General features: G+C 44.2%; 2 protein-coding genes and 1 non-coding gene across 3 annotated transcripts; 1 reads left to right on the top strand and 2 right to left on the bottom strand.

Annotated features, from left to right (window-relative positions):
* Positions 1 to 16,224: 16,224 nt before the first annotated feature.
* Positions 16,225 to 16,424, top strand: LOC128716560 (small nucleolar RNA U3). Its single transcript, XR_008410043.1, has one exon. It is a non-coding gene; the product is annotated as a small nucleolar RNA U3 (small nucleolar RNA).
* Positions 16,425 to 16,697: 273 nt separating this feature from the next.
* Positions 16,698 to 18,452, bottom strand: LOC128716273 (uncharacterized). Its single transcript, XM_053811193.1, has 3 exons — positions 17,785 to 18,452; positions 17,211 to 17,712; positions 16,698 to 17,135 (listed from the first exon to the last, which is right to left on the bottom strand). Exons 1-3 carry the CDS (start codon positions 18,450 to 18,452, stop codon positions 16,698 to 16,700), a joined length of 1,608 nt encoding a protein of 535 aa, XP_053667168.1.
* Positions 18,453 to 21,755: 3,303 nt separating this feature from the next.
* LOC128716147 (centaurin-gamma-1A) lies at positions 21,756 to 58,733 on the bottom strand. The gene is made up of 9 exons (XM_053811068.1): positions 58,571 to 58,733; positions 33,607 to 33,839; positions 26,288 to 26,429; positions 26,079 to 26,213; positions 23,058 to 24,389; positions 22,741 to 22,980; positions 22,521 to 22,638; positions 22,091 to 22,448; positions 21,756 to 22,019 (listed from the first exon to the last, which is right to left on the bottom strand). Exons 1-9 carry the CDS (start codon positions 58,731 to 58,733, stop codon positions 21,756 to 21,758), a joined length of 2,985 nt encoding a protein of 994 aa, XP_053667043.1.
* Between the last annotated feature and the right edge of the window lie 2,215 nt (positions 58,734 to 60,948).

The raw sequence follows: 60,948 nt of genomic DNA, 5'->3' as shown, positions 1-60,948 counted from the left end.
CATTATGGGACGAAAACACACCAAACGGGGCTCGCCGCACCGCACAGAACAGATACAGCCAAACATCTGTAGCAGAAAGGTCAATTAGGGCGCGCTAAAAGGTGGCAAGTGGCTCTGTGATGTGATGGGGTATCATTGTTTTTTTTTTGGAAATCTATTTAGCGAATGAAGAAACTTGAACTATTTCTGCGTTTTTGCGTAGTTTAATATTTCTTCTGCTCGTGTGAACTGGCCCATGCTCTGCGAAACCTTCAAAATTTACCATACAGAAAGAGGTTCCTCCACTCTACTTGACCAGCGGGGGGGACTTCGAGTTATTCGAGTGATCATAGTGGTTCGTTTCATTTTATTGAAAACCCGGATAGGTGTAATAAAAGAAGGGAAAAAACGCAATTCAATCGCATGTTGCGTGCGTAACGTGCAATAAAATTCAAATGTTGTTGCTGTTGCGTACGGTCAACGGAGATCGGCTGGTGTTGATGTTTCTTCTGCGAGCGTGTGAAGCATATCTGCGCAGAAGACGACGAAGTAGCCAACGGTAACTTCTCGCTATCGAATTAGATCGACACAGGGCGATTGTTTTAGTGGATGAATTCGACGCTATACCTTGCTTCCGTTTGTTTCACAAACAGGCTACGTTTTCCAGTTCGATGATCGCTGGGGAGGTTAGGAAGTTGTGGCGCAGACCGATCGACTGATTAATTAAAACCCGCCTGTCCGCCATTCAGTGTCTTTCTCACTCTGTCCGGTTGTGCCCACTTCACATACATCGAGCTTTAGCTACCAGAGAAGAGTGACAAACAAACAACGCTCAAAAGTTCAGCTGAGCTCAGCACTTTCCGGTACACTTTCTAAGGTCATTGTACAGCGGGTTTAGCGCCCATCGTGAAGGGCTATCATTTTCTGAACTGCATTTAATAGAGCAGCCTTTAATATGAATTATTTAACCATCCAAGTCCAACAAGCGCGTACAAAACACGAAGCAGAGGGTTCTCTGAGCTGAACCGGTTTCATTTGTTTGCAAAATGAAGCAAAACGAAATCGAAAACAAGAACCGTTTTAGTGACAAAAAAAAGAAAAAAAAAACAAAACCTGCAACAGTTCTTTAATGAAGAAACGTTTAATGACGCGGTACCTTGGTCGTCCCCATAGCGTTACATGTTATTAATAAAATGCTGGTTTATTGTGCAAATAAGCAAACAAACACACCACCACAACAAGGAAAAGTTTCTTGTTGGCTACGATGCGCGGTATGATCGCGATCAAAGGGTGAAGGGAAAATTAAATTTCCTACCAGCGCCGGACGGTAACGAAGTGTTGAAGGACCAGAACTATCCCAATTTGCTTTTAATTTTAAAATTTAATGAACTTACACCGTGTTTGATCAACCCGGAGATTGTGTGACAATTGGCTTTTTTAAGAGTTGTATTTAATTTAAACAAATTGCAAGTTACAACATTTATTGCTTATCGTATGTTTCGCCTTTTGACTGGCTGAGAAAACAGCAAAAGATTATTTAAATTGACGTATAACCGTTGTAAAGGAAGCTCGTTAAATATCGTAGTTGGTAAACCCGTGACCTAAAAACATGTCCGATTATTAAGGTTCGAATCTCTACATGACCCAAATTTTTCAAGTGTCATAAAACATTTACTTTAGCCTCAAGGAGAAACCGATCTCAATAGTTAGACCGCTGAGCGCCACACTGTCAATCCTTTTATCAATTTCAGAGGTCTATTGTTTCTTTCTGTTGCTGATCGTAACTTTCATTAAGAAAACGTCAAATCTCATACATAAAAAAGAACTACCTCAAAGCATGGTCAAAGCCCTCAACTAGAACAACTGGGTATCACTGTTCGTTGAAGCCTCCTTTAATTGAATTCACATCTTACGTAAAGCTTAAACTGTAAGCAAAAAAAAAAACAAAGGTAAACATTCACAACGAAGGTGCCAAACACTGGAACAACTTGTCAGTATTCATCGTTGTCGACTTCTTTCGGAGCATAATGATGCGTATGACAGTGTGGTGAAGGGAGAAGCCTTTTTAAGAATAAATTTAATTCACCTCCTGCCTTTGCTCTCTCGCTCTCGCCCCATCTCGGCTCAAACCCCAGGCCAATTGATAATTGGTAGCCTTTTAACGAACTCTCGTTTGTTCAAACGCTCGTCACACACACGCGTGTTTGCCTTGGGAGGGTTCTATTTCTTGCCCGCAAAACACGGAATCGGTGAACCGTTGTTCATCTACATAATTTTAATTCGGCCCTTCTCTTCCGTGTCAAACGCTGAATATGAAAGAAGATCACCCCATCCCCCTTTTCCAAATTCTAGGGCTTCGAGCGAGCCGGTGTTATTATTCCTATCTATTTGAATACGTTGCTACTTGCTTGTACTATAACTGTAGCAAACAAGAGCAAAAAAACACACTGAAAAAGAAACTCGTTCTACATAAAATCTACGTGGAATTTGTAATCTCGCTACTTCATTTTTGTGCCTTAACACACTACCGAACGTACACACAGGCCCATACATTTTACGCTCTTCACAATCAGTATTATCGTGCCGGCATAATATCGCCGACTCAAACCGACTCAATTACCGAACGGGAGCATTTCTTGCCCGGAACGCACGACAGCATGTCGCGAGCTACACCACTCCCACTCCCACTCCCGGCCAGGCCCTTTCCTTTAGCTTCATTGATACACAAACACACACAAAAACACACATAAAGCCTCCCATCCACTTCGCTGAATGTCTCATTTTAATATAAAATTGCCCCAAATATTTTGGGTGCACCCCACAGCGGAGCACCCCAAATTTATGCGTCCTTTTTTTATTCTCTCTCTCTCTCTTTCTGTCGCTGTATGTGAGTTGAGTTCGTGTGAGACGATGAGGACGAGTTGTTGGTGTAACTGTTGGGTCTGGGAATTTGTGTGCTTATTTATTTCTTTAATACTGTTGTGGCCTCCCGCGCCCAAAGCCGACTGTCCAAACCTCCCCACCTTACAATTACTTTACGAGAATTACGCGTACATTTAATCCATCTTGCCTTTTTATGGCCCATCGGTGGAGCTCGCCGTGCCTTGTGTGTGTATGGGTGTGTGTGTGTGTGTCCGTGAAGATTTAAAAATAAATGCCAACATGTAACAAACCATCCTGCAGCACAACATTCGTAATCATTGCACAATCAACATCATCGGAATGTGTTAAAATGTGATGTGTATTAACGTTTTCGCTCATCTTCCGTTCATGGGTAACACTGTCCTGTCCAACCCCGCATCCATCATCTTGCGTGTGTGTGAGATTTGTTTTGTTTTGTTTTGACTCCCCCCACCCAAAACAATTCCCCGTTGTGATGCTGCGGCCTCTTCGTTCAACGGTCTAAAAGAGAACCTGTCATTGACTTCTCCAAAATGAACTTGGCAGCTTCTAACTGCTTGTAGCAGAGTAACGAAAACAATCAAGAAAAGGAATGTATTGCGAGTGGGAGAGCAACATAATACACAACATAACAAAACTCTCTTTGCGTGAGTGCGAGAAGGAACGAGCAATGTTGACGAATGTGAATAACACTAATGACCTTGATAAGCGAATCAATATGCTTTGCGTGGTTGCGTTCTTTCCCCGGCGGGTTCAAACCCTTGGCGGCACAATGATCGTGTCAGTATCTTCTGCGCGGGAATACAATCCTTGGGCCAAGATGTTGATGAAGGGTTCCGTGTCTTCCACCAGGTATTCGCGCCTTTCAAGATTGAACGCATAAAAACGGCAGCTAAGTGGCGAGCTGCGAACATGAACAAGATAACGCCACGATGCGTCAGCATAAATGGAACAAAAGGGGGAACCACACAGTACGGCTCGAAATTAAGCGGTGTTGTATTGTTATGTGTTGACATGAAAAATAGATAAAAAAAAAACAAATAAAATCTTAATAGTGTATAATAAATAGACAGTGAATTAACATAACAAACGTGTGAACGTAAGCAGCTAATAAATAAGAAGACTTATTAAAAGCTAATTAAAAGACCTGAGTATGTAAACAAGTAAATAAATAAATATATAAATTATGCGAAGTTAACAAAGAAGCATTGAATGCTAAAGCAAAAAAATGAAAATTAACATGTAAACAATTTCAGAGACAACTTTAATTATTGCATCCACCACTGTGTTGGAAACGTTTGACTTTTTTATTCGTTCTATCCAACACCCATTCCCTGTAGCGGTTTGTAAACAAATACACACTTAAACACTTCCGCCGGCTGGTGCGGCGTTCGCGAAACGCATGAACGATGGAGAAAGGGGCGACACAAGCGTACGATGAAGGGACCGGATGAAGAACATCAATGCGAATCAGCGCTGACCCGCACGCATCCACTGGCCACCAACCACACGCACGATTGATTCTTAATGTATCGGTGTGTGTGTGTGTGTGTGTTGTGTGGATCTGAATCAAAGGAACTACCCCCCAAACATAGTGTGCGTCCATTGTCGTTGCGGTGGCGGGTTTCGGCGCGATGCTCTACCGGAACCGAGATGATGCAAAATCAAAATGTACTTAGCCCGTACAAACACGCACTGTGTTGTGGTGTGGTGCAAGCGGGACAGTACGAGGTATTTGAATGTTTTGAAGAGTTTTAATCATACAACGTGCCTGCTGATAAGTGAAACGTGCGACAAGACCACGACCAGCCGGTACCAACAAATTTGACCATATGAAGTTAATTCCTCCCATCCTGTTAGTATTATTAGCGTTTAAAAGGGTTTGTAATCAATTGTTTACTCGCTACGCAGCTCATGACGACAGTTTCCAGCGAATCAATAAAATCCGTTTGTCACTAAGATTACAGCAACAAAGTTGTGCGCTATCTGTGCTGATAGTGGAGAAGAGTTGAAAAACAAAATACAAAAGCGTTTAATTTTTTTTTTTTATTAAAATTATTTACTTCACGATATGTTTGATTAGGGTTGAACATCCACCATAGCAAACCAATGTAGAGCAATGCATTTAACTCTAAAGATATCCATATTCTTGTAGTGCATATGTAGAGCTTACTTTGAATATCCAAGTTTACCTTCGTCGTGATCGTACCGTGACCATTTTGCAACTACACATCTTAAATAGACCCGAACAAACCATGGCACAATAAAAAAAGGCGTCCCTACCCTTCGGTTAACGTAATGAGTCGTTGAAACTTACCGAACAGAAGCGAGTAAGAACTACCTCTATGTTGGTAAAATGTGAAGCAAAACATAACACCATACACCAACAAGAGCAAAAAGAGTGAAGGTATATTATCCCTAGAGCAACAACGACACGTGCCACCAGAAGATCGGCATCGGTGAAACACAAGGCGTCTCCATCATAGAGCGGAACAGTTTGCTGCATATGTGTTTGGAATTTGCCGAATGCCGGTATGGCCCGTGGGCAAATAGGAAAACATTCACTCCTAGTCTTCCCCACGTCGCTTTCTTCCATCGTCAACTTCCCCTCCCCGTCAGCATCTTCACCTTCGTGCGGGTAGCCTTGGGGTCGGATTATGATCCCAGAAATAATGTTCAAAGGGATAGAGCGAAGTAACCGTGCCGTGGTGTCGTTACTGTACACCACAATCCCCATACGAACCATACACACACACACATGCTGCGTTTTGCGTACCATCAGTGGAATAGAAAAGCACGGAGAACGGTATCAACGGTAACCGGCAAAATTGCCCGGCTGTTAACTTCGATGTTGCTTCTATAATAAACAAGGATTTCTTCACTTTTCTCTTGTAACCGTAAAAAATGGGACGACTGCGCCAAACGGGACAGCAGGAGAAAAATATTACCAACACACGCAAACACACAGGGGACCAGTGTGTAGGTTTTTGGGTCCTTTTGCGTTGGTTGCCTTTGCTTGCTACGCAACATATCCATGTCAGCAAAGCCCGTGCGAAGCTTTCTTTCCCCCCGTTTCGATGGTATTCTCCAAACATGGCGTGCACAGTGGTATTGCAGACGCTTCAGTATATTATTTTATTAATTTAAAATTGATTATCGCGCCGTTTTCCGTAATGTCAGTACCGCTTGTGTTCGCATTTTCGTTATTTTTCACCTTATCAAAAGCATACCCGAAGATCAAATGATGTAATGCAATGTTTTTTTTAAATATTTTATTTAAAGAGGTATATGTTGTAAGCAAAAGTAAATTAATCATAGATGTTTTTAAATTCATTTTTAATTTTAATAGTTATGCATGTTAAGTTTAACAGTAATGCAAGGTGAGCCCTCTGGCCTGAAATTCGAACATGTTGAATTATTCAAAATGTGATAGGAAAATTCTATTTAAATCTAAGACTTTTTATTGTGAATGTTCAATATAGATAGATTTCTTCCTGAAAATCCTAACCATCAACATTTTTCTATTATTTCATTTCATTTTTAACCTTCTTACTGTATATTTCCACTTAACTTCAAAAGAAAAATTGTGCCAAACAAGATCGCAACTTATTACAGCGTGACTCCCACTGTGACACTAGTTCCGCATTCACTCTTCTGGCGAATCCTCTGGAAAAGTGATAGATTTAATGTTTGATCCGGAGCAGTCGGTTGCTTCGTGGGAATCTTTGATTACACACCTCAAACCTTCCTTCCTTCCCCCTCCATTCCAGCACGCACCTCCTCTTTCCACATCCTGTGCAGATTCGGGCGGCGTCTTCGGATACATCTGGAATGGGGTCCAGGAGCAAACCGAGGAGAAAATTGCTTTTCGACCTCCACCAACACGAATTGCCACCAATGGCGCAGTATCATCGGTTCCTTCTCGCTCGTGCTCATCCCTCCATTCCGTTCCGCAGTGGTGCTCCGTGTGCGTGCGCTGAGAAGATACGCATCGACCGATCCTTTCTCGTTACATCGGTCGGTGTCTATCGCGTGCTTCAGGATTTGTATGTAGGGCGGTATGTGAGCGAGTGAGTGTGTTTTATCGCTCAACGCTTCAACACATTTTTGGGCCGAACGGTTTGCTGGTGGAGAGCATATTTTTTATTTATTTGCCTTCTTCGTATAGCACCAACGCCGGACCTGCCCCAAGCACGGCCTCACCAAACCCTCGGACTCCAAACCACCCCTAAACCAATCTCCAATCTTTGCTCCATGTTGACTTGTGAGCTTTCGTCTGTTTACAGCATTATTGCTAACAGACACACACCCTACCGGTGTCCCGGTTTTGTGGACGAGCTTCTGCTTGTTATGCCGGCACGACTGTAAACGTCTGTCAAGAACGGTGTCTCCCCCGAGAGAGATGGAGCGATAGAGACGCGACTTCTTGGAAACTAGTAACGCAAAAGCTAAAGATAAATAAAGCTTGCGATATTTGTGTTTGAAGTGTAACATGAAAACCGATGCCGAAAGCACTGCGGCTGAACAAAACATGCTGCATGGCCCTTGGCGAACAGCTCGCCAAGAACGGCGTGCACGCACGGCTTGTTTGTAATCTATCTTCACAAATCAGTTCAATTGTGCTACACCGTTTTGTATCACTTTAGCCGCAATTGTACGCATGGCGATCGGTAGGCGGCTGTGAGTGTGCCCCATTCGGGACACGGGACACAGTGTACAGGGCCATAATAAGCGTACTTCTTGTGTTTGGTTAGGTGAATGTCGCGCCATTCCGTTTCTGCGACATCATGAACATCTCTGCAAAGGCAAATAAATCTGGATGTCTCCAAGGCGGTTGGGACAGAGCGAATAGAAATTTTCATTTTCTGCAATTGACGTAATACAATGTCGTACATTTCACAATGTTAGCAAATCTCATTGTGAGTGTCTATCGTAGAACCAATAATTGTGTGTTTTTTTTTTCTTTTTAAAGATGCAACATTCATTTAGAAGCTTAAGGTCTGCTTGAGGCGCAAGATAATATCTGCAATAGTAATATCGGGACCTTAATAACGTCCATCTTTAAACTTCGAACGAATCTCTCGGAATGTTGTTTTTCTAATTTCCATAACTGAAGGAAAAAAAAACGCCCGACGGAAGTGGCGTATTGAGCCTTTGCCATCCACTTTCCCGCTTTTGCCTTTGCGACAGCCATATACTTTGATTAAAACCGCTCGATTTGCGATTCTACGGTTCGATAAGACGGAAAAGGTCTGCGGACAAAATCGTCCAACGGTCAGATGGTCAGAACGGTTAATCGAGATGGGGCCGGAAGTGTTTTTGTGTATTGCTTTCTTGCTTGTTACGATATTGAACCATACAGAGGAACTCAAAGCGATGTAAAAACGGATGTAAATGTGTTGGAAAAGAAAAATATGATTTTAATGTTGCATTTCAGCCACCCACTTCGTACAGCAGCAGAAGAACACACAGGGAATGCCCACATCGGAGTAACATGGAAGCGACCAGAATCCGTTCGAATTGATCTGGTTCACTTTGGGCTCGTACACAGCTTTTGGTTTCAATCTGTTTGCAACAGCTGTTTAGAAGGTCATCAACGAAATGTTTAAATTACGCCGTATGGGAATTTTGGAATTTGTTGTTTTGTTTTTGGCATTTGTTGCTGTAGCTAACCTTCAACTTTTACTCATACATCCAAGTGCACTACATCAGTGCCGTGCTGTGGACGTTCCGGGTGTGTTGTCTTTCCGATATGCTGATGACCTTCATCAAAAGTCCATTAGCGCCCGATTGTTACGGCGAACCCTTTAAATGGCGTATCGTGCTGGTTGGAAAATTGGAGTCATTAGGTCGAAAATTGAAAATGGGCGCAAGGATTACAAAAGACACCACCAGCACCAGCGATCGCCACCATGGTCAACAATCGCAAAATCAAAATCATTATCAAAACGCAATGACACGTGGTAAAAAGCCGGGGAGTACGCAAAAATAACAAAATTCATCCATAAATGCACCGTGCGCACATTGCGCTGGTCGGAAGAAAGGCATTCTCTTCCAGTAGCGACAGTACATTCCATAAATAAATGATCTTTCCTGCTTTATTGGACAGGGTTGTCAAACGGCCAGGTCGTATATCTTATGTTGTTAAACTTATGATGCGTAAAAGTAGAAAAAGGACATAGGGAAATTTTAAACATTGTTTTGCATGCGAAAAAGGTGTAGTTGCAGTGAAAAACGGTCAGAATATGAAAATAGACCCAAGTCAGTAATTTTCTATCAGTACAATTATGCTGGACCACATGACCACCACCATATTTACGCTTCATATGCATATAATTCACATATAATTCGCACATTCATATGCATATAAATTATTTATGTCTAACGTTACAAAAAAGAGTTGACTGCACAATAACTCAACAAATGGAACTAAACAAATTGCCAAAGAAAAATGTACAAACAAATTGAACAAGCATTTTGACAACCCTGCCCAAAGCTCCCCGAGAACTTCAAGATGCAGCAGAATGGTTGATCTTTACCGCAATCAAACCTTGATCTCGTTTTCTTGCACTTCTCCCCCATTTCACCTGTTTGCCTGCCACACATAAGCGATTAACATATTTTCACGACACAAAAGCACAGGAGGTTCAAAGGCACGAAGGCGTTGTCTCTTTTGCAGAAAAATGCAGAACTCACACAACCGATCGTTCCCAACCGTACCTTTCACTTTTTCGGTTGTTTGCGGAACAATTTATCGTCCCACAGATTCGGTGCCGACGCTTGAAAGTACCTACCAAATTGGTCCTTTTTGCACATTATTGCTCCGGAAAGCAGCGAAACACGCCTCTTCCGCAGTACGTTTAACACGGGAAGGAATTTCTCAACACGGCGGCCATTATCAGCGGGTATCAATCATGTGCCTCTTAACGGCAGCAACCACGCACGGATGCCGAAATAAGAAGGGCAACATAACGGACCCCGACGTGTAACGTGACACTCGCGCGCCAAACGACCGCGCCAAATATGCGGCTTTTTATTTCGATTTTTCTGTTTTCATCTTCCCTTCCCGGCTGAGCCGGTTTTGTTGCGATCGTTGTTATTTGTTTTGCAATGCGTACAAACATCTTTCAGAAGGTCTTTGCCGATGTTTGTAACGCTTCGATTCGATTTATTCGCATACGTTTATGCAGTTCTTCTCGCTCGCAACTGCAGTCCTCAGCTGTCCACCGCAGTCTCCGAGACGACGTCTCGAGACGATCACCGCCGCTAGTCGAGAGCGAGAGCCCCCAAGCAAAAGAGTCTTTGTTTTGGTGTATTTTTTAGCTTGATCAACCGCGCTGGAATCGACGGTCGGCGGTGACCGCAGCAGCGTATAAGCGACGAGCCTGGTAGCGTCTTGAGACGACCACCAAAGCGAAGCGCACGGAATTAATCGTCAGCGTCGTTGGAGGCGGTCCATTTCAAAGCACAACATTGGCGCTAGTACATGTGTGTGTGTGGTAACAAGAAAATTGCATACACGAGATGTTGAGGAATAAATCTTCCCTCAACAGCACCAGTCTTGGGTGAGACGCCGCAAAGATCACGCAAAGATTTTTTGCTGGTCAATGGCATTGAAACGCAAGCACGCAGTTCTATCATCAAGCCATTTTGGCGAAAGAGACCCATACCCATACAACAATCCAAAACTTCCCTCTATTCCTCTATTTCCACATGATCTACAGGCAGAAGACGACAGACGAGTGAATAAAACAACAAAAACAAAACCCTTCCAAACAGCATGCGGAACAAGGGTGAAAACTGCCAAGGTTAAGGAACTTACCGCCTTTTCCTCCGCGTGCGCCAGCACACATAAAACTGGTTTCCTTCGATTTTTCCACTGCTTCCTCTGGACTTCGTTTTTGGACTCGGTGCAGTGTTTTGCAAAGTCGCCCCGTTTACACTGCCTACGGTCGATAGGATTAAATGTATTTTCACTTTATTTTCACTCCGTTAGGCCTTTCTCTTTACGATACGCATGAGATTTATACAAAAAAGTGACTTCCAATGGGAAAACACACACAAACACGGAACACTCACACCAGGGGACACAAACAGTTTAATCCTTGCTGCTTACGCGGTGACCCTTGCATTGCGGTTGCTATAACGGCAGGGTTGCTATTACACGAAGGGATATCTTTTCTGCACTTCACCATAGTAACGGGTTGGGTCGCCAATGTTGGCCACTTGATCGAATTTGCGAACAATATACTAGATTTTTCTTTATTTTCTGTGATAATAGTAAAGAGAAAAAGAAGATTTATAAAACAAAATCAATCAACATTCACTTCGGTCGACGCATTTCGATGCAGACACAAACTTTCGCAGAAGAAACCTTTGCCACACACGGCAAGACGTTCGGGTGACATCTTTGCAAGACTTTACAACTTCACATGCACACACCGTACACCCCTGAGAAGTTCATCTCAGGCTGGGAACGGCTATTTATTTGACCTTTCTTTTTTTTATTTGCAATCAACTATATCTGCATCGGTAGGGTTTCCCATCAATCCAAGCAACACGGACGAACAGTGGGAACAAAACACAACATCACCCCAATGCTCGCGCACACACACGCGACACTTGCTCACATGCTCCAACGGATGCCCTTTATCGTATTCACTTCCGCATGCAAAAGCGCCCCTGCCCTTACTCAACAATTTCGCCGTGAAAGGTGCGCGCTGCGACGCTCCGTGAAATTCGTGCGCGGGCCCCGTCAAAACAAACAATGGGGGTAAATGTACTTGTAACCCCTTCCGTTTTTTTTTTTGTTTTGTAGTCGAACCCTCCGATGTAATATTATTTCTTTGGGATGGGATGGAGTTCAATACACGCGATGCAGCGACGAAAGCACAACCACAGAGAAACACTTTCGATTTTATCGTACTCACACCGGTTTTTTGTTTTCTCGGAAACTACGAGAAGTGACTGTGTGTTTTTATGTCTGTTTTATGCGATTGAAATAGAATGTAAATTCACCATCTCGAGACGAAGGTCTCGTCGATGCCCGATGCAGCTCAGACGGCGCGGAATGCACTTTGCATCCTCTTGAAAGCAATTCGTTGCGTCGCGCCGCAAACCACACGCACACACGCCCAGCAGAAACATCAACTCACACAGCTCGTTTCTGGGCACTTTGACCAACAACAACAACTCACCACTTCTACCCTCGCTGACCACTGCGCCTACCCCTCCAAACATACGGACAACCCACAAGCTTCCATTTAATTTGTTTACCGTGCGTCTCCTTCACTTCAACTTCGTCCGAGTTCTAGTACCGGGACTGGGTGTCTCGTACGATAAGCAATAAACATCTTCCTTCATCCCAATTGTCTGCCCGGTTGCTCCGGCTTATCCGTATCCGAGCGCATGATAATTCTTGCGCGAAGTAACGCCGTGCTTTGGGTTAGTTTTCAAAACAACAACATCTGGTCCGAAGGGGCGCGCGCGAAAAAATAGCGCACAAATCACACATAGATACACGCACAACCCACGCACACAGAGGCACAGTTGAGGGTGCGGGAATTGCGTCGTTCGTTTTGTTGTGTTGTTGTAGAACACGGGGTAGAATCAAACGGTTGCCGCATTCGCAAAAGTGATAAATTAAATTCGTACGGCTAATCCCAGACGCCGCACACTCCTCGACATGGCCACAACGGTGGAGGTGATAATGAGAAGACAGGACACACACGTTCGAACGTTTGATGAGATGAGCTGAGCCCGGGTGCCAGATTGCAGATGAACCAAGCTAAAATAGGGAATCTTTCCCGTTTGCGATCAAAGGGAACTGTGGGAATTTTGGCGTAAAACTTTTACAGTGAGGTAAATAAAATTAGGACAAGGAAATGCACATAACGTGCTTTGGGGTTCACTACTTCATTCGTATAATCTTTTTACACTAAAGTAGACTATACTTTACGCACTTTTAACTAAATTTTTCAAATAACTTCACTCAACACGGCGCACACCACTTTGGTACACTTTAAATACCCCGGTCACTTCACTGTTTCGTTCAAACGAAGCTGTACGTTTGAATGTTTTCGCGCGGAGCGATCGAAACGCACACCCGACGTTGAGGAGAGCTTGTTTATAAATGTAAATACTGCGTTTCGCACCGGCAGAACCCACAAAGTGAGTCGCTCTCTCTGAGATTTTTCTCCCATCTCTGTCGTCCATTCCACTGCTTTTCTTGCTTTCTCGCTCTTGCCGCGGTGGTGGAAGCGCAGTCGTTGTTGCGAGAACACCGCAGTCGCGAGAGAATGAACATTGAGAGCAAGAGAGCCGCAGAAGGCACCCGCACGGCCCCTTCACCGTTCCTTCCTTCTTCCTTCTTTTCGTACCCGCTTTATATTCGGCAATTTTGCTCCCTCGGCTGTTTGACAGTTAAGGGAAACATCTACTAATGTCGAAAAAGGTTGTTGAATTTTGTTCTGTTTTTCTTCACGAAACAATAGGGGTTAATTTCGAGTGTCACGATTTGATTGTGTGTTACTGTAACGTAAAGGAAATGTTTTCTTTTCAGCTAGGGAAATATGGTGTCCTGTTCTGCCCAAGTCCACATCTCACCTGTGCCGTAGGCGCAGTTTAGCGTTTCCCGTAGCTCTGCGCAGGATCCGTCCACGTTAGGACTCGTATCTGGGATTCTTGGGAACGGATCTTGTCGCTTTATAAGAAGAGTGGATCACATTTGGCACTGTGCAACGTAACGTTCCGCTGGGATCCGGATTCACAGTTCTGATCTCGGAGCCTTCGATTCCATATGATTGAATCGGATAGGATCCTGGTCGGAAACCGACTATCAGTTACTTACAATTGCCAGAAAGTCACATACGTGAAACGAATGTCAAGTAAAATCATGTAGTACTGTAAAAGGAATTCTGGTACTGCATGGTCTGGAGCTTGGAACTGACTATCCGAAAAAAAACATGTTTCACAGCTCTATTTATCGGCGGTCATTAGCTTATAGGGCGAACTGTGACAATCTTCGGTGGTTCATTTACCATCCAACTTATCCTTAGCGGGTTTCGCATCGAGGCGGATTAATTTGACAAATGAAATACACCAAACAAACCGGTTTCTAAAACCATCGATCGCGGGATTTACAGGAGAGGAAACAACTGAGCGCGCGCGCGCAAAGCTGTTGGTGTTTAAAACGCTTACCCTGTTGCAGACACTTTCGTTATCCATCGTGTCACACCGCAAAAAAAAAATCCGCCTTACAGACACCTCATCACAGGTGAAGAACGTTAACCCCGTCCTCCTCTGATACGCCAGTAGGGAAACATAAATTAGCGATCACCGGCGGTGGTGGATGGTGGTGCATAATGATAGTTTTGTTTTCGTCTGTAAGCTTTCAGTATGTTTTGGTATTTATGCAAATGTTATACGGGAAATTTGGCCCATGTGGCAGGTATACGGTTTGAATGTGGGCAATTTGGGTTGTGGAATTAAATTAAATCGTCCTCGATCACGACCTTCGTCTGGGGTGGGAAACAAACATGGCTACGTCTGTATGGGACGAAAGTTGTGAATGAAAAACCGTGTCAAACGAGTTACAAAAGCTGACGGAGGAAAAGATCTACTTGAATTCGAAAACATTGAAGCATTCCTGATGAGTTCGTTCGTTGTCTGGGATTTGTTTGGTATCATTAGAATCGTTGATCTTTATTTTATTGAACCGTTTTCGGAGGATGATGATTAAGGATAATAATAAATAAAAGATTGCCAAATTCAACATGAAGATGTTGATACGATGAAAACTCTTCAAGAACAACAATATCATGGTTAAGCTTCTTCTCAGACTTCCTAAACCAGTTTGAGAGTGACAGCATTGCCATTCATTTGCTTATGGTCATTCATAACTTGCATCCTCAGAGAGAACTTTTGCTGAAGTTGATACGATCATTGGCACGTGCTCGCTATGCCTAACGACTCGTATTATTGTTCTAGCAGGCGACAAAAAGGTCAAAAAATTGCCACCGAGAAAAAGCACCACTCCGGCAAAAGTAGAACAACAATCTTGTCTTCTTAGGTAAAGCCCATTTAATCCTGAAAACTGGTTTGGTGGTTTTTGTGGTTTTTGTTAAATTATCCAAATACGAACCCAGGAACATGGAGGAAACTTTTACATTCAACCAAGCGGTATGTTTACTTTCTTATCCCATTTGGAAAGGTGTTACTCAACGCAAAAAAGCTAACAAACTCAATGTCAGTCGGTCGAGAATAATAAATTCGCATCACTCTCTGCTCCGTAGTCGGCGATGTCGACGGTGAACAAGATAATTGATCCCATTTTTTTTGTGCGGGATTTTTTAAGGTTGACAAACTGTAACCGGGTGACAAAAGTTGAACGATTTTGGGTTGGGTTTTTAAATGATCTACTTTCACCATCGCGAACGCTTTGAACGTTCTGGCCTTCCGTTGATGTTGGGCCTGGTAAGAAAAGGATTGCAACAACACTGTATTGAGCGATAAACTTTATACTTCACTTCTCCGGGTGTAAGTTGTGTAGAAGGAGGTTTGGTTTGGTACTTTAAATTGTACTGTATGGAAAGTATGTTTTCCTCCCACATCAAGAAAAGCAAGTGATCTGTCCTTATAAGTGAATGTAAACTGTCAAATTTCGTTCTGTAACGCTTTGCGATAAAAGAAAGGTAGGAATTTGATTAAGATCATATATAATTAAGAGATTAGGAATACACGTCTTCTGTAGGTAAGAAAGAAAGGCCCGCACTGTGGGATATGTGTAGAAAAAGATGTATGCATAAAAATATAATAAATTTGCTACAAAACACTTTGGTAATGGTTTGGCATAGATCGTTGCAAAATTGCAATCAGCACTGTTGTATCCATCATAGTAAAAGTTTCACAAATTTTCGATTAAAAATAAATATTTAATTATTACCGTATGTCCGTGCGAAAGCTCACTGTGCAGAGCGCTGAACGTTTTAACGAAAGCAACATTTGTAGTGCTCACCATATGAGCGCTCATTTTGACAGCAGCACCACGTGGGAATTGGCATTGTTTACCAAAACAAAACCCCCGTTTGAAGAATGTGCGAACAAAAGGTTTTAAATTCAATTCCACTAAATTGTCCCTAATTCTTTGCATTCATTATGCTAATCGTTTGAAAAATCGTGTGTTGTGAACGTGAAATCAGTTTACGGTAAAAGTAAAACGAATCATGGGAGATTCTGCGTATCTGGTGGTGAGTCGTGTGAAGCGAAAATGTGAGACAGAATGGGCATCGCTAGCGCAGCATGTACGCGTGGAATGCGGACTCGTTGGTTTGGCGGTGATGAGTTAAGACTGTGCTTCATAGGATCATTTCTATAGGCAAGTTTTCACCTCTATTTTTCTTAAAGTAGAGCTTTTCCAACCCACGATGATGATCGGTAGTGGCTGTCCTGGAGCGTGAAACTGTCGGACCCGACTGCGTCTCTGACGTGTCGATCTGTACTTGATGATCGTATCCTTTTCAAACGGCAGACACAATCTGAGTGGTTGTTTTCAAACACTTTTCTTAACTCACAGACAAATAACTAACGATCAAAGCATGTGATTTGACTGCTCATAATCTACAAAAAATTAGGTTAGTCTGTGACCGGAGTGTACAGTTCACGATTGCTGTTAACAGCTAAAAGCGTTGACGCGCTGGTTTATTGTTGTCCGACAATCATTACTATCATCAATTCAGACCAAATCCCTGGTTACACTGTTCAGTTACACATGGGCTACAAACAATCACATCCCACAAGAATACTAATTCTTCCCATTTCTACACTTCTTCGTTGATCATTTTCTTCACAGTACGCCGCACAATCTTGCCGGATGGAGTCATCGGAAATCCGTCGACGAACCGTACGCCACCGCGCAGGCGCTTGAAATCCGTCACCAGCCCATCCACGTGCCGTACAATGTCCTCCGCCTGCAGGGCACTGCCCGGTGTGCGCTCTACGACCGCCATCGGCAGATCGGTCGATCCGTCCGGCGATGGAATGCCGATCACACACACCTGCTTCACACCGTCCATCTTCTGGATGATGCCCTCCAGATCGGACGGTGACACCTGGAAGTTGTTGTACTTGATGATGTCTTTGATGCGATCGATCACGTACAGACTGCCGTCGGCGTCCATGTACCCGATGTCACCGCTCCGGAAGTATCCATCCTCCGTCAGGGCGTTCTTCGTCGCTTCCTCGTTGTAAAGGTAACCCTGTGGAAGTAGGAACACCAGCAGAACCACTTATTGTTACCATTGCTTTTAGGGCACGGATGTGTTCGGACCTACCAGAAACATGTACCGATGGCGCAATAGAAGCTCGCCGGATATTCCCGCTCCAACCACTCGCCCATCCTCATCCACCACCCGGCACTCAACGTTCGTTGTGAGTGGACCGACGGAACCGGGCTTTACCCTGACGTCGTTGCGCGTGATAAACCCGATCTCCGAACTCCCATAGATGGAACGGGTGTGGCCATTTGGAAGCAGCTTCTGAATTTGTACAATTAATTCCGCCGGAACCATAGAGCCACCGAGTGACCAGTGCCGTACGCTGCTAAGGTCCGCCGTCGGAAGGCGAGGATGTGCGAGCAAGGCGGACACGTAGGACGGTGGTGTGAACAGATTCTCGATGCGATACGTCTCGATCAGATCCAGCAGAAGCTCCGGCTGGTAGGGTTTGCTTGTGAGGACGCGTGGACGACTGTGGAACAGGGATGTCATCACGGCAAAGATACCGGTGGCCCAGAACAGTGAGCTAAAGTTAAAGATGGGTCCCTCGGACACCTCTCTGCAATTGGATTGAACGGGCGATGGCTTGGTTTGGTGATCATCGATATTTGGCCCGTTTCGAGCAACTTACGTAGAAAACACCATTCCATCCACGAAGTGTGCGTGCGAAAGACAAACGCCCTTCGGTAGTCCGGTTGTGCCGGAAGAGCACAGAACCATCGCGAGTAGTTTGGTGGCATCGCCGAGATATTCCGGACGGAAGCATCCCTCACCCTCGATCGGTTCCAACAGCTCGTCGACCGAGCTCGTACCCTTGCCCATCACGAACAGTTGAACCTTCGAACGGATCGCATTCCGGGCGGCTTCTGCGACCACCTCTCGGTTGGCCGGATCGCAGAACACCAGTGACGATTGCGTTTGTTTCATCATGTGCTCGAAATCGTCCCTTCCGAAGATGGGTGCGAGTGGGTTCACGGCCAATCCCAGCACCCAGCAGCCGATCAGCACCGGCACCACGTTCTCCCCGTTGCCACAGGCAAGACTCACAAAGTCACCACGTTTGTAACCGAGGCGGCGCAGATGCAATGCAACGCGTATAATGCGCAGCCTCATCTCGCCGCAGGTTGTCTTCCGGCCGGTGTCCGCATTGATCTGTATCACTCGATCGGGACAGCGGGCCAGCAAATCGAGCACGATACGGCCAATGCCGGCCGCAGGATTTAACACCGACGGTAACCGCTCACCGTACCAAAGCTTCTGCTCACCATCGTACACACTTTGGGCGGTACCATGTTCCATGTTCGTTTCTAACTGTAGCAACACACACGACGGACCAGCGGTGATGGTGATGAAATTTGAACGGATTACTCCTACCAACGACACGGTTGCAGGCAAACTGATCGCGTAAGATCGCATGGGAAGATTCAATCCATCACGGAGAGTTCCTACATACAGACACATACGTACAGATCTGGACGCAAATTCGCTTATCAGCTGTATAGATAGGGGCAAAAACAATCGGGCACACTTGTATTGTGTGCAAGTCATCGTTTTGTACAGTAATAGCCGTATTTACATACGGTCTTCCTCATCGCAGCGTGCGTAGTACTTGAAACGCACGGTCAAAGGTTCGTTTCTCCTCCCGTACGGTCGTGAGTGATTGATATCAATTTGCATACTTTACATAATCAAAGTCACCCGTGGAAGAGAGCGAGAAGGAGCAATAGTAATGACGATTTGTGAACGTTACTGTACTTCCCCTGGTAACAAAAGTGTTTGTGTCATACTAGCGACGTTTTTGTATAATCATAGTAGCCTATCAAGCGATGAATGGTAGCGCAATTATGACCAGTGGTTGGCGCTTGTTTACGGAATGATAAAGATTTGTTTTGTATTATCAGGAGAAAGCACTAATGATATATTGCAACGATAAATTGTTTTACTGGCTGCTTCCAGTTGCTACACCGTTCGTGCAGTATTTAGTTAGTGATAATCGTTGCACTGAAGAGATATTTGCGATAAAAGATTGTTGTGAATAGAAACAACACATATATGTTGCTACCATTCTGTATTATTCCAAAAAATAACAAAATGTCAAGTGACGAACAGAAAGAAAAGCTTGTTTTGCGTGTTTAAATATTAATTAACTAACCTTTCTCACATTATTCAATACATACAGAACATAAAAAACTGATAGCAGTTAAATAAAGCACAATAAAACATCAAACCAAATGTTGAACTAATTTTCATCGTATCATCGATTTTCGTATATTTTATCTTTGATAACCGCAGTACACAACTTCGCTTGTGGATTTCTTTTGCTGATCGCGTGTCGCATGCACACATCGGTGTGTTCGAGTGTGTGCATCAGTTCGATCGCAGACTTTTACACTGTAAAACACATTCCCTCTATTGCAGAACACAACGAACGAAACAAACCAATGGGGGTAAGAAGACAACACGGGAGATAGATTGTTTTCTCTATATGCTTCGCTTGCTTTCTTTGTGTGGGAGAGCTGAAGGAAGCTATCGCTAAAGGTACTACGATTTAATCTACTTGTTTCCTCCTGTTATTCACTCTTGTTGTGTTTTGTCCACCTTGCTTCATACCTGATAACGTTTAGTTTTTTCTCTATCCCTTCTGCATATTATTTGTTTGTGTTAATATTTGAAAGTGAGGGATAGAAGGATAGCAAATTTTGTAACGGAGTTTGTTATTGTTTTTTTTGTGTAATTATTTCAACATTGGCTCATCTGCTATACTATAAACTTTGTTAAATATTTGTTTTGGGTGATGTTACCTTTACTTTTTTTTTGCTTTGTTACTTGTGTTTGCATCTGTTTGTAATACTCGCTCTGCTATACTACTCTAGGCGTTTACTATAAACTGTCGATACTTTAACGTTTTGCGATTTTGCTTCACTGTTTGCTGTTCCTTTGCTTTGTGTAGTGTTATTATAAACTCGAGAGCTTTCATGTTTTTCTTTAATGCTAAATGTTAATTATGTGTATTTTTATCTTTCGGTTTCTCTAACTAGGAGTTGATGTTTTTTTGTTTGTTTGTGAGGTTAGCCGTTTTCTGCCAAAACCGGTTCCATCCCACTCCGCACAAAAGACACGATGATCCGTACAATCTACCCACTATACTATCGAATCCAACTATAGGTACGAGACAAGGAGAGAAGGTTTTGCAGTGGTGCGGTTGCGCTGTTGTTTTGCGGGCTATATTTGTTGGGATGTTGGTGCTGCTGCGTGCTGTTAATTGTTTGCTGCTATGTGTTATACTATGTCTGTGCAAATACATTTAATTCTCTGCATGCTTACACCCCCGCCTTTTGGATGCCCTCGACTATTAAACAGTAAGAACGATCAATCTAATCCGGCACCCCGTATCGGAAATTACTGTCCACTTTTGGCATGTATTTGTTTCGTTTTGTTCATGACACCGACGCCCGATACATGGTAAAACAATAATTGTCGCTTTTGTTATCAGTTTGCTCTATTTTCCTGGTGCCTCTTATGCTAATGTACGCCTTTCCTTCATGAAACTAAATCGAGCTGTTTTGTTGCTTCCAACAATCGTAATCCTAACACAAAATGGGTGTATGCTATAGTTTTCTTTTCGATTAGGTCTGTAAAACTGTACTGAATGTTTGTTCTCAAGGATTTGTAACTGTAGCAAAATAAAGAAGGAGAATAGGAACTGAAAACAGTACAAAAAGACTGAAACAATTGAATAAATACTGCGCACGACAAAACTTAAAACCTCTCTTCTTTAGGGATCAATGCAGTGATGAAGATGGTTTAAAAAAATAATATACATACGTACATTTATGGTACCAGTCCAGAAAGTGTAACGGTTTTATCCCGAAATTTTGCCTCTTTTAAGCAAATTTAACATACCGTGCCTGATCGAGCACCCGTTTTACATGGTACATTATGAAGCCTTACACGTTTAAAGCTAAAATAAAGATACATAACCATTCTAAAACTTAAACGCCCGGGGAGATAATTCTGTTACACGCGCTTTTCCCACGCTTAAAAACAATTTTTCTTTTCTGTACCAAAACTGTTTTTTTAACCACATTTACACACACTGTACGAACTATAGCGGGGTATCGATTGTTTACTGTGTGTGCCTTAGGCAAATAAACAAAAAAACGATAAGATACTATTAGGGAACTAAAAAAAACTATGAGCACAAATAATGTACACGTAATTGAATGTAGCTTGAACATGGAAAAGAGAAACTTCCCAATTATACACTCGACTTAAAACGGATCACAATGTAACCGATGCGTTCGGTTTGTTTTACCTTTAGCTATACGCTAAACAAAAACGTACTGCCTTTGTTTTTGCACCACCATCAATTACGTCCTATCGCCTTATTTTGTACAGTTAAACACAGAAGGTAATTCGGAACAAAAACCAAATATACTGCTAGTAAGCTTTCTTTTTTCCCACGCGTCCTAATACAACAGAAAAAAAAAACAATAGCGCCGGCTTGAGATTGCGTTCCTCACAAAATTTGTCTAATATATAGCCACTAGTTACTATTATTATGCTACAAACATTTACAACATTACGCGTGGCGCCTCCATTTTAGATCACACTGGAGGAAAACTTTTCAAACGTGGCCTGATCGATGGTTTCCCTACGGCGGGGGAGCGTACCGCTGGCAGAGAACGGTGCCGGATCGGTACAGCCGAGGCTGGTCAGCAGCTCGACCAGGGCCGTCGTCGTTTCCACGTTTACGTGATGGGGCGAGTTGGTTGCTTGTTTGGCTGCGGCCAGCGAGTTGGCTGCCTTGGCGAACGTTAAACACGAGCGGCCTTCGCTATCGACGTGCTTTAGGTTGGCGTGATGCTAAAGAAAAGCAACGAGGAAATACAATAAGTTAATGTGACTCTTCCAAGCAATAACAGCATTCGACCTACCCATATCAGTAGCTGCGAGATGGCGAGATTACCAATTGCACAGGCCAACAGTAATGGCGTCCGGAGATCACGGTTGCTAGCGGTCGAGTTGATATGCTCGTTCGATGCGTTCGCCAGCAGGATGATGATGGATTTCATGTCCGAACGCACAACGGCTTCGCACAGCTGTTGACCGATCGGCGGTGATGGGTTAAAGTGGGGCAGAAAATCTTTGCCCTCGTACTTGCTTCGTATCCACGCTTCCTTCTCCTCCCGGGAGCTTGCCGGTGTCGGTTTCACCCGACCGCGCGTGTTCGCTTCCCACACCGAGTTTGCTAAGCTGTTGCCGATTGCTAGCATCACGCTCAAATGTCCAGGACTGTCAAGAGAATGGAAACCAATTAGTTCTCGCTTATTTGCATCATATGATGTGAATGCTGTCGCTACTTACGGCCATTCGTCCAAGCCCAACGATCGCACTTTGCTGATGTGTGAACCCAAGTTTCGATGCACGCCGGAACACTCGATGCACATCAGCACACCCAGATTCAAGCTGGCCCATTCGGGATCTACAAAAGTAAAAGAAACGCCAAACAGTTAGGAAATTAATTTCATCAATCGAAGCAAACAAATAAAGTCTTCCTTGAAAAGCCCTGCAGCAATATACTTACTTGGTGAGTCACAATCAACGCAGTAACCGTTGCCTGGTACGCGGCTCCGGATCGATTGCATCGAGGCAATATCGCTTGGATTGAGCGGTTTCGATTTGGACGATTCGATGCCCTGCAAGCTCTTGAAGATTTCCTGCTCTATTACCGACACCCACTCATCCCGTTCCTCCGAATTGGACGCCTCAAAGTGCCACTGCTTGTTATCCAGCGAAACGATGTAAAACTCGAACCCGTCGGAATCTATTATTAACGCGGAAATATATAAGAACATTGAAATTAACCTCCACGTACGGATGTTACACATGCCATCAACTTACCATCATATTCACTGTTCTTCCCCACACCACTGCTCTTCATACGTCGGTGACGCTTCTTCACGTTCGGGGTTTGAGCATCAATCTTGCTACCACCACCAGTGCCACCTGCGTTGCTACTGTCACATCCAAGGAAGCCCTGGGAGTTGCTGCTGCTGATCACGATGCCTTCATCGCCGCTGGTTTGCGAGTTTGATTTGACCGGTTCGCGCAACGTATCGAACGCCGTTAGCAGGACCTTCTCGGTGCACTTGCGATCCTTGGCAAGCGAAAGACCTCCAATACCCTCGGTAAGTCCGTTACTGCCTCCCGCCTGACCATTCGAACCGTTCGTACCGTTGGTCGACGCTTGGGCAGCAGCGGCAGCCGCAGCTGTTAGTGCACTGTTCGTGATAATGGATTTCGTACCGCGCGGCTTCTGTCCCGGTACCTTCACCGTAACGTACTGCAGCGATACCTCCTTCCCGTGCACGTCCTCCATGTAGTCGTGCAGGGACGGATGGTACGTGAGCCGCCCATCATCGCACAACGTGACGTACTTTTTCTTCCACTCCTTGTTGAGCGATTTGCTGCTGCGCTTGTACAGATAGCCTTGCTTGATCGGGATGGCCCGACCGGAACCGAGCTCACCGTTCTTGATCTTTTCCTGCTGCTGTTGCTCCTTCTTCGAGGACGACGGGATGAAAAGGTTCGATCTTCGCCGGCTCTTGCGCGAGGTGGTCGGTGTCGATGTCGGTGTCGGTAACTCTTTGCCATCCTTGCCATCCTTACCACTGCCCGTACCACCGCCACTGCTGCTACTGTCCTTCGCGGACAGTCCGAGTGGTTGCAGCGTATCGGTTGGTCCGGCCGAAACGGGATGTGTCGGCGGGACAAACTTTGCAATGTTGTTGTTTTCGTTCGTCATTGCCAACAGTGCCTGCTGGGATGTGCCGTGCGAGATCGTACCCCACTTCTGTGCACTGCCGCCGTTCGCACCGGCAACGTGATGATGCTGTGCCGCCTCGGCATTGATCAGCTCCTGGCTGATTTTGATCGGAATGTGGTGGCTCGAGGCGGACAGGACGTGATGCCGATGGGGCAGTGTCATCGTGCCGCCGGTTTGATGGTTCTGTGGATGCTGCTGATGGCTGGGCGATGAGTTGCTGCCAAGCGTTAGACCACCGGTCGGTCCGGGATTGCCCGTACCACCAGAATACCCATTCGTGGGGCTAGGAACTGACGGGTGAAAGCTGGCCACACCGAGCCGCGTACCTTGCGGTGTGGTGGGACGCGAATTGGTTGGCGTTATCGTGGAACCGGTCGAGAGACGCTGCTGGACGATCTTCTGACAGGCTGCAATAAGGCGACAGATGGAACGAAACAAGAGAGAAAATAAAGGGAAATTATCATTACACGCATAATGGGTCTTCCGTTGTGTTGTCACAGGCAGATGTTCTTGCCGTTGCGAAAGCACTGTGCTTTTGCGTGTATGTGTGGGTAACTCGTTTTCTCCGAGGATGCACAATGCTCGGGTAATGCAACGCGAATAATTACAGTATCTTCTGTAGAAAGGCATGCTGGTGGACGTTGTTTGCGGTTTGGGTGTTGTAACAGCGTGGTGACCGGTACCAACCGTTCCACCACCGTCGGAGGAACCCTTTCTAGCGGATGCTGCGCTGGACGCTTTTTCGTACATAAATGCGGCAAGTAACTTCAACTCGGATGGACAAACCACGAATGTGTAGCGTTCGTTACGCGAAATAAACCAAAACTGTTTGCGCAGTTCACAACTCACGTTTCACCAAGGCAACAACATAAAGTGATATACGACAAGGCTGTATATACCGCTTGTTTGTGGCAGTAGGCTTTGCTATCTGCCGAAGGCTTGCAAGTCCGATGGTCCACTGGAGATGCTGCCGCTGTGCTGTTCACCGAAAAACCCATCGAAATGAACGCATCGCGAGCAACAGAGCAAAAGGGAAACCGACGAAAATGGACCTCCGAAAAGAAAGACAAATGAACGAGATGCGAAGAGTGGCAAGATGATGAGTACTGCACAACGCACACACCACAAGGAGAGCCGTACACACGTTTGGACCGGTCCCGGTCGAATGGAAGAAAAACGGAGGCTAAAGAACGTGTAACATAAAGCATAAGCTAAAGGGAACGCGCAACATACACACGCCGTATGGTGAGCATATACGAAAAACGCGGACAAGAAGATGGCTCAGGGTAAGGGAGAACTTAACACCGAAAAAAAAACATCCACCACTACCACCACCCCATTGCGATTGGGACACACATACACAAACATGCACACACACGCAGGGTTCCACGAAACGAAAAAAAGCAACCTCCCGGCAGCTTCGGAGCTCGGTGCTTGACGCTTTGCTACGATTAGAGCAGGCTTTGGCTTTTGTTTTGTTTATGCTCTTCCTTCAATGTTGCTCCCTAGTTCTTTCCCAATCGTACTGCTGCCGCCTTCAGCGCTTCCAAAATGCTTCCATCTCACACCCTTTTTCGAGGCTCACCTTACGAAAAAGCTTGCTCGCTGTTTCGCTCCTTCGCTTTACGTTGATACGCTTCTTTTTGGTCCGTTCTATCGAGGCTTCGTTTTGTTTGGCACCAAATTGCTGCTTACCCTTTTGCCGTTGTTGATACGGGGAACGAATTGCGTGCTATGCTTTGTGTGTCCACGCGCGTTTGTGTGCGTGTAGGGTGATAGCATTTATTTGTGGTACCGGTACCGGCCACTAGGTGGCGTACGGTGTTGTGTCCTTGCATTTGACAAGTGCTGCAAAAAGCCTTTTAAAAAGGGATTTTTTTTGGCAAAAAGGTCCTTTTTGATAAATCAATATTAGTGAACAATTATTCACCAATGCGATGTAAACTAGACATTAGAATTATTTCGCACGTTAAATGCTGTGAAGTGCTTATAAAAAGCATCCAAGAAACGATTTTTCAAAATCCCACAATAGAAATAAACCCCATCCTTGCGAAGGTTTGTGTCCTCGCTAATTTATACGCTCCCATTACACCTACCGTCCTGAAACACTCGTTCCACGTTTAGTCCATAGGTGGCGCAGGTTTCGTAATAGGTGCACCGTTTCAAGTCTTGCGCCAACTTTCGCGCCCTTGCGTCATCAATTACTCGCGGTGCTCGCTCACAGATACCATCTGCAATAGGACGGGAAACATGTTATTTAGCTTGTGTACTCAAATATGGAGTCGGAATCCAATCTCGCACATACCCTGTGTTCCAACGAGAATAAACGGAATTTCGGCCGTATTACGATGATGCGCTATCCGGTTGTAGTAGGTGTAGATCGCATTGAAGCTGGACTCATTATCCAGACTGAAGACGAAGATTACTGCATCTACCCAGGCAGCGAACTAAGTTGATAAAAAAGAGAAAAGAAAGAATGGTTAGTTAACTCTCGAAAGGATGCGTTAATGGTTTCTCTTACACGCGCGCTCACATACGACGAACACCCATTTGCCGTGATCATTGGGGTGAAACCAAAAAAGCGGCTTTTTGCAAATTTGCAACCAAACAAAAGCAAAGAGGGAAAAAGTACACATCTAAACAGAATGTCTTACAATTGATTCGTCACGGTGAACCAATAAATCAAATCCAACTATACACAAACACACCGTACGCTGAGCGGGTTTTTTTTTCGGCCAGGACAATTCGTTGCTGCGTGCTGCTACGTATTGCTCTTGGGATTGGTTAAATTAAATTGCATTACCATTGCGAACGCTTTTTTGGAGCGAAAAATGTAAAAAAAGAACAAAAAAACTGGAAGTTGCTAAAAAATGTCTTAAAAAAGGGAAAATCCGGAATGCTTCCCCAAAACGCAGAAGAAATATTTCTCGTCTTATGGTTACGCATTAGGATTTTTTGGTTGTGTTTTTTTTTACCAAAAAACGGTAGGAGATTTTTGTGCGGAAAAACCATGCAAGGGAAACATTACCGGAAACCCAATAGCGCACTGTGGTGCACACAGTCCATTAAAGTTTGTTTTGTCAAAAAATTAACTCATTAGACCGGTAAAGAGCGCAAGGGAGCAAGGGAACGAGGCGAGAGGTGTCGAAAAATGTAAAAGAATTGAAGAGTAAAATGTGCAAGGGACGTCAGGGAAAAGCACACTCGTCCTCGGGAAGGTGCACAAGAATTCGAGGCGGTTTCGGTTCGGTTTGATTGATAATGTGAGATTTACGAGAAAATGGAAGAATTTATAAACTACCCTCGCGGGTAGCATGCCAACGGGAGGGTCTTTACGTCTGTAGACATCGTGTAAGTCAGTCACAAAGTCAAAGTCTGACGACTTCATGACAGGAGTATATTATTTTTGTTGAAATCAAATAACCAAGGACCCTTTTTCTGGCGTACCGAGGAGGGCAAGTCCTTCGAGACTGTGCTGTGCACTTTAATGAGGCATTAAACCGAACGCTGACGGCATACAGGAAGGCGTCGTAGAGACGCAAAACAAAAGCCAGACAGGGAGCGTTTGCCATCTGCATTTGCACGGGACATGTTTTTTAAAGTTTTCGTGCTTTAGACGAATAACTAGCAGGAACAAAAATTACCCCCACGGCTAGTAAATTGTAAAATCAAAACGTGTACATGCTGTGCAAATGTGAGTACTTTCTTTTCTGACTGTTTGTAACTGACAATGATACGGGCTGCATATGGGGTAAAAAAAACTTCCAACACAGTAAGAGATCACTGAAGTAGGTTAAAGTACCTATATTAAAACAACCAGCCAGTGGCCACCAGAATAAAGGTACCTCTCTTCAATCGAGCTTTCCCCCTTGATGTTGACTTACTGCTAAACAGAAGGTGCGCACAAAATATGCGGGAGAAATGACGCTTTAGCAAAACAATCCCGTGGTTTGATAATAATGATGTCAGGCCCGAGATAAACCTATAACGCTTTTCGCCGGCGTAAAAGTTGCGATTTATTGTTCCGTCCAATTGCTGGGTCAATTTTTTGTTAAAAAAAAACAACAAAATTATCTCCCAAGCGCACGTGCTTTGCTGGTGCGTCGTTGCGCCTCAACGTTACGCCACTAAACTGCACACCTAATAGAGCTGTCAGCGAGTCGGGGTCGGGTAAAACGTGGTGGACTGGAGTACACCGCGGCGCCATTCACCGTCCCGGGGCTTCGAAGGGAGAACAACAACAAACTTAAATAGCACAATAGCCAAAAACCGGCCGTAGCATGTTGCTGCTGCGTAGAATAGAATGAGTTTCTACCGACAACGCAGATAGCAACAAAAAAGACAGAACATAATCGACAGCAATACCGAATGCCCACCTTAATGGCACGGATTTAATTTATGGCGGGTGCTCAATTTTGGTCTAAACTGTGCAATAGAGGCGAGGGCATTGCGCAAAGATAGTGCAACCGCTGCAACCGTAACCGGGCAAGGAGCAAATAGTGCGGAGGGATGATGATGGCCGGTACCGGTAATGCTAGCACAACAAAAGCGTCCAGTGCTGTGCTCACTATTTGCGCAACTATTGCCATTCGTTTAGTTCTTTATGAAGTTCCTCATTATGGTGTTTCAACATAAAAACGGTAAGTGCAGTGTAGAGGTGACGCGATTGTTGCACGAGTGCATAAGGGTATGGAATTCTCTGTTTGTTCTTGCCGTTCGAAAACAACTTTCTGTATTTATAAACTACCGTGTCGCCGTTGCGTACGATACGGGTACTGATTTCACTCGCTAATTTCACTCGTTGGAACCAGACACAGACACACTTCCTGAAGCTAAAACTGTAACACAGGCACGAATTTCAACCAGCTACGTCCATGTCGCCAAAAGATGCGTTTTGTGGTAACGCAGCAATGAAGATTGTTTGTCTTCCGCCAAACTAGCACAAGCACAGAAAACACTCAAGGGCAAATCTCGGCTGTAATGTTGTCCAAAACTCCAAATCGTTTGCATTTGCACCGCACCGAAACAAGTCAAGTCCGAATGCGTCCAATTCGCATACTGGCGAAGAAGGACTCCTGCTGAACCTGTACCCCGAAGCAGGCAATGAACTTGATTTGCACGACCATTTCTGGTGCTACCCGTGCGTTTCATTACTCTCCTACAGTTACAACGTTCCTCCTCCCTGAGTGCTCGGTTTTCTTATACGGTGTTTGTATAAAAAAAAAATCAGGCATAATTCTTGCAAAAAGCACGAGAGCCTTACTGCTGCAGACGGAAGTTCAAGAGGTCGCGCCACAGAGTACGCGGGAGGCGCGCAGGCGCAACCAACAAGAAGGTGGCAGTAGCAGCAGGCGGATATCCACGAACCGTAGGTCCAAAATTCAATAGCAACCGTTGCGACACACGTACCGGGCCCACACCAAGAGTACACCGGTGTCACGAGCGCTGGGGTGACCGGAGGGATGGTAGAATTTGCGTCGCCGACGGCTACACTGCACCAGTGCGCTACTACTGCTGTAGAACGTGCCGTGGTTGTTGTGTTGCGCGTTTGGTGGTGGTGGAAGTTGGTCGCCCATACATCACGCCATCATCCTGCGATTCTTGAATGGGGGAGTGCTCGGTATGAAGAAGTTGGTGTGGAGCTGCCTCTTGAGGCTCATATTTTACAGCTCACATTACCACTTCAGGGTGCTCCAGGTTCATTGAAATGGAAAGCGATTTGACGGCGAATTCGCTTTCCCTTCTTTTCCTTTCGATTCGAGACACCAAAACCGAGATATGTACAGGACCGAGTAGCGTGGTGTTTTTGTTGCTCACAACTCATTCTTGCTTTCTTCAGTTGCAAACACACATCTCATCGTACTATGCACCAACTGGCTGTGAGATATGCGAACATCCTACCACGCGAAAGAAAGTGTCCCTGTCCGCGTGTGTCTTTCTGCATCCTGCGGCATTCAGTAGCATACATAATAACAGCTACAGCTGCCAACGCGAGACTGTAATTACCATTTCAAAAAAAAAAAAAAAGGTTTGAACCCGCAAGCGAACCGGGGGATGATGCAGTCGGCGCATTTTCTTTGCATTCATAAAATCTTTCCTGTGTGCAGCACTGGGTTCTGGGTTCGTTCTTTGATTTGTGCGCCAGCAAAGACTTCTTTCCACCATGCCCGCTGGGCGTTGGAAATTATTTGTTTAAACCACTGTTCTGGTACAAGATTTTGCAAAAAAAAAAACGAAGGGTAATCTTAGCACTAAACCCCTCAGGGGGGTGTGCACAAAACGGGCCCCGGGGGTGAGTTTATGCTATAAACCAAACCTCGACGCATTATGATGCGAAACCACCACGCGTCCACCGTTTGACGATCATCAGAAGAGCGTGTGCACACTTAAGTTGATCAATTGTTTGATTCATTTTTTGGCCTCAAAATTCATTCTGCCGTGTGTAAGCGTATGTGTGTCAGCACATAATGAAAGGGGTGTTTTATAGCGACCGAAAGTGGATGCTTGACCGCGGGTGGTACGTGTCGGGTTTGGGCGAGCAGCCTTTGTGGCAGCGATTTCAGTGTGTCACCTCTACTCGATGCTGAATGTCCTTTCGTGGGTAGTCCTGGACACAAAGCGCGCGCGCACACACACACACCCCACAACATTATTGCATAGTTTATGCAATGCAGCAGTGCCTTAAATGTGTCACCCCATGCACAATGGAGTGGAGGTAGGTTTAGTGTGCATTTGATTGAGGTGTCTCTTTTTAATTTCCTACGTCACATCGGTGAAAAACAAAGGACTTGAAAGGTTAAACAAAGCAAAGTTTAGATGTCATGTATGAGGGGTCTGCTTTCCAATGACGGACAATGTTAGAAATGTTCTTTAACAGGACTCAAAACTTTAAATATCCTTTCAAAAACGAGGGAATAGAATAAAATTTACAATCTCGTTTTTATGGTAATAACTTTCGACGATAGAAAACTGCATAGAATACGGGGGAAAATAGCCCAGGAACCCTCGCTAATGAAGCGATAAATAATCGAAACGTTTTCTCCAACTCCGACACGCCATGTTAGCATTAAAAATCGAACCTAAATCAGGATCGACATGCTCCATTTCATTCCATTCCCGTACAGCGGTACAGCAATATTTACATAACAATCTCTACCGAAACTAGCATCAAGGACACGCAAGTCGGGTCGGGTCCGTGCTGTCGTACATCCTTTGCCAGTTGTCGTGTATGGAAAATCAACGATTTATAACTCGATTTCCGATCCTCCCTTTGGAATCGAATCGATCGGCTTAAGCTCCCATTTTTACCGAACATTTCACCGCCATTTGCAGCAACTGTGATGATAGGCAACGTTAAGAATCAATAAATTGTAACATTGATACGACAACAACCCGTTAGCGATTCAAGCGGCCGGTGTTTGCCAAATGCAGAACAAAAAACGAACAGAAAATTTGCTGTAACGGGTGTCTGATGGATCAGGAGTTAGAATGCAGTAACTGTTACCGTCCCGTTTCGAAGCGGGTTGATCAATCCGATCCGATCAATCGCGAAGCGAACTAATTAGCAATTCAAATAAGGCGTACCCACCCATCGGTACCTTCCGAACCCTTCACACACTGCGCGCCCGCAGAGAAAGTCATTAAAGTGCAATCAATTGCTTTTCGCGCGTCGATAAACACCCAAGTGCACGGTGTGTGATGCCGATATCGGGTTCGTGTAATTGATTAGTGAGCGGTCTACGCTGGCACAGGATGCTAAAGCCTTTCTCGCAGAGCGCCGGCAACAGTTCGATCGGATCTGAGCCGATCGTAAGCGTCTGGCAGCACCCTGCCGTGGTTTCGACCTGCATTGTTTGATTGCTGGGCAGCAAATCTACAGCAGCGGACCAATTATTCACGCACCTACCACCCGTGATGGTGGAAGGAAAATGGCCGTATGCAAATTTTTGCACCATACCTTAACGGTGATGCATCGATGAATTGCGATTTTTCCCTGGATTCTATTCCTTCTTTCCTGTTGCCTAACGGTCGGCGCACACAGTTTTATTGTTGTTTTGGCGTATCCTTACCATCGAGGAGAGGATATGAATGAAAATATTTGCAACAATTAGGTTTGCAATGATGTGTTTTTTTTATTTCCATCCCTAATGCGCCCTTCTCTCACGGGGGGTAGAAAACCAAACAGATTTACTGATAGCTCATCGCGATGATGGGCTTGAAGAGAGGGTGAGAGATGTGGAAAATCTGCTAGTCATGCTTGCAGAACGCATTCAATAGGATTCGACCTGCAATTGTTCTGATTTCGAATGACTTTTAATTGTTACCGAACGGAAGGCGAGTATTGAAGTAATCAATAAAAAACCCGTTTGAAGGGAGCTCAGATAAAAAAACGCATTAAAATGCAATTCAAAGCAGCTGCGGTGAAAGAGGCTTTGCAATATGCACGGTTGGGTGATGGGATTGCATCCCAATGTTAGTTTTTTTTGGCCGAACAGGAAGCTGTGCGCAACTTCAATTGTCCAGCACTGTATATGCATAGCAGATTCAACAAGGAATTTTGTTGTTAATGTTAATCTCTTTATACAGGCACCGAACTTTAAGTGGACAGTCTCTATTTGGTGAGCGGGCGCCATAACACTTAAACGCACGTGAAATTTGAAGCGTCCTCGTCCACAGGTTGGGTCATTGAATCGCAAATGTAAACAGCGACGTTTAAAGCTGTAGTAAGGTAGATATAAGAAAATAAAAAGAAACACCCTTGAAAAGCTTAATTCCAACCTACACGCCGCTCGCAGACGTGCTACAGTGCTTCAGTGCCCCAAGCTCCAAGTGGATCGGCAAAATATCAAACCGCCTGGGCCGGTTTATGTGACTGAGCGGGGGACTACTTCTCTTCTGCTTTCTTTCTGCTCCAGTGATCGCTTATGCAATTGCTCAGTAGATGGAAGCATAATGCATGGTCGTCGATATCTCGTTTTTCCGGCATAGATACTATTAATAACCTGTGTTTCTTTCCGGAAAAAGCTATTTATTAAATAAACATTCCGACGACATAGCTAATTATAGATGTCCACAAGTGGTGAGCGCATAGATAAGAAAACTGGATCTTCTTCTATTTCCTGAACTGGTGAATGTGTATGTAAACATTTTTGATGTTAATTTCTACAATTTCTAACAACAACATTTTTGCCTTTTTAAATACTTTCGCCTCCATCGTCTGCAATCGATAAGCTAAGCTCGTGGAAATGCGCTTGGCAGGTGTTGCAACTCAACCAATTAAGCAGAAATGTTATCAGCAACATTTACTTTCCTGTGTACGTACGAAACCTTCACTTAAGTGGCCTTGGTTGGCTATCATCACACCACACCCTTCGGTGTATCGGTAAAGGTTAGAGAGGTCAAAGGATCGAAACTGGAGCAACGGAATGAGTAGATGTGGCGCCCAAACCGAACCCAAGCGCCAAACACACAACTCCTAATGATATTATGAGGTTATAAACGAGGCTAGCTGGGCCCGACGTTGAAAGGGCATGGCAGTCTGGGTTTGGTATGTTTTATTATCGCCCTACCCAGTAGCAACACTGGGAATAGTTCTGTCTGTCTGTCCCCTCGCATATCACTCACCTGTATCTCTGGTGGTCCACCTTCGTCCCGTATCAGCAGCAGGTAGCTTTGATTGTCGATCTGAATTTCCTTCTTGAACCGGCCACCTTCGGGCGATTCCTCCTGCATGTACGTGCCGGTCAGATAGCGGTGCACCAGGGCCGACTTGCCCGAGCTGAGGCTGCCGACGATACCGAGCCGGATGTCCGGCACGGATCGTGAGATGGTCCATTCCTGGCTGTTGACGAACGAATCTGCAAGAAGTAGCGAGAAAAAAGCACACAAGAACGTGTTATATTTTGCCCCAAAAAAATCGTACTCTTCCCGAGAAAAAAAAAACGCCCCAAGGCAAAGTTCGAACCAGTTCCAAAAGTGTGAAGTGTTAATGAAACTTTTGTTGGCATAAAACCTTAACAAAAAAAAAAATGGAAAAGAAACAGCAAACTAATCCCATTTCTGACAGCGGGGATTTGCATCTTATTGGCAACAGGAAGAAAAAAAGGACATCTAGGGAAAGGTCAGTACAGTGGACCGGGCTGAACGAATCAACCCCATGCTGACGCTGCCGCGGGTCCGCGTTTCATTAACACTTCCTTTTCAAGTGTCAATCTCGAAGTGCACCGTTGCGTTAAACGCGACCAAGTTTTCTTTTAAGGATAATAGAGCTATTTTTGCAAAGTTTTGGGAGGGGTCCTTCCCGGGGTCCTGCAGATACGGGATAAAAGTTTCTGCAGCGGAGGGCTTGTTTCTTAATTCTTGTTTTTTTTTAGTGACAGTTTAAATTAAAAATTCGTCGCCTCATTGCTTCTGCTGCGCAAAACGCCACTAGATCTCATCAAAATGTCATTTTCGGCAACAGTCGCATAAACCCCGGGAGCTAACGGACGTGATATTGCCAAAAAAAAAAGAAAAGCGGACCGGCAGCATCCATCATCCATCAAGGCATCGTATGTTCGTCGCACGACAGGGCCGATGTTTTTCTTTCGGGTATTATTTCCATTCTAATCTGCTTGTAGTTAATCAACGCGGGATTATATTTTGATATGCAAGGAGCACGGCCAACGTCGTCCACTGTTTTGGTGATGAAATGTCACCAAATTTCGTCATGTCCGAAGGCTCTCGACCCCAGTGGTGTTTTGCATTCTCCTTTAATCTCGTTTCTGTTTGAACGTCCAATTCGGTCTGGTTTTTCCGGTGGTGGTGATTTATTTGATGAAAGCGATTTTTCAAACAAAAAACATGTCACAAGAACATATGTTTCTTTCACGTGTTTCTAACGGATAAGCATGTGGACAGAAGAAGTGTTTCTTCAATTGTGAGAAGAAATGTCTTTTACTTTGGTATTCTATCATCTTCGGTGACAGCCACATTGATTTTGCTTCTTGTCAATGAACAGTTTAGTTCATTAAAAAATATTACACAAATGGTGGAATAAAACGATGCTCTCAATCGATGGTTTTGAAAAGCATTGTCACAGTACAATCCGTCATTTTTCTTGAAGCATTGAGAAAAAGATTTGTTTTGTCGCCATAAAATTTCAACATTCTTTTGCTACTGAAAACGTAAAATTGATTGATTGTTAAAAGATTAGCCACTGCAACGGTAAGGTCACTGTGGAAAGAAATACATGAAAAAACGAATCAACCGGAACAACAAAACTGGACCTTGACAACAAACACCGAAACGTTTCGTTTGATTGATGTTATCCGACCAATTCTGGTGGGACTTTGCTTATGTACGCCAACGGAAACTTCCTTCAGTTATGTATGCCCGAAAAGAGAAACTCTGGAATTCAGAGTCCCTCAAATGTTCCAAATTCTTGTGCGGAAGGAAACATTCTAGTGTCGAAACGGGGTAAAACACAGAACGGCAACGGACAGAGACAGCTCCCATATGTCAACCAGACAACACACACACACACCTTTGGGTGAGATGCATTGCACGGAATGCACATTTGCATCTTGATTGATTACGCAGCGTACGCCCTTGCAGTGTGCCTCTGGAAGAACTACACACCAAAGGCGAAGCGGATGCAACATTTGCTTTCTCACTTTTGCCGGGCGAGATTGCGCAAGATTGATTGCATGTAAATTAACACCATTTAGGACAGAGCGCCGTGACGCGACACCCCAGAGGAGGGAGTTGTGCGCCTGCATGTTTTCCGGGAAAAAAGGGTTCACCGGGTGTAGAAACGCATAATATCGGCGTGAGAAACCTGCCATCTTTGTGCATCTTCCTCCTTCTCGGCCCAGTACGATGATCGTTCTGTGCCTCTTCCGGATCCCTGGAACGTACGCTAATTGTCATCCTTCTAGGGGTTGGAGCAGTAGCATCGTACGAGATTTCGGCTGTCCCGATTTCTAGCAAACGCTGTCCCGGACAAATTAGGTGACGTAAGTTTAATCTTCAAATTAATCACCAAACCCATTTGTCTATCGGAATGTAACCTCCGTGTGCTATAGTAAGGCCAATAAGGCCGGTTGGAATGTTTACAGTGGCCGTTTTAAGGGACGTGGTTTGTTTACAAAACCTTTGCTTGAGTTCGTTCGGTCACCGATGGGAGTATGGATGGTGAACATAAATTTCACTGTTTTTTCGCTGTAACTGGGTTGGCCCTATCAGCTACTGGAAACGATGTCCTAATAGATACAGCATGAAAGTTTAGAACATGCTAGCCCACAAACTTTGGAATTGTATTTTTTTTATTGAATTTCTCTTGATAGAAAATTTTCCAATATCCGCTCATTTCATGCGTAACTCGGTCGAAAAGTCGAACTAATGTTAGATAGCAACGAAATTGAGGGCACTAATTCGTAACACAAAGCTGCCACAAAAAGGAACGATGGGGCTCATTTTGATGAAATTTGTTTTAATTTAATTAGAGTAATCTCTCAACAGTTGAAGGGAAACTCAACCGAATCAATAAAACATCACGTCACCCCAGAGTTGTTTCACATTTGCTATCGACGGAAGGAATCGTATCGGAAAGCAATGAACCAGTTTGAATCGGCACCACGTGAATGATGAAACCATTGGCATAAATTTAACTTTGGAGGACTTTGCTTAATCTGTTTGCCATGCACGAAGTGTGTTTTTGGCGAGCGAAACCATAAGAATCTGGTGGACAAACAGATGGTTTTTGCATTTTTGGCACCCGTAGCGGAATAAAGCTGTAATCTCATTAGCATATGCGTTGGCGAGATGTTTTTTGCCTTATTTTTAAGTTTATGACTTTTAGAATATATCTCAAAAAGCGCGTCATCACATTCAAGCAAAGCTATTAAAATAGAATTGCTTTAAAGTGCTTTGCTTTCCTTTTCTTTCGCTTAATCGAGTTTAAACTAAGCGTTAACATGGCACACACCATGCCGCGAGAAGATGTTAATGACGCCAACCGGGGCTAATCGTAGCCAACGATGATTTCACTCTCCACGACCCAGTTGCTACGAATGGAGCGCCAACAGTGGTTGATTACGTCGCGGGGCAAAGTGACTACAAATTGGAAGTCAAAACTGCCACACCGCAACATAATGCCGAAACGAAGCATAGTAGCACTACAGTAGAAGAAAAAAAGGCACATCTAACAACTTACAAACTAGCAGCAGGGTGTAGAAAATTATGTGAAGCGAAGGAAGGCACGAATAGTGACATAATGACTACAAGGCGTTTTATGGTTCCAAAACACACAAACAGCTGGTGCAGGGACACATCATCAGTGCGAAACCGAGTGGCTAGTGTAGTCACAGTCGAAAGAAAGCAAAAAAAAAAAACATGAAAAACCATTACAATTTTCCACCCAGCTAAGCTTGTTCGAGCTGCAGCACAACCTTTCAAATTGCTTCATCTTCTGGGCAACTTCGCGCCTGGCCCGCTATTATGCTGCAGCATCATGTAAGGAAGTTGGTGGTCGTAAATAACCGCGCTGAAACGATTCCAACAAATCATTTACACCTCCCAGGTTGTGCTCGTTGGCCGAGTGTTGCCAGTTGGCACAACATTCAACATCCCGTAGTACACGGAGGCCGAGGATAGTTTAACGCCCTGCCTGGCTTACGCGTGATGTTATCATTATTCATACCAAATTGCAGTCGAAGAACTGCAACGACCACGACTAACAAGTGTGTCGAGCAGCGTGACGACGCACAGCAACGCCACACCGAAATATGTCCACATTTTCGCACCACAGAAAGCGAAATAAAGATGTCGATGTTACTGCAGCAACCGTACCGTGGCAAAGCGTAACGTGACATAGTGCACCGAACACATAAGAAACTGCGTGAGACAGCATTCAATTAGAATCACACTCGGTCAGAATACCGGACACCTAGCAACGGAAAACCAGTGGCAGTTCCTTTGGTTCCGACCAAACGACAGACGCGCGTTGGAATGTAAGTCTGCAAGCAGTTTCGTTGTCCACATTCTCGTAAAGCTAATGAAATTGGGACGCCCTTCCCCCGTTGGTGTTCGTGTGACGCCACCAGAGTGCTGTGTGAATTTAGTTAGTTCCACCAGTAAATAGTAAGTCCTAAAAATAACGCTGACTAACAAACAAACGCACAGCAGGAATGGAACAGAGCTGCAACATTATCTTGGAGTCGATGGTTCGACGCATTGCTTCAAGTGTCCCAATCGGTTTGTTGCTTGGTGGTTTAATTTTCTACCGAGAAAGCTGACGCTCCCACGATGAAATTAAATTGTGCCAATGGAAGGAAGACGCGTCACGTAGCCAAGGGGCTTCAGTTCTTCCCAAAACGGCTTGGGGGACGAGAGAGAGACATCGGGTAAAGTCTTAAGGGTCAAAGTTTGTGTCTTACATTATCGCCATGCTTGTCATCACCATAACAATCTTCAATTCTTCCTCATCCCCTTCAAACGACAACAAATGACGCTTGATCAGTGATGCGCAAAAATAAAACAACGGAGTACCATAAAAGCTAACGAAAAAAGAACACAGGGAACCTTTTTTCCGGTGTAGGTGTCTCGGTTAAGTGCTTCCGTAGGGTGGACAGCGTTGTAGAACACTTCAAGGATTTTCTCTATACACCTGAACGTATCGTTTGTCTCGCCACAACTGGGTCGCCACAAGAATTTCCCGTCGCCCGGGTGAAAATTGTTCGAAATCGCCACTCGCATATTGAACCAGGCGAATGATACAGCAGGATGGGTTAAAAATTCCTTCGGACCACATCCGGAATTCCCGATCGAACTAGGCAATCGACCGGAAAGAGTGCACTCGCTACCGGCAGGTGGAAACGAAACTGGTGACCAGGGTGAACACCACGATCTTCATTCGCTTCCCCAGGAGACCTATCGAAGCTAATTGAAAATAATGAAGCAGAACGTGGATTTTTGGGGGTTCGTCTTCTTTCCGGTTTTGGTACTGGTGCGGTCTTTGCAGTTTCGGAGCTAAGTTTAGAACATTATCGAAGCTGGCAAAAAGGAAAGAGAAAACTAATATCATTCTGAGTCGTCTAGCTCTGGGAGCTTTGCCATGGCTCAGTAACCACGCTTAAGTAGAGGAACACACAAATAGCTGAAAAAACGGCGGAAATGGACTTCCCTGTCTGATAATGTTCTCTCTACTGTTCGAATTTCCCTACGATCGTTTCCATCCCAACCCTCCCCCATCACGAAACATCACAAATAATATGCTTCGCTGTGCGTTTTGAGGGCGTTTCGGGATGTGCCTTTGGCGTTTTGTTTTGATCGATTTATGCACTTGCGGTACGTTGTAATGCCCCCGGTGGGGAGGAGAAGAATTCTCTTCTTCGGTGAAGATCTGAACGTGCATATATTTATTCTATCGCTTCCGTTTCCGGAGGCAAAACTACACCGTGAACGTGCTTACCGGAATCGGCGTATCCATCAAACCATCTTCTTCCCCCCGATGAACAGCGGAATAAATTAATTAACCATGCAAAACTGGCCCCGCTAAGCCTCTAAGAGAGTTTTGTAGCAAGAAAAGGAGTTACCCTTATTTCTTGAACAATTCCCCTCTTCACACAAATCGGCTATAGTATTGTGTAGCTTATTAAAATAAAAACGCATCGTTTGATACTCTCTTCCCCATACATTGGGACCTCATCTTCACCCCCCACGAGACACCAATTTCCAGCTCGTAATTGCACCGTTACCGTGTGGACTGCCTTTCACTTGAGGTGTTGCTGTTCTGCATCAACACTTTCAAAACAACAACAGCCCCAAAATGTAAACATAAAACAAACGAGCAGATTTTATTGTTAATCTGAGGATCGGAAACGGTCCCAAAAGCTGTTCTAACCAGCACTAACAAACTAACCCGGCTGTGGTTAGAAGCGTTCACCTTCTCAAATTATCCTCCAGTGGCCACTTGTCGGGAAGGTTAACGAACGCTTTTATGGACCTCTCATGTAGATGAGAAGCTTTGGCTACCAAACAACCCTCCGCGAAACCGCACGGGTAGCGAGTGGAAACAAACATAGAATGAATGCGGTGAATGATTTCCTGCCTACAAGTGTACGGCATTGTGTTGTTTGTTTACCATCCATGCTTTAACCTAACATAAACGTGTTGTTGCGTTTTAAGGGTGGATAGGGAACCATTTTTCTATTCCAAACGATGACTTTCTTATGTTCTTGGCTGGTTCCAATCATATGGAGAGGATCATTATTTTAATATTCATCCAGCAGCTCAACGGTTGGGACTTACGGAGCAATGTTTTTTTTCCTACTTCCAACTCGAAACATATGCGCACACCGAACCACCGAAAACTGTTCGCGTGTTCCTCTTCGATTAGATTAAATTATTTCAACAGCATAAACACATCCGTCCCCATGACGCTCCCCCCGGGAGCGATAATTGATCCACCGCATAAAGTTTAATCGAAAGTTTAACCGCGTAGAACAATGAGGTAGTGTAGGGCCGGGGTGCATTGTAATCATGTTTCACCGATGCGTTTGACGCATGATTAAGTTAGACGTGATTCGATTCCAATTTTGAGTTTCACAGGTAAAGCATCTTGTCTATTACGAAAATGTCGTCGCCCCCCAAAAACAGCAAAACATAAACGCAGCAGAACACGGTTCAATCGCTTTTTGTGGCCGCGCACACACACTTCTGTTGCTTCACTCAAGCCGACCTCATTGAAAGGAAATTTTCAATTGGTTTCAGTTCGATGAGCTTTCGATTGGGGCCGTTTTAAATTGCGGCGGGTCGTGGGTAAGCGTTAAAAAAGCGTTCTCTTTACACCACGTCTTAAACCTATAATTCGACACTATTGCAGCTGAACAATTTGATCAATTTCGATTACAATTGGATTGTTCCAATTTTTTACTTCGGTTGTAACGTTACGCAATCATCATCATTCATTAGTGGACCGTGATGATTTCCTGATTGTCGCCTAAAACACTGCTCTGTCACAACATAAATATGCTCACTAACGCCTATGGTAAACCCAACAAAGCAAACACACACCACTGCAAGAAGTTATACAATTCCGTGGATAGTTTGTATCGCAGTTTGTGCAGCCACTCCGGATAAATCAATTAGCGGTGGTAAACATCGATGACACGTGCAGCAAAGGGCACTCGCAATCGCCTACAACAAGCCTCCACCAAAAACCAACCCGACAATCATGATCGATCGATCGATCCGCAACCCGTCGATTGTGTTTCGGTGACATGGCGGCGCATTTGCATGCTCGGTCGGTACATCGATTAGCCCGAAGCCGTTTAGTTTAAGCGATTTTAGTCCCCACACGTGATGGCGCCGCAAAGTTTTACCGGTTTCCTTCACTTACAGGAGCTCTTGCAATAACCGGTTGCGTTAGCCTAGCGAACGATTAATGTTGGCTTAACGGAATAATGGTTTTGCATACTCGTGGTGAGATCACATAATGAGCGGAACAAGATGAAAGCGCACCCTTTCATGTGACGACTGTTTTCACTTGGTTTCGGCTACCTTTTGTGTGGCATTTCGTTTGGTTTGTTGCGTAAATATCCCCCCAGGACACGGTGCCTCCGCCATCGCAACAGGAAGGCACATCAATTACAATATAATGTTTGGCTTTTACGTCCATTTTCTGTTGGGTGTGGCGGTTGGGTGCACGGAATATTGAAGCGATAATGCAAAACTGTATAAATCAACAAGACCTGGTTGCATCTGCACAATTCTCAGCGATGGAGAGTTTGTTAAATCAATAATAGCATCATTACCTTCCGGATTCAATCCACCAATGCCAGGGGGTTGTGTTATACAGGTGATTGGAGTGAACAATTCACAGACCATCGCACATCATAACGTGAGCTCGTTCGTGGAAAGCAATCGATCTTCTTAACAGCAACAGATTCCACGTTGGCTTCTCTGCATTGCAAGCAAGCTCCTCAGTACCAAATTCGTTGAAGTAGCGATGAAATTGAAACCATTCTTCCGATTCCTAATCGATCGGAATGTGCATTTGGTGAAGATGTTTGTTTATTTACAACCCCGGGCAGCAATAAATCATACCAGGAATTGGTCTACCATCCGTTCTTCCGGCCGTGGTTTACATTCCAGCAGCATCCACACACACACACACACACTGATGGTGTAAGATCTCGGTCAAATGTCTATCCCGGGTTCACGTTCTTCATCTACGCAACGGAAGAGTTGACGTAAGATCAGCGCAAATCGACAAACGATTGAGCAGTAGCCAATATTACCTCCTTTCCAAGAAAGAAATACAATACCGGAGTTGGCGAAAGTCGTCTCAGTATGAAATGCACGGCCATTGGCACATTTTCTGCAAGCGAAAGATGTTATATGCAATAGACTAGAGTCGTCGCATGTTACTGACATGGACTGGGTCTGAACTGGGACCAGAGAAATGTTGTTGTTTTGACGGTCGTACAGTAAGAAACAAAACAACCCAAAACTGTAACACTCTTCACCATCGATAAACGGTGCTCGCTTATGCCAGCCGTTCTTGTGCAAACAGTAGAATCTCTTAAGTAAGCAAAACAATGCTGTATAAACATTTGCAAAGCGGCAAGAAAAAAAATGTAACCTTAAGAAGGCGCATGGTATTTTCTTTTCCCTTTACTTTTCCCAATCAATATTTTATTTCACTCTCCCGCTCTGCTGCCTTCACATTTTTGAGCTGATTTTTAAGTAAAATATTCCACCATTCTACACTTACGTCATGCAAGAAGGAATGGAGAAATGAGATCCCTTCGGCGGGTTTTTGTGACAACTGCAACTGCAACCCGATTGCAGTAAGAGGAACAGAAATACAGGACGCTCAAAAACAGGTCATCCTGGTGCGCCAAAAGAGACGATATGATACAGGGGAAGAAAAGCGTATAATAGCAGTCAATATTATGCTGTGCACCCTCGCAAATAAAACGGGATACACATTCGAAGGTGTACAACGAAATAAACAAAAAAGAGATATGGCTCTGATTTCGCTTTCCTCCCGCTCCTCAATGTTGTGCCACCGTTTGTATCCGGACCGGGAAAGGATCACAATCTTCTCCCGGCCAGACAGGGCAAGGCTTGGTCCTCAGAATAAGCAACCCAAAAAAGGAAAGGTGCCTGCCCGGGGTTAGCTGTGTTTGTTCTAGATTGTGTAGGCATGTGCCTTTCGCCAAAACTAAGGGATCAATAACACAGGGAGCAAACAATCAGTCTCCCGTACCACGTAAAGGTATTCCAGATAGATGGGCATTTGGGTAAAAGAAATTCGGTGCAGCTGCTTGCTCGAGGCTGAGCAAAGAAAGTTCATCAAGATTGGCTCCAATGGTGCAACCAATTCACCCTCACCTCGCGGTATACATCTCACATGTTTACTCTCTGCGAACAAAATGTATAAGACGGTTGGGATCTCAGGAAGAAGAACTTTTTAGAACTGATGCCAATAAATCTCAGCAGGAAAGGATCGCCCAAAGTGGTAGCTGAATGCATCTTCCGTGCAGTACGTATCCCATGCCGGACCGGATGGGTGATCGGGATGTGCTCCAGTTTTAACTGATTTTATCCGGGATGCTCTACTGGACCGGAACATTACCAACAGAAGCTTATGTCCGACAGAAAGACTAATTACGGCACGATTGTGTTCGGCTAGGTGACATATCCCCGCGTACGGAGCCGGACGTTGGACACTGACGGGTGACAAGCGGAACGAAAAAGTAAAAGGTGCGTCTTTCTGTTTTGTGCCGTCTCATCTCTTCTGTTGCCGGAAGGTTGATGCTGCTGTGCGAATGGAAACTTTTGAAGGCAAGATGATAAAGCAAATTGCATGTCTTGTTCCCAATTATGAAGATCCTGATGTGAAAATGACACTGAGAACACGATATTCAGATGATTTTCAATTGAACAAATTCGCTTTATATCATAAGAACCGGTACAAGAAGATGCATAAGGTCAAGTTTTATCCGTCATTGTCGTGGAATTGTACTAACCACAAACAGATAGAGTTAATTGACAACAGGTTTAAAAAAACACCACATTGAACAGACAAGATAGCCTTATGTTTGAATTAAAATTGATTGGAAACTAGTTCATCATCGTGATTTTCCCATCATATGACCACACTGATGCTTTAAAGAACAAATTTCCTTTCCTTTGTTTAGCCACCATGGTAGGGGAGCTTGTTTTTAAATTCATTTAAAAGTAATTGAGTTCTTCATCTTATAACAGCGCACTAGACACGTCATTCAAATCGCTTTTTCGCCCTGGGCGGAGCCGGTCAGGCTGTTCGTTTTTCTCGCTAAAAGAACGAAAATTTTCAAACAACGCTGCACTGCAGTTAGAGGCAGAAAAAAAGAAACCCCAAAAACCAGTTCAAATATTCATGTATGGCGCATTTCAGTTTTGTGTGCTAAGGATTCGCGAAGAAAAGCAACTAAACTGAGGTCACCAGACCAGAGGCTTCACGAAACGAGAACGAGATGACGGTATTTTTCTTTTTGGCACACGCAACTGGCGTAAGCCGTTTTTTCTTCTCCTTGGCAGTAATGAATCCTTTTTTTTTGGGGGATTCGTGGTAGGAAAACGGGCATGGAAAATGTTTGGCAATAAAGCATACGTTTGCAATTTACAATAGGGCACACACTTGCATTATAATGCCGGCAGTGGAATCGGGAAGAAGAGATTGAACTTGAAGAAAAACTTCGGCAGGAGATTCCCTTTTTCCGTTGGCCACACAAACACCGTTGCCTGGCTCGTTTATCTTGGCGGAAAAGGTCCGTCCTTTTCTTGTTTCGGCAGGACATCCTATTCTTCCTGGACGTTTTGTTCTTCTTCCTCCCACCACTTTGGCGCGAGTGTGCCACCAAACGGTGATGCAGAATAGGGGAATCGGGCAGGATCATCTTTCGCGGCCTTTGTCCCTTTCGAATGTAGGGTTATGAGCGTGTCACCGATTCCCGAAATGTTGTATGTTGCCGATGTACGACGGGCGATAGAGCATTGTTTGCAGTTGATAATATTCTGTTATTCTAGCATCATATTTCACAAACATAAAGATGTACACTCCCGTGTACAAACACACACAAACTCGGGGCCCTCTTTCGCTTGATTATTCATTGCCGAAAACACTCGCGAAGTTGCGCGAACGCCGAGAACCAAACTACGGAGTATAAGTGTCCGGACACAATGCGTATGCTGGAATGCGCCGAACAGATTCAAACGGAGTGAGACAAAAATAAACACACAAAAAAGGCTTACGTATCTGCGACAAAGTGGAAATAGCCCGCGGGAAAACATTGTTGCCCTGCGGCCAAGCGATGGGAACGAACAGCATTCGTCGACGATACGGTGCGTGGACACGATGTCCTGCCGAGCAGTGTTCTTATTCTCAAGAATATCCTTGTGCTTGGTAAATCGCTAGTGGGGCCGGACCGTATGCAACGGTTAGCCTTTTTCTCGCTTAGCACCATCCCAAAGGACGTCATGCCACACAGCGGGAGATGTGACCTGTTCCGGTGCTTGTGCGATACGCTTCTACTACGTCCACTCCACTTTAGACGGCGTTTCGCGGTGTGCTAATTCAGGTGACAAATTTAAGGTCGATACTTCATCTCGCCCCAGGAATCGCGCCCTTTTTACGTTATAAGGTGAGCAACATTGTAGCGGAACCTGCGGGAGGTTTTGTTGGTCTCCTACCGGATAGCGTTCAATTATAGCGAGCGATAGTATGCAAAGGTCTTTCGGTTCTTTTCAATTGCGCCCGGTTGGACCTGTTTTTTTTTGCGCGATGTGACTATGATATGCTGATGAAGATATTAATATCCCCCGCTGAGAGCATTCGCTTCCGAGAGTGGTGGTCGTAATGTCTATTGGCGATTTAGATGCGATTATTCCATTACCCTGAAGGTATCGCCCTCCGGAGGAGTACCAATTCCGGATTGGACACATACACCGTATCCTTTAACTCATTCCGTTACAGAAATAATTCTTACCTAAAACGAGAAAAAGAAAGAAGAAAGAAGAAAGAGAGTCAGTAAAAGAGACCATTAACATAAATTATCCTCCAAAACAACACATAAATCAAAGCATTTGCCATGGGATTTAAGGAAGCGAAATGAACAACGGAAAAGCCGAGCAATCAGGCAAAAATTTAAATACACGGCCAAATTACGCGCTAATGTTTGCCCCGAAAAATCGTAACCTCACATCAGGTCCGCAGCCAGACGGTCACCATTTATCAAAAGAGACATAATGAATCGGTTTGTACTTGAGCCATTTTCGCGTATTTCGCTCCCTTTTTTGCGTCCAGAAGTCGACCGGGGGAGCCTTACGCTGTCAGTGCGTAACGTTCGTTGACTTCTTACGCATTTTTCTTACAGCGTTGTTCTTTCGGTTGACACAAAAAAAAATAAAATATTAGCTAACCCAACAAAAAGCGTTTGGGTTACACGCATTGTACAGATGTGCGTAATAGTGCGTCACGGTTTCTGGACACCGCGTGTTTCCGCTGTCTCGCCCGAAGGTTTCCACTTGCTTGCCCTGTCCCGTACGTAACCAGATTCACAATTTAACGCATCTTTAGCGGTGAATTAATGCAGGTATGTTAATGAACAAGGATTCATAAATTTTACGATGGTCCAAAATTTTTGCCATAACCCTTTTTTTTGGTTGGTGTCTCCCGGCTCTCGGTGCTGCCAGTGCCACTGGTGGTAACGCCGCTGTGGTCTTTTTATTGGAGCAAATCCCTTTTTTATGTGCGTGTTTTTCTCTTTCGCCAATAAAGGCTTTTCTCCTAAGCGCTCTTCGGAAGGTTTTCGTTCATAATCTCATTGTAACTGATTTTTCTTAGCAAACGAAAAGCTTTTTATAGCCAAATAAAAAAAAAAGGATAGATGTGCTGCAAAATCTGTTCTGCTACTTCGGTCGTTTGCGAGCTTAGAATGTTACCTTTCGCTCTACCCAATGGCGTTTACTTCAGTTTTCTTTCCACACATTTACTTGCATGGCATAATTTTCAACATTTAAAAACTCTTCAACCGCTTCTAGTCCCCTTTACTTGTACGCACTTCGTTCCTGCCTGCTATGGAACGAGGCACTTGAGAGCGAATGCCGTTGCGTGCCCAAAAAATTAGGATAGTATGTACCACGCGTGAGCCGAAAAAGGACGCGCCCATAGACATCAGGAGGGACAAACTGAACTGGTACGGCAACGGCAGTATAAAAAGGCTTGAAGCAATTCAATTTAAAATTTATATTTTTCGCAAATTAAATTCCACTCAAAGCCAAGCTATTCACTATCGTGTCCCTAGGAACTGAACGATGTTTCGCGACCAACCAGTCCAGGCGTGCTGGAAAAACGGCGCGTTTGCTTTGGTGCCTTTTTGTTATTATTTAGGTAGAGAAGACGCGCCGGTCGCTCGGATAGAGTAATTTTGCAATCGTCTTCCGTGTGCCATCATTTTTCTGGGCGTTACGGATCGCGCGCGAGATTCGGTTTCGCGGCCTGAGGCGGTTTGAGTTTACCGAACACAAAAAGTTCAAACTAGGTTGATGTTCTTGTGGACGTTTTTGTACCCTTCGTCCTAGAATCCTTTCTTCGGCATGATTTGAAAGCCATGCAACAAGTTTTGGCGGTAGGCAATGGCACAACACAGCACTGACGTACCGAAACCTGACGTTGGAATGGTTTATTTTTGTGGGGCGAAATTCAATTGTGACCCGGTTCCATCGCAGTGTGCAATTTCACTAATGCCACCACAGACGGGAAAAAAAAAGCAATACATCCTATTACTGTGATAGATTTACGCGGACGTACTATGAGGAAGTCTTTTTGGTGGGTTGGCTAGGTAAACATTTACCACCATCGTCGCAATCAGCTGAATTTCATTCTGTAAAGAAAAAAAAATCCATGCAATGCAAAATTTGAAAACTGTACACAACCTCATAACGGATTTTTTCCCTTTCCGATGGACAGTTTCAATTTGGCGCAACCAACGCACCGGCGAAAAACATCCGGTTGATAAACATTGAAGCAACAGGAACTCAACGGTAACAACTAGAAGCCGCAAAAAGTAGGTCCGTTTTAGTTACGAGTCAAGCATAGGCATAAGGGACACAGATTTCAGAAGCAAAGAAAAGTACAAACGTCTGAATGGTTGATGATCATTTAAAATTTATTAACCTTTCCTCCATTTTATTCGTGTCTAAGAGGCGAAAGCCGTGCCAAATAAAGTGTCCTATTCTAGGGCTCGACGGATCCTTTACTGTCGGTGTGATTTCTTGTCTCGGGAGATAGTGAACAACAACAGAAAAAAGGTCGACACCGACACAAGCTCTCTGTGCTCTGATTGCTATTCTTCTGATTGAGCGATGAAAAGTGTCTCCGGCATGTCGAAATGAACGCCGAGCATTTTCCCCCTTTTTTCGTTTGCTTTCTCCCTCTCCCGGTTGCGATATTTTGACTGGCGAGAATGTACGGTGTTCCGTGTGTCTTACCCATCGCAAAAGTGCATAAATTGCACAAAAGTGCCAAAGAACGATCAACGAACACAAGGTACGATTTCCTTTTCTTACCTTTATGTTGCTTGCTCATCAGCTACTACCATCTTCGGACTGGCCCATTTATGCTTTCTCACCCCTCGCGAAGGATGCGCTCCGACCCATCATCAGAAGCTGTCACATAAATATCACTTTTCCGGCGAAGATCTCGCCGTCAGTATCATAACGCATCAAGGGTGAGGAAAAAAACAAACGCAAAAATGATCGACATTAGACGAGTGAACAGTTTGAGCGCAGTAGGATCGATCTGTTTTTCTTCCTTTTCTATGCTATGCTGCATTTCTTGGCTGCAGTTTTTCTTTTGGCATCATTGCACATCAAGAAAAAGGCACAAAAGGGAACGGCAGGAACACTTTCTACTCGCGACCGAGAATAAGATTTTTTTTTCCTTTCAGTGTTGGATAACGTACGTTTGATTGAAGCTTGTTGCCCCTGTGCCTTCTAACTAGCAATCGATGGCTTGTGGATGATGATGCAACGCTAAGTGCAAATATTTCTCTCCAGACCTTCACCGTGGGGAGTTCAGATCTGACCGGCGTTTCACTTTCGCTTGCTTGATTGAAGAGTGAAATCAGTCACACTGGTTCTTTTTTTTTTTTTCGTTAGAACGGCCTGGCCGTATCGACTGACTGGTTCTTTTATGTGGAAGGAAAAACAAGAACCGGCTATCAAAAACAACTCCATTGCAAGGTTTTTTTTATTATTTGCTCAGCATTTTTCTTTCCTTTTTCGCTATTTTTGTGACATACTTTATTGCAATCATTCATTATCCTTAAAGCAACTGATTCCAGCGGCGAAAAAAGGTTGGAATGTGTAACGAATAGGTTGGAATGATTGGGAAATTTATATGACACACTTCATATGTCGCTTTCTTCCTTGCCGGCAATTAAGAAATGTTCAAAATTTTGGTTTTTCGATTCGATATCTTTTATTACCGGTAAGGCGAGATAAGTTATGATTTGTAAACAATGGTATGAAAGAAATTCGATTAAAATGGCTTTTTCGGTTCAGTTTCTACATTTGCTGATTCTCATTTTACTTAACTTGTTTCGTCAGGTTTGAAATGTACGTTAGAAACAAATGCAGAGAAAGGATGCAGTTGGAAGATGACGTCACCTTGCCGTGCTGAACGTTGTGAATAAATCCCGTCTCTGCATTTGATTGCATGACGGACAGCTCGTGCCATACTGAACTAATTTAAATGCCAACCTGGTATGTTTGATTTGTTTGCCTTTTATTTGCATTAACGACATTTCGACTTTCGATTTAATCGTGTCACCTTTCAAAATTCGCTTAAAAAAACACCAAATTACAACTGAACAGACAGGAACCAACAAAAAAAAAGGCACAGGCTCGACACGGAACATGTGCTGAATGACTTCCCATTAGCATATGTCAAATATTTGACAATAATCACTTTTCACATTTGCTTTGCGTCTTTTTCGGTAATGATAGGTGTTTGCTACCGAGGTCCAGGTCCAACGACAAACCGAAATTCGACACGTTCATTGGAAGTTAATGAAAAGTCCGGTTGCGATAAGCGGCCCAAAATAATGCACCCACTTCCATACACGCCAACTATGGAACCCCTCTTTTTTTTAAATGCACCCTGCACCCAAAATGACTCATTAAGCCGGCACAAGGTTAAATGCTGCGAGCTGACAGTTATTGCGAAAAATCATACACTGTTCACCCTCGGCATGTGCTCCGATGTAGCGGCGAGTTGTTCGGTCCGTTTTGTGCGACTGTGTGACCATTGGACAGAACAAATTAGCACAATTATGCGCGAATCGAATTGGGCCGTACGTGGAGAAAATGGTGAAACCTGACCCGGTCCATACTGTTTCCTGTGGCACGGGGTGGACCGTTCCTCCCTAATATGCATCGCACATGGGACACAGCGTTATGGGTTTTAGGAGTTGATTCGATCACCAGGACCGTCGACCGTTAGACATGAGACGGACAAATTATGCATCCTGAACTAGTTTTAATGCACACAATTTGGGCCACAGTTTAACTATATTGCACCGCTTTTAGCCCTATCACCAGCTAGCTGATCTTGGCGGTGGTAGATAGTGGTTAACGATGATGTGTGGCAATGAAAAATCGATTCCACAAATGCACAGGGACGCACGGGCACGCAACGCGGGAGGAGAACAATCGTGAGGACATATTTTAATAACTGTTATAATAAAATTATAAAGTGAACCCTACTAAACGGAAGGGCTCCCGAGATGGAGGTAACGGAAATGGTCAATGCATGTTTTGGAGGGGTGACTTTATGTTGAAAGTTGTACAAATGTCCCGCGCTTTTAGTGTTCATCAAATGGCATTAAATAAGCAAGCGGTAAAAAAAAAATTGGGGAGGAAAAGCGAGGCACTAGTGACCGGCAGTCGAGAACAAGCGGTTCGTCAAACGGAAGAAGCAAATGATGTGCAGAACGGGAATGTGTGGTGAAATATGAGCTCTTTTTTATTGTTTTCTGCACAATCGCACAACAATAAAGAAATATTAAGCAAATAAAAAAAAGGTAAGCTACAATTGTGAAGCTTACAGTGACAGCAATGCGGAACTGACCAGGAGGGAACAAAAATCTTTTAGCAACAGTTGTCTGCTGCATGAAACAAAACTGCATTGCTGGGAGGACGTTAATCATATGCATATGCCAGTTTCCGTGGATGAGAAGGATGCGCAAATGGACAAATGGGTAAGCATTTAAGGCCGAAGAAAAGAAACGCTAAACGGGGTTACATTAATGTCAATTTGTCCGGCCGGTCCGGAAATAGCGATGGAGGGACAGTTTCGCAATCGAGGGACGGAGGTTAGAGCTGAGATATTGCACAGGCCTCTTGGCCTCTGCACTGCCGCTTCATTCCTCCATGTCGAAAACCTCGCTAGAATCTTGACGTTTTGGTCAGTTTATCGCCGTTGATGCATCCATCTGTCACAGGAACGCATCCATCCTCGGGCAAGACGTCTTGTTCATCTGCTCGTCGGGGTCGGAGGAACGATTAACCGCGAACGCGCATATCATTGAAGGAAGAAGATGTCAACCGTAATAAAGTGTGATTGTATCTCTTCCGTGAAGCACGTCTGCAAGGAATGCATACTTTTCCGGTTGGATTTCAAGCTGGAATAACCACATGCCCCGCATGCAGCTGGAATGGTTGATTAGCTCGCGAAGGATGCCTTCATCTTCAGGATACGGAACAGGATTCTTGTAGGGGGTTTTTTCTCTCTATTGGTACATTGATCAGCATCTTTCGTAATAATTCAGCTTAAATCCACCACTTGAAAGTTAATTAGAATTCAGTTGAAAGGACCTCGTTCGCTGAACTGGCGCAGCAAGAGAAAGAATTACAGATATTCAACATTATTCTTCTTATCGCGTTCTTTTCTTCCTACTTTCGTTATGCCTGAATGCTGACGATAATTGAAATAGATTGAATTTATGGTCTGTTGTACTGAGCGAAGAATTACGAGTGTCTTAAACATTCCCGAACACACATGTATAGTTCCAAAACTGTCAAATCTAACAGAAAAACAGGGTTATACTATGATTGTCTTATTTGAAATTAAATTAATTAAATTGATGCACCAGCAATCAGATCAGTTAATATAAATATATGAGATATTTAGAACTCTTGAAGAATTCATTCACTCATTCATATACAATCGATCACTTTGTGACTTACCCCTACAACTCAAAATTCTTATCTTTTCCTGTGCGATCATGGACACATGTATGTCTACCAGAAGAGTATTTCTTTTCCGACATTAGATGACCTTTCGTCTGTCAACAGTACGTCTCTTTAAGGGCAGGATCACGCCCAGTCATAATAATCATAGTTGTCTTTAGCATAGATCATCTATCAGCCTCCCTCATGATGCCCCTGTCAATCACCAGAGCCGGTGTTTGTTATGACTCTTTCCGATTTCCCATATCGGTTTCTAGAGCGGAAGCGAACAAGTAACAACACCAGAAACAATCGTTCAACATGACTCTAATAATAAATTGTAATTTCCTTTTCAGCCTCTTGGTGGCAAAGCCAAAGCCGGTGTTAGAGATGAGAAAACCAGAAACTATCGGAATGTTAGTGAAAAGATCAATTATTGATGCTTCCTGATGGACGTTGGTGTTTTTTTATCTTAGAGAAAGTTATTTTAAATATTCTCTCTGTTTCAAATATACTTTTTTGGTTTTTTTTCCGTTTTCGCTTGCAGCTGTCACTCAACTTAAGATCGATCGCTTAAGACCACTCTTGGAATTAGGGATTTGTTTCTGATTTGTTATAAAAAAACGAAAACGAAACGAAAGCCAAAATACCATAATCTCACTTCCGATTAAGGCATGCGCGTAGGATTTCCCTGTCCAAACAGTGAAACAAACCCGAACTGGTCAAAATCTCTACTTCTTGCAGTGTTTTAAGCAGCGAAAATAAAGCAAAATGCCCTTTGCGCAGCGTGTATGTTTACGATCGAGCGAAGGATAATCCTCTCCATACTCAAGACACGACAATATCATCATCATCACCATCGTCCCGCGCACAAACGCCATCACCAGATGGCCTCCTCGCTGGCGGCTGCATTAAACCCAACATAAATATGCAATCGACCGGGTTTGGTTCGGGATGCACCCGCCAATGACACCCGAACGCCTCAAGGAAGTGGAACCGCCGTGCGGTGTCGGTGGTCGGTTAGTTGGTGATGAAGGTGTTCGTTTTCCTGCTTCCCTTTAAATTAGCATCTAAATTGGCCCGCTGGTAGGTTTCATTCCCATTCTTGCATTGTGCGTGTGTTTGGGTGCACAGTGACGGGCCAAAGATCGTCCCGATTGGACCCCGAAGAAGCAGTTTCGGCACCAAACAGCTGCACTTACATCCAGGGACACCTTTTGCCTTACTCACCATCGCAATGCCACGCTTCTCTGCCAACGTGCGCGCGCGTGTGGGTTATACCTGCGTGTTAATGCGAGCCGCATGGACATAGAACGACGCGTTTTGACCTTCTTTTTAAGGTGCCCTTTTTTTGGAATGCTTCCTCTTTTTTTCTTACATTTTGCCCAATTTCGTTTTTGCGGTCTTTGACCATTTTACTATGTTGGTTTTTACAGACTATCCAGTCCAGACGCTATTCTTTTCGTCAAGAGTTCTCATACACATTCATAAAAAAAACACTCTACTCACGTGTTTCTTTTAACGAAAGCACGTGGGGAAACAAAAAAAAGCACACACACTTAAAAATCGTTTGATTTAATACATTTCATTCGTTTCACATTTCGCGCCAACGTGTGTGAAACATTTCAACCGTTCAGCATGAAACATTTCACAGGTGTACCGTTACCGTGCTGAAAAATGCCATCACATCCCTGGCCCTGGTGATGTGAACCCTTGCAGTAAGTAAATAGTTTACGGTACCCTTCGCCAAAGGAAGAATTATGCATTGCAATACTGATTCCCTTGTGAATGCATTTTTCTTGCCCCGAGGGGTGGAGCTTAACAGTCGCGTCTAGTGTGCAAGATCACCCTTTAGTCTTGTAGCTATATAACGTGCACGAGGGGTACGACGGTTCGGTTGTTGTGCATTCCTCAAGAACTAAAAACCGGTCATAAGATTTTTATGTCATTGGTGCAAGTATTGCAATGACGCAGCATCGGCACAGCGGATCGTAATGGCGGATGAGGTGATATCTTTTTCTTAATTCCACATTATATTAAAAAACTCCAAAAAACCGTTTCTGCTGAGAAATTTCACTCACTTCGAAATAGGCGCCACAGTGTGTTGGTGCGTGGGTTTTGGCACCTACTGCGTGGGGTAGGACACATCCACAAGTGGTCAGGTTGCACGTCAACGGACAACGTAAATGCGAGAAGAAAAAAAAAACATAGAAATGACAGCAACTATCCGGCAAACTAACGCGCCACCACTGATTGGTTTAACAGCGTGGGAAGGAAGCGAATAATTTTACAGTGGTCGGAACGCACCAAACATCCCAAACCCCCACCCGAGGCCCCAACGTCTAAAGTGCCTGGAGTGTTGTCAATTGGATCGGAACGACGGCAGGAGCGGACTAATGTAGTTTCAATTTGGTCGAGCACAAACCCTGGAGCGGGAACAGTTGGAGAGTTTAAGGTCAATGAGATTAGTTCACATGTCGCTGTAATTGTGTAAGAGTGTTTCGATGCAGGATGTAACCTATGCAAATCGTCTTACATACGAATTCGCAACTAATTTCAACGTGTATAAAACTCACTTGTTTATCGAAAACATTCATGACGAGAGCGTCTTCAGATTTAATTCATTTTGGTAGGGATGTTTAAAGATGTCTGACAAAATAAATGTTTTTACAATCTCGACATCAACTCAGCCCAAAAGTCGCACGACGCCAAGACATTTTGGCATGGATCAACGTGTTGAAGCAACAGCAACGAAAACAGGATCATTACTGTGCAGAACGAAGATAAATGGTCGGACCCGGGGGGTTTAACTATTTTGTTTTGGCAGCAAAATTCTAACCAGCCCGGGGTGGGCAGGTTTAACCATCCAATTCCACCATACCTCAAATCAAGTCTCATTTAAAGCAGTGTTGCTTCAAGGCGAGCGGCTTTCTATTTGCGCTGTTTAAAATATCAGTGTGCAGCACAACGTTCCCGAATACGCCGGGCTAACCAAAACAATCTTATGTGTTGTTTCGTACCGGCCACACTTTCCACACGCGGGTGCGTTTTCTCAAATCTTTAAGCTTCAAGTAGAACACCGGGTTCGGTACAGTGACACGGCCACGTTCTCACAAAAAGGCAGCCTACTGAAGGCGTAAAAATGGCTACGAATGGTTTCTTTAAGCCCCATGTAGACACCAAGTCACGTTTCCTTGTTTATTTTGGATGGACGGTTAAGCCCGAGACACACACTAAGGTGGACAGTGTTACCTACTGCGTATCGTTTTGGAAAGCTTGCTGGGTCTTCTTGCTGGCAGCTCTAAAGCAGCTCCATGTAAGGATGGTTACTCTCGAAACGTGGTGATATAAAAATAGCGAGCTACAATTGAATTTAGGGCTACCGAAAAATAATACGAATGGGTATTGGAACTCCTCTCCAAAAGTAGACAAACAATCGAACAATCGGTAATGGATAGCCGATGTGACTTATAAGGAGAAGCAGGTCAAGACGAACGCTGGCGAATCCTCACAAAACAATGGAATTGTGCTATGAACATAACACTACTATGCTAAAGAGTTCCTGAACTTGGTTGCCCGGTACCATGGGTGTAAATATCATTCCACCGTAACGCTTTTTTTCCAAGGACAGGAAGTCCACAACACGGGCACCGTCCACCGATACAGCAGGGAATTTGCTTACGTGCCTTTACGTGGTAGAATAATTCCTTCGGCTGCTATAACTATAGAACGTGCGATTGGCTACGTAACATACACAAGAGGCCATCATAATCGCGTATGCGTAACCCATGCGAAATGGGTGGGCAAAAAACAAATCCTCCAAAGCCACCCACATTTGCATCACGATCCTCCGTTAGAACCGTTTCCTGTGTCTCATTCTGGTTACATTGTACTTTTCTTACCCGATTCTATTGTTGCAAAAAAAAAACGTTGCCTTATTAGTCGGAAAACCGTTCACCCGAAATGACATCATCTGGCGCGGTTATGATAGCCACACACCCAAAACCCCAACCGGAAAAGATATGACGCAAGACGAATCGAGCAGAAATTTAGAAAACTGGAACATTCGATCGATATGCGAGAAAATGTCGGTCAGGTCATAAATTTCGATTCCACCTTCCGGTATTTCACCCCTCGGACAGCTGGCCAGCCTGCACGGCGGTGTTGTGCGCACAACGGGATCTGCAGGAGAAAATGGTGAAAGGTTTTTCGGTGTGGTTCGGATGTGGAGGAGAGCAGCGCTAACTTTCTTACGGGGCGTTCAGAATTTCCCCGTTCCAACCGGAACAAGACTCACTTTCAACCCTGAAGAGATGCTGCGGCGAGAGGTGTAGCATACAAAATTTGCAACGGTCAGCTGAGAAAGCTCGCCTGCATCTCTTTAAATGGGTGTGAAATTTGTTCACGCCGGAAAGGAAATGTGTTTGCGAGCTGTGCTGTGTTACACAAATATGTTTCTTCTCGGGTGTGCATCATTCGATCGCCGGGATCCGTTTAACGGGTGTCGAAGAAATGTCGGCCTGCATAATGGTCTCCCTTGCCAGAGTGCATAACACCATTGTCTTTTCAAACCGAGGACCGGCAACAACACCAGCTGTGTGTGTGTGTGGGCCCGGTTCGGCTCCGGGAGAAAGCTGAAAGGTGGTGGCGGTGAAATAATTGAAGCCGCCGACATTGAAGATGCGCGTTTCAACTTTCCTTCAAGGTTACTTGTGGCCGGGGCACGAAAAGGAAAAGCTTCTTCGGCGCACATTTTCATGGCTGCTTTCGCTTCCCGGGACCGGGTGGAAAAACAATACGAAAAACGGAAATCTTTCACTTCACGCATGGGAAACCCGCAGCGAATCGGGTATCGGTTACGCGTGCCTGATGGGGAGAGAGAGAGAGATGTGAACGATTTTTAAGGGCAAAAACGGTCAAGATTGCCGATAAGAGCAACGCACGCCGGCGTAACTATAGTACTAACTTCAATGCCGGTGAAGTTCGGTGCCGCGTCGTGTATGTTACGGTACGGTGAAGGTTTTAATCTTATCTGCGGTAGGATGGGAGTAGCGCAAAAAACCGGGCATATCAAAATAAAAACCACACCTAGGTGAGTGTACGTGAGCAGTCTTTATCACGAACTCGAGATGCATCGTACCTAGCTCGGTAACATGTTTTTTTTGTCACAACAACAAACTGTTATCAAAGATACACATGATAGGCGAGTACGTTCAGTAGGGATTTTCATTTCCATGGTATAGTGCGCTGAAAGTAACTCATTGTTATTGATTTTTTGCGTATTAAAATGCATTCAAACCCCTTGCACGAGGAACGCTCGGCATTGAGTTGTTTGCTTGTTATGCCTTTTCCTATGTTTACACGTATTTATCACGTTTAATCGAAAAGAAGCATTAGTTTTTTTTATTTATTGTACATTTTTTCATGTTCACCACACGTTATGTGAGATAAAATATAATAATTATGCTCCAAGCATAATAAGAAAAACACACATCGCACTATTTTTCCCATATGGATTTAATTTATGTTCAACATATCAATGGCAGACATGTAAAGTTTTTGGTGCAAAGCATTGGTTCATTTTGCCGGATTCGCACATGTGTTTTTTGCTTGACTGAATTTCATACCCTCGACATCGTTGCGTCACCCTTAGATGCACCAGCATCACACCACCGCCAACCACATCATAATCATCATTTCCGACCATACATGTCTCGTGTCTCGCCGATTCCGGTCGACGGGGAAACACATGTGGATTTCATCTGGCAAGCTGGTGGGTTGACATACAATTTGCATGCAGTTAATCTTTATGTCTACGATGCCTTCCCATTCACTCCTTTCCTAACCCTGCATGAATCATCTCGTCCAAGACGAAGTGATAGCAGCAACACCCAAACAGCCACCCCGAAAAAGTGTGTGGAAATCTAAAAATGGCATCAAAGCAATATCGGTCATTGACGGGCATCCATTACGGAAAATGAAATTCCACCCCGAAGAGAACAGCAACAAAAAAAAAAAACAAGCGCACCATTATATACTCGGTGATTAATATTCATTAAAAGTGCCATTTACGATGACACCTCGGCAACATCATCACAACGTGATGGTAGCGAGATAAGCTACAGCGAGTGGATGGCGCTTGTCCTTGAGAAGTGAATTTGGAAGTGTTTTTTTTTGCCACCCTGCTGGTCGCAATTTGTCATCAAATATATTGCTGATTTTTTGTTCCTTTTTCCTTACGTCATCCACTGTATCAGTTTCTTATGCCACTATCGGTAAGCAAATCGGGCCAGTGATAGCCAGTAAGTAGTAGTGTTTTAATTACCCGATTTTCGCTTCTCCCGCTCGACGATGACAGTTTTCGGGCGTTTGATGCGCAACGATCGGCGTCGGATCGAGCGCAGGAATGCTTCTGGCATGCGGCTAAACTTTGGCGTTTCCGGTGGTGCCTTCCGTTCCGGCAGGAAGAAATTTTTCACCGCAAGCATCGTCATGTTGTTGGTTTAAAGATGTTTTCTTCTGTTCGAATGTATTGGTGGTGTGTAATTTTTAGCACAAGTTTTTTATCCCACTTTTTTTTTTGTTCTATTTTGTTTATCTGTGACACGTGCTCTTGTACGGTTTTTATAGTAAAACCACCCAACTAAGATAATTTGTTTTATGCTTCTTCGTTGCTTCAACTTTTCTTCGTAGCACCACACACACACACAAGTACGATTTTCGGCGTAAAATATAAACTTTTGACGTGTTTGAACACTTGTTTTCCTTTTTTTTTGGCTACTCAGCAGACACCCTACAGAAATTACATCTATTTTCACTATTTTCTTTGGTTTCGATACAAGCGATGCATTGCAGATGTTTCCCACCCTGCAGCACTATCTTTTTGGTAAATTTAATTCTAACGATTTACGGCACCCGTTTCCGACACGACCTTCACCGTGACCAACCGATATCAACAACAGGCATTCATTTTCAGTTTAGAACACACACGGGGCTAGTAGCTTGGAGCTAGGCTAGAGATGAGCCGCCACGTGCAACGTGGCTGATTAATGTCGACACCTTCGGATAAATTTGGCACCTTGCACCAATTGGTAGTGGTGTTCAAAAACTGTCACGTTTTATTTCGGTGAATGCATCATCATCATCATCTGCCACCGCCACGACACGGTACGGAATCACTCACTTTGGTGGGTTTGATAGTAAATGGCTCATTGTCGCCGTTTCCACACGGTGGTCCACATTTTTCACTTTAAATTTTTGTACACAGCTATTTCGGCAACTAGCTTTGCAGCACACTTAACGCGAACGAAAAACAATCGCAAACGGAATGTACGCAATAGGGATTACACAATCAAAGCCGTGTGTAAACTCTGCCAATCGTAAACATTTGCTACTTGATCGAGCTCACAAAATGCACCGAACGCATCCCTATGTTTTACACGGCGACCGGCACTGCAAACACGTCCGACTGCCACGAAAGATACTGAGAGACTCACGAGTCACGTTCGAAGCATAGCATCGGTGCGTTACAATAGGGGTGAAGTCGGAGAGAATCAACCCCCGTTTACGCTCTCTGTTGCAACACTCTATCCCCCTAAGAGGGTTCAGATTTAGGGTGCGTTGTTTGATGCTGTTTATCATTTAACAATCTATGTTCTAATTTTATTGATATTGGGAATAAACATAGATTGTATTAACTCTTTTCACCATTGATTACTACTACTAATTAAAACAATGTAGCTCATGAAAACTAATAAGAGCTTTGCAAAATATTATCACAATAATTTGAGCTCGTTTCGTAGTGACATCAGTACTTTTCCAATTTAAAACAAAAAAAAATTAAATTTCCTCATCAAGTCACTGCTGCCCAACTTGCTTAAAAGAACAAAATTTTATTTTAAAAAACATTTTGTTCGAAAACTGTGCGACTTTCCGTAAAACTATTTTGCTACAACAATCCCCTTAAAAATATTTCATTTGATGTAGTCTCTCTCTCTCTCTGAGATTGCCAATTGCATTTAGTTTCCTCTCTGGCTCTGTTCATGTTCCACAACAAAACGAAGAAACCCGAAGGGAAGAGTTTAAGCGTTTCGGGCACTCACAAAAATTTGAAGCGTTTGTGCACTCACGCACACATCGGTGGGATAAACGCATCAAACGCACAAAATATGATTGGAATAGTTCAAATTTAAACATTGTTCTATCAAGGTTAACAAACTTTAAGTGAGATGAACAGTTACTACGTAGACCTTAAACAAATTAATTTAAAACAGTTTTAATTTGTGTGATAAAGAGAGAGTAATAATTATTAGATCTCATTTATCAAGATTAAAACACCTCTGTGGTTCGCTTAAGTAGAACAAGTGTGCACTATATTGATTAAACATATTGTATCCAGAAGAATAAATCTTCGGTTGAACTTTGATCGACTTGCTGCACTTTATTTACAGTTTTCTTTTGAACAATCCTTTGTTATATGGCGTTCAATAAAGCGTGGTGGTAGACTTGCTCTTGAAATACTCCCAAGCTTATCTATTTTACCGGCTGACCTTTAGGAGCAAACTCCACCAACATAACCAACTGACTCACGAACCGGTTCCGGTACTGAGATGCTTCTTGGCACCATCCGAAAACAAAAACAACCGCAACGGCACAGATACTCTTAGCGCCAGCATAGATATTGCATCGTGCATTGAATTTACA

This window comes from Anopheles marshallii, chromosome 3 (genome assembly GCF_943734725.1).
Source record: "Anopheles marshallii chromosome 3, idAnoMarsDA_429_01, whole genome shotgun sequence".
NCBI lineage: Eukaryota > Metazoa > Arthropoda > Insecta > Diptera > Culicidae > Anopheles > Anopheles marshallii.
This window is presented reverse-complemented; position numbering and strand designations above follow the sequence as displayed.

Bases quoted from the DNA above. Each gene is read 5' to 3' on its own strand.
- LOC128716147 (XM_053811068.1), bottom strand. From the start codon at position 58,733: ATGCTTGCGGTGAAAAATTTCTTCCTGCCGGAACGGAAGGCACCACCG. The intron at 33,840-58,570 runs GTAATTAAAACA...TACTTCTTGCAG, and splicing joins GCGGGAGAAGCGAAAATCGG to ATTCGTTCGTCAACAGCCAG. The intron at 22,449-22,520 runs GTAAGTAGCGAC...TTCTCTTGACAG, and splicing joins TTGGGCTTGGACGAATGGCC to TCCTGGACATTTGAGCGTGA.
- LOC128716273 (XM_053811193.1), bottom strand. From the start codon at position 18,452: ATGGAACATGGTACCGCCCAAAGTGTGTACGATGGTGAGCAGAAGCTT. The intron at 17,713-17,784 runs GTAAGTTGCTCG...ATCCAATTGCAG, and splicing joins GATGGAATGGTGTTTTCTAC to AGAGGTGTCCGAGGGACCCA. The intron at 17,136-17,210 runs GTAGGTCCGAAC...CTACTTCCACAG, and splicing joins GCCATCGGTACATGTTTCTG to GGTTACCTTTACAACGAGGA.